The sequence below is a fragment of the Rana temporaria genome, chromosome 1 (assembly GCF_905171775.1).
Source record: "Rana temporaria chromosome 1, aRanTem1.1, whole genome shotgun sequence".
In the NCBI taxonomy this organism is placed as follows: domain Eukaryota; kingdom Metazoa; phylum Chordata; class Amphibia; order Anura; family Ranidae; genus Rana; species Rana temporaria.
The window spans coordinates 470,413,965-470,486,053 of NC_053489.1; the positions used below are offsets into that span (position 1 = coordinate 470,413,965).

A 72,089-nucleotide genomic window follows, 5' to 3' on the forward strand; every position below is an offset into this window, starting at 1 on the left:
GGCAGCACGGAAGCAGGAGGAACCGGAGTGGTGTGTGGAGGACAGTGGCTGCTGAAGGGAAGAAAGCCGACAGCCGGGCTAATGACAGTCTGTGGCCCCGGCTGTTGGCACAGGTGAGAGGCACTCCCCCCCTCAACAACTGCAAAATCCCCCCCCGCTCAACAACTTTAATGCGCACCCCCCCCCTCTCAACAACTTTAATGCGCTCCCCCCCGCTCAACAACTTAAATTCGCCCCCCCGCTCAACAACTTCGATCCCCCCCCCAATTCTTGGCTCCAGGGGGCCCCTTCAACACTCAAGCCCAGGGGCCCCCACCACCCTAAGTCCTGCCCTGGGCGTGATGTATTTAAATGAATCGTGACCCCATGTTAATGAAGCGCCGAACGAACGGCGCATGCGCGCGCATGCTCAGTGTCACGTCGAATTTACTCCCTAACATACGCTGGCTCAATGCCTGTGACGTAAACGTAACCTACGCCCAGCCCCATTCACGTACGACTTACGTAAGCCTTGCGTAAACGGCGTGGCTAAATCCGACGGGTGCAAGTACATTTCTGAATCAGCGTATCTAGGCGTAAATCTACGGAAGCGTCCCTAGCGGCCAGCGTAAATATGCACCCAAGATACGACGGCGTAAGAGACTTACGTCAGTCGTATCTTGGACAAATTCTGGCGTATCTGATTCTTTGAATCAGGCGCATAGATACGACGCCTCACATTCGGCCTTACGACGGCGTATCTGGAGATACGCCGTCGTAAGTCCTTTCTGAATCTGGCCCCACATGTTTATCAGGGTAAACAATAAAAAAAATATTCTGATATTTCTTATATACTGTATATAAATAAGTATCTTTATATCTTGTGCTTGTGGAAATTCATCCAGATCTGTTTTGAAACAATCAACTAGGCCTGCTATTCCATGCATCCTTTTGTGATAAGAAACCTTTAAAGGGTAACTCCACTTTTGTGGGGAAACCTTAAGGCCCCGTACACACGAGGGGATCTCCTCTGTAAACGGTCCGCCGGACCGTTTCCAGCGGAGATTCCTCCTCCGGATTTGGATCCGATGGCTTGTACTCACCATCGGATCAAAATCCGCACGGAATTCATCCGCGGTGACGTGTCGCGCCGTCGCCGCGATAATGACGCGGCGACGTGCGCGACGCTGGAAGGTAAGTACTTCCACGCATGCGTCGAATCATTACGCATGGGGAGGGAGGGGAGCGGACGGATTGATCCGGTGAGTCTGTACAGACCACCGGATCAATCCGCTGGACCCGATTCAAGCGGATAAATTTCTTAGCATGCTTAGAAATTTATATCCGCTTGAAATCGATCAGGCCGAGAAATCTCTGCGGATAAATATCCGCTAGGCCGTACAGACGACCGGATTTATCCGCTGGAACTGATCCGCGGATCAATTCCAGCGGATAGATCCGGTGGTGTGTACGAGGCCTTAGCAAATAAAAAAAAAATTAAGATTGGCTAAACAAGTTATATTGAATTTAAAGCGGATGTGCCATGGGAAAAAAATATTAAAAGCCATTAGCTACAAATACTGCAGCTGCTGACTTTTAATATTAGGACACTTACCTGTCCTGGAGTCCAGCGCCGATCGCAGCAGAGGACGAGCGATTGCTCGTCTCTCTGCTGCTCCCCCCGCCATCCACGCTGAGGGAACCAGGAAGTGAAGCGCTGCGGCTTCACTGCCCGGTTCCCTACGGCGCATGCGCGAGTCGCGCCGCGCCCGCCGATTGCCTCCCGCTGTGTGCTGGGAGCCGAGTGTTCCCAGCACACAACGGGGGGGGGGGCGACGGGATGTGACGGAATGCCCGTCTTTTGCCCGTGAATGCCGGGCCGGAAGTGGGTGCAAATACCTGTCTTTAGACAGGTATCTGCACCCCCTCCCCCCTGAAAGGTGTCAAATGTGACACCGGAGGGGGGGAGGGTTCCGATCAGCGGGACTCCACTTTAGGGTGGAGAACCGCTTTAATGCAGTGGTCATCAACCTTGTCCTGCAGGGCCCACTAACAGGCCAGGTTTGCAAGATAACTGAAATACATCACAGCTGATATCATTTGCTCCTCAGTGATTGCAGTATTCTAGACTGCATCTCCCCAAGGTAATACATAAAACCTGGCCTGTAAGTGGGCCCTGCAGGACAGTGTTGATGACCACTGCTTTAATGTAAATAAAATGTACCTTCCTTTTTAGTCTCTAATTTGTTGTAAAATGTTATGGAATATGGCAAGCCGTGGCCTTCTGTACTTATTTGGTGTACAGAACTTCCCCAGAAATGTGATTTTACGCTGTGTGATTGGCTCACTGATTTTTCCAGAAGTCTGCAATAAGATACAAGTCATATTTAAAACATCCTCTACAATTAAAATTTCATTTCTGGGGAGATACTCCCAAGGGGTTAATCGGTCCTAACGTGATGCAGATCCTGCATGTTCCTCATTAGAAAACTGCAAGTGCATCAACCGATTAATAATGAAAAAGTCACTCCCATTCAGATTAACTCAGAAATAGGTAGGAACCTGCAACCCATGTTTGATCAAATCCCTGCAATGTAGATTCATCACACAGAGGGGATTGTTTTTGTTTTTTTCATCACAACAAAAAGTGAGTTACTCTCTAAACCTAATTTACTATATGGACCATTTATTTATGGTCCCATCGTTTACATTCAAAGAAACAGCCATCGTAGACTCTATTTGATCTGCAGTTGCCAAGGTGCTGCACAAGTGGTCAGATGTCACATGAGCCGTTTGGTGGTTTGGCAGTCCAGTTTAGGTCACAAGCAGCTGTGACAGTTATCATTCATTGCACGGTTTGCATTTTGAGAAACCGATAAATCAATAGGTCTAGTTCCACTTTAAAGCCTGACTTCAAGCAAAACATATTTTTTAGTATGCTGTTTATCACCATCTGTATCCTTGTTGGTGAGATCTAACCTCACTATATCCTTGTGACCAAACAGGAAGTGAAATTTCCCCAGTAAAAACCCAGGCAGCAATAAAAAGGCGCTTATCCTTCCTTACGTTTCTCTAAAAAAGAAAATGTACTACTTTCTGTACCCCGATAAAATACATTTTGCTCACTGAGGTGGCCTTTAATTGCTTCTACCCAAAATGATAGAGTTTAGAGATGGGCTTTAATTTTTCCCCAAAGTGAAGGACCTCTGTGCCCTTTATTCATTTACTTGCTCTCTGCACTCTTTATAATTCCAGATTTATTTTATGAGTTGCGCCCAAAACTGATTTGCGTCACCATTAGATGTAATTAAAGGGTCACTAAAGGAATTATTTTTTTTAGCTAAATAGCTTCCTTTACCTTACTGCAGTACTGGTTTCATGTCCTCATTGCTCGTTTTTGCTTTGATGTTGCTGTAAAACTGCTCTGATCTCCACACTTCCTGGTTGTCTGGCTCCTTATGACCATCATACTGGGAGCTTTTCACGATGGTCTTAGCTGTCATTACTGTGTGTCTAAAACTTAACAGAACCAATCAGATTAATTTTAAAAACAAAACACTGCCCTGGATTTGTTTGTTTTTGTTCTGTGGGTCTCTTTACTTCACATAAACATGAACCCAGTTTAAAAACGAAAGTGAAACTACAGGCTCATTATATGATTGAATTTAATCTATTTTTAATCATTTTTAAAAGGAATCCGTTAACTTTTATGTCTCTATACCCTGTAAACAGTCATTTCAGCAAAAAAAATAAAATTCCTTTAGTGATCCTTTAATGTTGTGTATAGGTGCAAGATTATGTGTAATATTTTTAGATAGAAGAAAGAATCTTGCTTACTGTAGAAGCTGTAGGCTTGCATTATATGATGCCATTAAAGAAACAATGGGGGTTATTTTCTAAAGGCAAATCCACTTTGCACTACAAATGCAAAGTGAATTTGAAATTGCACTAAAAGTGCACTTGGAAGTGCAGTGACTGTAGATCCGAAGGGGACATGCAAGGAAAATAAAAAAGCATTTTAGCTTGCACATGATTGGATAATTAAATCAGCAGAGCTTCCCCTCATTTCAGATCTACCCCTGAGGCCCCATACACACCATAGAATCCATCCGCAGATAAATCCCATCAAATGGGTTTCAGCGGATAGATCCTATGGTGTGTACACGCCAGCGGATCTGTTTCCGCGGATATATCTCCCCTGGGATGGATTCCAGCAGATCGGATATTCGCTGACATGCACAACAAATCCATCTGCTGGAATCCATCCCAACGGATGGATCCGCTGGTCTGTACAGACTCACCGAATCCATCCGTCCGAAGGGATCCCCCGCATGCGTCCTAATGATTTGACACATGCGTGGAATTCCTTATATGACAGCGTCGCGCACGTCGCCGCGTCATAATCGCGGCGAAGGCGCGACACGTCATCGCAAGAGGATTTCGGCGTGGATTTCAATGCGATGGTGAGTACACACCATCGCATGAAAATCCGCCGAAATCCACGAGAGGATTTATCCGTGGAAACGGTCCGCTGGACCGTATTCGCGGATAAATTCTATCGTGTGTATGGGGCCTCAGATTTACAGCGACTGCACTTCCAGTGCAATTTCAAGTGCACTTTACACTTGTAGTGCAAAGCGGATTTTTTGTCTGAAAAACATATCTCATATTGCTGGTTGCTCATGGGCACCACCATCATGGCAGCAAACTCAGTGTCTCTATTCTTAATAATCTGGCACTGGTATTTAGTTGTCAGGAGACAGCTTACAGTGTAAGCAATGTGTGAGCAGGTTCTCAGGATCTATGGACAACATGGACTATGCGCAAAATACCAGAAATCCAGTGTCTTTCTATGCTCCGAACCTACTGTAAATCTCAAACAATATTTTGTAATTTTATTTGCTTTTCCAGCTATATTCTGTGGGTTACAAAACACCAGACCTCTTTCAGACTGGGGAGCTTTTCAGGCATTTTACCGCTAAAAATAGCGCTTGTAAAGCATCTGAAAATCTCCTCATGCCACCCAGTGTGAAAGCCTGAGTGCTTTTACACTGGGGCAGTGTGCATGCTTGACGGGAATAAAAAGTCCTGCAAGCAGCATCTTTTGGGCGGTGCAGGAGCACTGTATACAACGCTCCTCCACAGCCTCTGCCCATTGGAATGAATAGGCAGCAATAGTGAAGTTCATGCAAAGCGCTTTGGAAGCGCCGCAACACAGGTGCTATTATGCGCCTTTCTTCGTTATAGTGCCGTTATAACAGCGGTAAAGGGTCGCTAAAACTAGCAGTGCTATACTGCTAAAGCCCACACTGTCCTAGTGTGAAAGGGGTCTAAGTAAGCCAGGGAGTGTTTGTAGTTCCAGTAAGGAGAACTTAGAACCCCCAAACATTATATATATTTTTTATCCTAACACCCTAAAGAATAAAATGGCGATCGTTGCAATACTTTCTGTTACACCGTATTTGCGCAGCGGTCTTACAAGCGCACTTTTTTGGGAAAAAATTACACTTTTTTAAATTAAAAAATAAGACAACAGTAAAGTTATCCCCATTTTTTTTAATATTATGAAAGATAATGTTACGCCGAGTAAATTCATACCCAACATGTCACGCTTCAAAATTGCGTCCGCTTGTGGAATGCCGACAAACTTTTTTACCCTTTAAAATCTTCATAGGCGACGTTTAAAAAAATCTACAGGTTGCATGTTTTAAGTTACAGAGGAGGTCTAGTGCTAGAATTATTGCTCTCGCTCTACCAATCGCGGCGATACCTCACATGTGTGGTTTGAACACCGTTTACATATGCGGGCGCTTCCGCCCTGCCTACGGGCCATTTATAACTGGTCCGCGGGCCGCAAATGGCCCGCAGGCCGGTACTTTGAGACCACTGGCCTAGAGTGACAAGGCTGTTTATCCATAAATATAGCACACTGAATAGTCTTGTCATCCTTGGTCAGAAAGTATATTACTGGCAGGATCACAGGTAAAAATAAAGGAAAGAAACAGAACAAAAGAAAACAAATGCAGCCACCATATTTAAAGCGGATGTGCCATGGGAACAAAATATTAAAAGCCAGCAGCTACAAATACTGCAGCTGCTGACTTTTAATATTAGGACACTTACCTGTCCTGGAGTCCAGCGCCGATCGCAGCAGAGCACGAGCGATCGCTCGTCACTCTGCTGCTCCCCCCGCCATCCACGCTGAGGGAACCAGGAAGTGAAGCGCTGCGGCTTCACTGCCCGGTTCCCTATGGCGCATGCGCGAGTCGCGCTGCGCCCGCCGATTGGCTTACACGCTGTGTGCTGGGAGCCGAGTGTTCCCAGCACACAACGGGCGACAGACGGGATGTGACGGAATGCCCGTCTTTTGCCCGTATCGTGTGGCCGGAAGTGGGTGCAAATACCTGTCTTTAGACAGGTATCTGCACCCCCCTCCCCCCTGAAAGGTGTCAAATGTGACACCGGAGGGGGGGAGGATTCCGATCAGCGGGACTCCACTTTAGGGTGGAGAACCGCTTTAAGGGCTGGTAAGCTGCAATATATTTAAAAAAAAAATTAAGTTAAAAGTGCCCTGCTAGAGGCCGAATAGCGCTGATATAATGATGGTAAAGCACCGCTAAAACTAGCAGCGTTTTACCGTCAACGCCCGCCCGCTACAGTGTGAAAACAGCCTTAAGTAATAAGAAGTGATGCAGAACATTTCTTAAACTTAAACATTTATTAAACACAACAAGCCTCCAATCAGTGCACTTGTATGTATTATTTAAATAAAAATATGTATACATATATAAATCTTAAATATTAAATACACAAAAGCAGGTAATCAAAACTTTTGGAAAGTCTTTTTTTTTTATTATTAAAATAACAAACATGTTATACTTACCTGCTCTGTGCAGTGGTTTTGCACAGAGCAGCCAGGATCCTGCCCTTCTCAGGTTCCTGGCTGGAGCTCCTGGCCTCTCCCTCCTGTCAAGTGTCCCTACAGCAAGCAGCTTGCTATGGGGGCACCCGAGCCGAGCTGCAGCTCCATCTATCCAATCAGACATGGAGCTGTGGTTCGTTCCCGCCCCATCTTTGTCCTGATTGGCTCACAAACTTTGATTGGCTCCCGCTGTTGTGTCTCAGAAAATCAGGAGAGAGAGTCCCGGATGGCTGATTCACTTGTGGACATCGATGGATAGAGATGGGGCTCAGGTAAGTATTGGGGGGGGGGGCTGAGGGGGGCTGCTGCACACAGAAGGCTTGTTATCTTAATACATACAAATTTTTATGCATTAAAATAAAAAAAAACTTCTGACTTTACAATCACTTTAAGTTTCTAAACAATCTATATAATTAATCTCTGATGCATGTAAATGGTTCCAAATAAACAAATGTGATACATTACTTATTTGTCAATTTTTTTTTTAGATATTGTATTATCTACAATATCTTTCTGTGATTATGGCAAGTGGATCCTGATGAAGCAATCCTATGTGTGAAACGTGATGATCCACCAATCTTTTTGTGTATATGCATTATGCTACTGAATGAAGATAAAAAAGAAAGATATGGAATGTTTTTAATTTCTCTACATTTTAAATTGCACTAATAAAATTGTATTTTTAAATAATTGTTAATATATGTCTGTTTTTGTAAAGCATACAATTGACCCCCCTACTCCAATCCTGTGATACAGAGATTGGAGGTTTATTTAAAACTTTTCCAAATCTATCCAAAAATAAAACTAAGGTTTTGACAAGTAATGCCAGCTACACATAATGGACCAGATTCACAGAGAGATACGACGGTGTATCTCCTGATACGCCGTCGTATCTCTGACTTAGGCTGGTCGTATCTATGCGCCTGATTCTCAGAATCAGTTACGCATAGATATGCCTAAGATCCGACAGGTGCAACTGTGTTACACCGTCGGATCTTAACTGCAATTTAAAAATGGCCGCGGGGGGCGTTCTCGCTGATTTACATTGAGAAATATGTAAATCAGCGAGATACGCCAATTCACGAACGTACGCGGGCCCGACGCAGTGTTGTTACGACGTTTCCGTAGTGGTTTTCCTGGCGTATACTTACCCCTGCTTCTATGAGGCGCAGCCAATGTTAAGTATAGCCGTCGTTCCCGCGTCGATTTTTGTTTTTTTTTACGTCGTTTGCGTAAGTCGTTCTCGAATACGGATGGACGTCATTTACGTAAGCGTCAAAACCACTGACGTCCTAGCGACGTCATTGGGAGCAATGCACGCCGGGAAAATTCGCGGATGGCGCATGCGCATTTAAATCGGCGCGGGAACGCGCCTGATTTAAATAGTACACTCCCCCCTAGCCGCGGAATTTGAATTCCGCCGGGGGATTTACGATCCGCCACCGCAAGTTTGGAGGTAAGTGTTTAGTGAATTAGCCACTTGCCTCTCAAACTTGCGCCAGCGGATCTTAAATCACATAGATCACGCGGATCTAAAGATCTGCTGATCTATGTGAATCTAGCCCATTATGCATAACAAATAAATAGAATTTCTATTTTATTTTTTATATTCTATTGTAAAAATATGTGTCACATGTGGTTCAAAATCGAACAAAATATACTGTGTAACTGTACCTCATTGCTAAATGAGCACTGTTTGCTCCTTTAATGCTACATACGCATTTATGTTTTTGTCTGTTTGTTTGTTTGTAAACAATAAAAATTATGGCCCGGATTCACAGACATCGGCGCATATTTATGTGGGCGTAGCGTATCTAATATGCGCTACGCCGACGCAACGCAGAGAGGCAAGCACAGTATTCACAATACACTTGCCCCCAAATCTACGCTGGGTTTCTTAGTCGTAACTCGTCGTAAGTGGAAGTGGGCGTGAGCCATGCAAATGAGGCGTGACCCCATGTAAATGATGGATTGAGCGTCATAAAGATACGAATAACGTACGGCGCATGCGCATGCGCAGAATCACGTCGGAACTACCCCCTAAGATACGACGGATCACTGCCTACGACGTGAACGTAACCTACGCCCAGCCCTATTCACGTACTACGTAAACTACATAAAATACGACGGCTCTGTTCCCTGGTCCATTCCTTTGCATGAGTTGCACCTCCTATGTGGGGAATAACTTTACGTCGGACGTACGCCTTATGCAAACCGTGTATATATAATGCGCCGGGCGCAACTACGTTCGTGAATCGGCGTATCTCCCTCATTTGCATATGTGCATAGAAAATCAATGGGAGCGCCCCTTGCAGCCAGCGTAAATATGCGCCCACGATACGCCGGCGTAGGAAAGTTACGTTGGTCGTATGCAGCCAATTTTCAGGCGTATCTCAGATTGCGGGCATGGCGCACAGATACCACGGCGCAAAGTTACACTTACACTTACTCGAGATACGTTGGCGTAAATGCTTTGTGAATCCGGACCGATTACTTTAAAAAAAATGTAAACAAAATGTCCAATATCCAACAGATGATCAATAAACAGTTTTAAGCAAATACAATAAACCCTTGGCTGGCCAAAATTTCCAATTGCAAAGTGTATACATACATGACATAATGGGTTAAAGTGTTATGCAAAGATGATTATTCAAATTTCTGCAGATCTGCTGATGTGATATAAAAGCTTCCTGAAATGCACACAGTGGGATTAAAGTAGAAAAATAGCAAACAATATCAAATGAACACAGAATACATTAAAAAGCAACCAATCTTGTTTCACTTCCATAAGACACATCTCATTTTAAATGACTGCTAAATTGGGGTTTCTGTAAAAGGAAAATGTTCATATGTGTGCATAGCAATGAAAGGGAGATCACTGGTCTGATCTATGAAGGTAATTGTAATGGTTTCAAAATAAAAACGCATCGATATATACATTGAATTTCTAATTGTGGTGCTATCACTATGAAATTTTAATTATTACTTTTTTTGAACCTTAAAGGGGTTGTAAAGGTACAGTTTGTTCCCCTAAATAGCTTCCTTTACCTTAGTGCAGTCCTCCTTCACTTACCTTATCCTTCCATTTTGCTTTTAAATGTCCTTATTTCTTCTGAGAAATCCTCACTTCCTGTTCTTATGTCTGTAACTCCACACAGTATTGCAAGGCTTTCTCCCTGGTGTGGAGTGTCGCGCTCGCCCCCTCCCTTGAACTACAGGAGAGTCAGGACGCTCTCTACATTGCAGATAGAGAAAGGAGCTGTGTGTTAGTGGGCGTCCTGACTCTCCTGTAGTACAAGGGAGGGGGCAAGCACGACACTCCACACCAGGGAGAAAGCCTTGCATTACTGTGTGGAGTTACAGACAGAAGAAAAGGGAGTGAGGATTTCTCAGAAGAAATAAGGACATTTAAAAGCAAAATGGAAGGATGAGGTAAGTGAAGGAGGACTGCACTAAGGTAAAGGAAGCTATTTAGGGGAAAAAAATTGTACCTTTACACCTTCATGACCAGAGGTTATTGAATCCTAGATGGCCAGACCAAATTTAGAGCTAATGTGTGCATCTGTGAACCTGACAATAAAAATGTTTACATTGTTTAACGCATATATTTTGTGTGAAACTGCTCTACAAGATAAATTACCAGTGTATGATATTTTATGTTTTGCTTAGAGTGGGCAAATGTTACTGCTTGCAAAGTTTGTTGTTCAGGAGGATAATTGGGGATTGATGCATAAGCATTATTCTTGTGCCTGAAGCCAGATGCTCATGGAAACTCTAGGTAGTGTGGCAACCTTCCCTTGCCCCCATAGCAGCCCCGGATGGCGGTTCACTAATTCTTCTATCCTGATATGGTTTTGGTGTGCCTTTTGGATTTTACTAATTTTCTAGATGGTAGGGGCGCTCTGTAACTAGATGGGTGCATTGACTATGCCTCCTGAATTCCTAACCTATTCTACGCCCTACCTTTAGAGTGTTTGGCTTTATTTTCCACACTTTTCATGTTTGCAGTCTACCTTGTTGTTTACAAATGTTTGTAGGGTAAATTAAGCAGTTATAGTGATAATGTGACAGGTCTACATGCCTTCATGCCTCTTTCCTCTTCCTAAAATGTCATAGTTTGGATGCTCTTATGATACACTGTACATAAATTTAGGGTTGTAACGGGTCATATCTCAAGGACCTCCATCTTTTCCCTCCTTCCCCATGTAGGCCCTACCCTACCTCAGCCTCCTGGGACCAGCTTTAGCTTGACTTCATTTGATCAGAAGAATTTTTTCATTCTCTAGTGACCCATCTGTTGTGTCAACTTCTCTTTCCTTCCTAGATTGTAGTAGGAAGGAATCCACATCGTTATTTCTTACAACTTAGCCTCCTTCCTCTTAACCTCCGCTTCCTTACACACCTCCATCCCCATTCTCCATCATGGCTGGTATGAATACCAGCTCACTGGAACATAAGATCTGCTCTTATAATGTTAAGGGCCTCAACAACCCATCCTAATAAGGTTGGACCCTGAACAAGGTACAAATAGCCCTATTCCAAGAGAACCAGTTATATAATGAATGCACCCCACCTGCCATAAAACATATGTCTCATGTCTGTAACACAGTAATAAACCCAAGGTGAAATCTAAAGGGGTCTCAAAAGATGAAGTATAGACCAACCAGGGAAGATATGTGCTTTTGAAGGTATTTTTATCAGGGCCAGAATTTTACTATTGCAAAATTCTATCTCCTGAATTTTGATCTGGTAACCTTAGCCCTATAATAGTTATTTGATGTCTCTGAATTTGCAGAAGGTAATATTTTTTAGGGTGGGGATTTCAATCTCATGTTGGAACCCTTCTTGTACACTTAACCAGGTTTACATTCTCTCACACCAAGCTGAAAGCCTTTAAAACAGTAAATTTGACTCTGCTTGATAGACACGTGGAGGATTCTCCATCCTCATTTGACAAGCTATTTTTTACTCTTCCACCATTTATATAGCAGGCCCTTTACACCATTGCCTCATGGAGTGGACACCTTTTTTTTCCGTCCTTAGGAAATGGATCTGGTGTCTCGATATCTCTTTAATGGACAATAAGGCCCCGTACACACGGTCGGTTTGGTCCGATGAGAATGAACCGAAGTTAATTTTCATCGGACCAGACCGACCGGGTGTATAGGCTATCGGTCTGTTTTCCTTCGGTCCAAAATTTTAAAACATGCTTCAAAACTGAACCAATGGACCGCTGCCCCATCGGACCAAACCGATGGGTAGTACAGAAAAACATTGGTTCAAAACCCGCGCATTCTCAGAATCAAGTCGACGCATGCTTGGATGCATTGAACTTCGTTTTATTCAGCACGTCGTGTGTTTGACGTCACCGCGTTCTGACCCGATCGGATTTTGGACTGACGGTGTGTACACACATCAGACCATCAGGCCACTTCAGCGGTGAACCGATGAAAACGGTCCGTCGGACCATTCTCATCGGTTTTGTCCGACCGTGTGTACGGGGCCTTAGGTTTGCCATCAAACTGGTACAATGACTACTCATAACTTCCTGGCTGATCCCACCAATGGCAACCCCCCCCCCCCCTATCAGAGTGAGGTCCTTATGTCAGTCCTAAGGGGATTATTCATCCAACAACAGACTTAAAAAGTAACAGTCTACAACCATTCTATCCACCCTTGATCGGCTGTATGTCCTGGAGACCAGCCATAAATACATTCAGCCACCCCCAACCTTTCTAGATTACAGCAGCAAATGCAGTAGAACCCTGGAAAGAACATCACATCCCAAAAACCAAGTCACATATATCTCCCATATTAGGAATGTTGATAATGAGTTGGTCCATACACCCTATTCCATTTTTCAGTTCAGCAACTACTACAATCTTCCAGTTTCCACTCCTTACCTATCCCTTGAAGACCAGGAAAGCAAGATCACTAAATACCTAGCAGATACAACATAAACGCTCCTTTTACTCAGGAAGAGCTCTTAATTTCCATTGAAATTACCCCCACATGGAACACATGGAGTCCTAGTCCACACGGATTTATCCCTAAATTCTATAAACTATATTGGGAACTCCTCCTTTCCTAATGAGAATGTTTAATTATTTCTTCCAGGGCAACCTCTTTCCTGCCACAGGTGTTGGAGACCCACATCTCCCTAATCCCTAAACCGAATAAAGACCACACACTTTGCTTTAATTTTCAGGTAATTTCACTGATTGGTGGGGACTTAAACACTACTCCAAGATAGCCAACAGACTCCAACTCCTTCTACCTTGTTCACCTGTATATGTGGGGTTTGTATTAGGCCGAGAGGTGCAAGATAATACAATCAAAACGTTATCACTAATACAATATGTCAATATGTCCAGACTTCCAAAATTCTGATGTGCCTCCTGTTGGTAGAAAATACTTTTGACAGGGTGAGTTAGCCTCAGGGGTCATCGTAACCCAATGTACTGGCCCCATGACCCATGACCCTTTTTTTTGTAACATGTATGTAACAAAGTATCTTGTCTTAGACTCACTATGATACTAAAAACATATCATTCAGGAACCCTTTTGGGACACCCTACAGACAACTAACTCTCAAGCTGACAGTTTTTATATTTTTTTAAATCTATAGCCAATAGACAAGAATTAAGGGCCAGATTCAGGTACATTTACGTTGCTCCCCCGCGGCGTAACGTATCTGATTTACGTTACACCGCCGCAGGTTTATAGCGTAAGTGCCTGATTCACAAAGCTCTTACCTGTAAACTTGCGGCGGTGTAACGTAAATCCGCTCGGCGCAAGCCCGCCTAATTTAAATGGGGCGGGCGCCATTTAAATTAGGCGCGTTCCCGCGCTGAACGTTCTGCGCATGCTCCGTGTTAAAATTTCCCGACGTGCTTTGCGCGAAATTACGGCGCCCCAATGTTTTTTTTGAACTGCGAAGTGCGTTATGGCGATACCAGGAGATACGCCGTCGTATCTCTTCTGTGAATCTGGCCCATACTATTCTGCAACTCCCCTCCAGAGCATTCCGGGAGCATTCCGGGCCAGATTCACAGAAGAGATACGACGGTGTATCTCCTGATACGCCGTCGTATCTCTGTGATCCGCCGTCGTATCTCTGTGATCCGCCCGTCCTAACTATGCGGCTGATTCATAGAATCAGTTACGCATAGATAGCCCTAAGATCCGACAGGTGTAATTGACTTACACTGTCGGATCTTAGGATGCAATTCTAGGCCGGCCGCTAGGTGGCGATTCCATTGCGGTCGGCGTAGAATATGCAAATGACTAGTTACGGCGATCCACGAAGATCCGCGCGTTCGTCGCAATCTCGTACGTCGTCGCTAGTCGTTTTTTCCCGTCGCAAAGTTACACCTGCTTTAACATGGCTTATCTTTAGAACAGCCATGTTAAAGTATGTCCGTCGTTCCCGCGTCGAATTTCCAATTTTTTTTTTTTTGCGTAAGACGTCCGGGAATACGAAACGCCATAACGCACGTCGCAGTTAAAAAAAACGTTGGGGCGCCGTAATTTCACGCAAAGCACGTCGGGAAATTTTAACACGGAACATGCGCAGAACGTTTGGCGCGGGAACGCGCCTAATTTAAATGGTGCCCGCCCGATTTGAATTAGGCGGGCTTGCGCCGAGCAGATTTACGCTACACCGCCGCAAGTTTACAGGTAAGAGCTTTGTCAATCAGGCACTTACGCTGTAAACCTGCGGCGGTGTAACGTAAACCAGATACGTTACGCCGCGGGGGAGCAACGTAAATGAACCTGAATCTGGCCCTCCGTTTCCCAAATATATTCTATCCTAAAGGCTCGGATGGGCATCATGCACTTTTAGATGCAAGACAAAAGAAGTTGAATGACTCTCACGCAACACTCCAGGGAAAGCCTAGCATTACTACATTTAAGCAGATACACCTGCTTTGGGAGTTTATTGAAAAGTGAAAATGTTTAAATTCAATTAACATTAAAATATTCAAATAAACTGTCTCATGACTGGGTCAGAGAGCTGCAGTCAAAATGACCTTATTGTGGTAACCAACACTAACATTAAATATTTCTAACCTGTGTAAACAGCATCAGCTCACATAGTTGGAACTGTTGTATTACCTTCAGAACCTTCAGGTATCCAGGGCCAAATCCTCAAAAGGGATACGCAGGCGGATCTGCTGTTCCGCCTGCGTATCCCTGTGCCTATCTTTGGAACTGATCCTCAGAAGCAGTTTTCCAAAGTTAGGCAGAAGATCCGACATCTGTAAGAGACTTACACTGTCGGATCTTAGGATGCAGTACCGCATCCGCCGCTGGGGGCATTTTGTGTCGAAATGCCGCTTCGCGTATGCAAATGAGGACTTACGGAGATCCACAAAGCTTTTCAGCTTTGTTTTTTCTCCGTAAGTTTACGTTTGCATGCGTAAAATTAGGGATGCTTTTACAAGGTGTAAACTGTTTACACCTTGTAAAAACAGACCTTTTTTTCGATCGCCGCGATTTTTTTTTAAATTTGATTTTTTTTTTCTCGCCGTATCTTTTTTTTAACCCGTCGCAACTTTATTGTCCCGTTGCAATCCACAAAGCCCGGCGTAACGTAATTTCGCGCGATGCACGTCGGGAAAATGACGTCACGAGCATGCGCAGTATGGCCGGCGCGGGAGCGCGCCTCATTTAATTTGTCATCGCCCCCTGGATAACATGACCGCCTTGCGCCGGGAGAATTTAGGTTACACTGCGTGAAATTTCTAGGTAAGTGCTTTGTGGATCGGGCACTTAGGTAGAAATTTCCCGCCAGTGTAACTTAAATGGGAAAAATGAAGTTAGGCTCCGATTTTGAGGATTTGGCCCCCTATTTTTTAACTTCCTTCATTCGTACACACTCTTCTCTCCCCTATATTTGCTCCTTGGATCTGCATGCCTTGGGCATTATTTCTAAACTGTATTCCCACCTTACATCCGCATATACTACCCTGCCCCCTGTGCTCGTCCATGGGCTATGGACCTTGGTATACAACTGGAGCAAGATTGGGATGAAATATTGATGAAAAACAGATGCAGCATGGGTACTCTGGCTCCAAATGTCCTCCCAACACCCAAACACAATGCAGATAGATATGGAGAGGCAGCAACTCACACATCCGTATCAGAGCCTTTATTTAGCTACAGAATAATGAAGATAAGAACATCTTATATGTTTTCGGCAAAGGCCCTGTACACATGGGCCAAATGTTGAGCGGCATCGGTCGGTTCAATAGAAACTGTCCAACATTCGGTTGTGTGTACTGCAACCAGGCCGATAGAAATCAAAAGGTCTGCTGACCAGAACTCTCGGCCAATGGCTCAGAGCGCTGACCAGAGTGTTCTGGGGGGGGGGGGGTGTCCCCCTGTCAGAACACAATAGAACAGCAGGGGAGATTGCTGTACTAACATTGGATTGTTCCTACCTGAGCTGTCAGTTTTTCTTCCTTCAGCCTGCTGGGTTGAACAAGAAAAAAATAGAAGTGCATACTAGGCTTTAGTCATGAGGCAGGCTATTTGCCGAAACATGTAAGTTGTTCTTATCTTCACTATTCTGTAGCTAAATAAAGACTTTGATATGGATGTGTGAGTTGCTGGCTCTCCTTATCTATCTGGGAGGAAATATGGACATTGACTAACTCACCTTCTCAGAACATTATAGCACTGGAAACTAATTATGAAGTATTAATAATACACTGGTATCTGGTCTCAGCAAGATTCTAAAATTTGACCTAACTATCTGTGTTTTCGGGGGTTCGGGGAATGGGGAACTCACACCCATATATGGAGGTTTTGCCCTACGGTGCAGCGTTTTTGGACTTAAGACATCCATATTATTTCTGCCCTAGTCAATGTCACCATAACACCGGACCCTGCATTTGAACTGCTAAACCCTTGCGCTCTTGATCTTATGAAAGCTCAGTTGATACTCTCCCTTCAGGTCCTGACAGCTTCAAACAAGCTATTGCAAAGGCCTGGAAAACAATGACATTTTGCACAGTGGAGACAAAAAATCAAATCACACAGTCTATGATTCATAGTAAGAATAAGACAACTTTGCTAGAGGCAGGTTATAAACGTGTGAAGGTCTGGCAGCCCTGGTGGATAATTTCCTACCTCCAGTCTTGATGCTTCTCGTCTTGAACTGTGACTCCCCAGTTGCCTATTGTATTATTTATTTTGCCTGGAGAGGGCAGTAGACCTCTTCTCTTTCTTCTTGCCCACTTCTCCACCCCATTTTCCTTTTCTCTTTCTCTGGTGTATGCTTACTTGGCTTTCTTGTGCTTACTTTGCTCTAGATTCTCTGGATTGACTGTTGGTAGGGCCTCCAAGGCCCAGAAGTACTGGTATATATTATTCTAATTTTGCAGGGCCTGTGGCCCCATTCTTTACCCTTATTGGTCCCTACCAGCAGAGTTCCGGCCACAATTTCACTTTTTAAATATAAATACCCCAGTAATACACAAGCTTAATGTATTCTAGTAAAGTTAGTCTGTAAACTAAGGTCTGTTTTGTTAGGTTGTTACAGCATTTAGACACTTTATAAAATAGAAATTGACTGGGGCCATCTTAAGTGTAAGAAGTGAAAAAATGCGCATACCCAAAAAAAAACCACTAAAACAGCAGCAAACTCAAAATGTTATACAACATAAAAAACGGATGATAAAAGGTGGGAGTTGCGCTAGAATTTATATATAAGTGACCATATAAAATAAAAATAAAAGGAGTTGTACTAGAGACACCTCGTAAAGGTGACCAAAAGATCAACAAGTTAAGAGTCCCAATAAGTGTGCACATACAAAATTGGTAAAAAAATTGGTAAAAAAATTATTGTTTTTTATAGTAGTCCAAAAAATAAGAAATGAATCCAATTCTGTGGTTAGTGTTGGAACAATATCCGAGTGAAAACGTTCAGGCTAACCCTTACCAGAAGTATAGATCCCCAAGGATCAAAAAGAGCCATCCATGGTGTAGCCAACAGAAGATCCAACATGGAACGGTGCAGAAGCTCTTACTTCAATGGACTCAGCCCAGTAAAAAAAGAGAAAAAAGAAAAAAATAGTGCAAAAACGAATGGTGAACAAACACTCAGACTAACTCCCGGTGGCTAATATTGACAGACACTGTGAAGTAAAGCTGAAGCACCACCACCATAAAGACACACTGACCCTTACCAGAACTAGGCGACCCTCAAGGGATCAATATTGCATGTCAGTGTGTTACGGTCAACAGCAGGGAGGCGTTTGTCAAACAAGTCCTTTCATTTCAGAGATCAGATAGCCAGGAACCATGAAAGATATACAGACTCACATAGTGAAGTACCGCCAAGATTTAATATAAATGAAAAAAGTAGAACACTTACAATTAAAATGTTTAAAAACAGCAAGGACAAGTTTAGCCGGCCGGCGAACAAACAAATGAGGCACGTCCTCAATACGCGGTGACGTCAGCACGCCTGGTATATATTATTCTAATTTTGCAGGGCCTGTGGCCCCATTCTTTACCCTTATTGGTCCCTACCAGTCAACTTTCTGTGTTACTGCTATGTGTTCATGTATCGTTATGTTATGGTATATATTATACTGGAGGTGGGTGTGAATCTCGCTCCGTATTGTATTTGCACCAACCTTGTTGAAGCTGTTGTTTTATCTATTTCCCAATAAAAAGATTGAATTAAAGCGGAGTTCCGGCCACAATTTCACTTTTTAAATATAAATACCCCAGTAATACACAAGCTTAATGTATTCTAGTAAAGTTAGTCTGTAAACTAAGGTCTGTTTTGTTAGGTTGTTACAGCATTTAGACACTTTATAAAATATAAATTGACTGGGGCCATCTTAAGTGTGGGCATCATGAAGCCAGACTGTATGACTTCCTGGATTTCAGCCTTGCAGATCTCGCACATGCTCAGTGCTGCACAAGCAGTGTAATAGGTTTCAGATCAGGTTTCAGCACCTGTACTGTCCAAGTCACATGATTCTTCGAGACTGGGGAGTGCACAGACTCCTGGAAAGTTACACCCACTACATTCCCAGGAGTCTGTGCGGTGTAGGTTAGGAAGCTTAAGCACCTAGGTGCAGGAAGTGGGAAGATTAACTATTCTGCCTAGCAACAACACTTTGAAGGCATCTAAAAAAAAAAAAAATGTTCTTAAAGGACTAATGACATTTTTTTTAAACTACTGATGTAATGTTATATTTATGGGTGGAACTCCACTTTAAGTATGCATTATCTTCATGTCTAAAAATGGTATTCCATTATTGGATTCTTCTATAAATCTTAATTGTTCTGTGCTTCTGTACCTTTTCATTTGCTCTTTGATATCAATAAAAAAAAAAGTTTGGATTAAAGATTGAACAAGAAAATTTTATAACAAAATTGCTCTCCTGAGCAGGATTTTTTTTTTAACAAGGGATTTTTGTGGACTCAATACCACAAGGTGGGGACAGCAACATCATCATCAACATAAGCAGAAACAACAATGAAAAATATTAACCACATGCTGACCAGCCGCCATCATTGTACTATGGCCCGGGAACTGTATTTTGTTGGCGTGCCCACTGGCCAGCAGAGTAGCCAGTCAGTGGGTGGGGCGGACTCGATGTGCGCTGTGACAGAACGGGGGTCTGCCTGTGTAAACAAAGCAGATCTGACAGGGGAGATCACACAGATCCTCTCTTTCTGCTATGCAGGAAGACAGATATGTGTGTTTCCCCAGGCAGCCCATCCCCCATACAGTTAGAACATACCTGCAGGAAACACATTTAACCCCTTGATCACCCCTGATGTTAACCCTTTCCCTGCCAGTGTCATTAGTACAATAACAGTGCATATTTTTACCACTGATTACTGTAATAATGTCACTGGTTGCCAAAAAAGTGTCAAAAATGTCAGTTAGGTGTCCGATCTGTCTTCCGCAATCCTGCTAAAAACCTATTAACTATTTTGTAGACGCTATAACTTTTGTGCAAACCGATCAATATACCCCCATTGAGATTTTTTTTTTTACCAAAAATATGTAGAAGAATATAAATCTGCCTAAACAGAGGTAGAAATTTGATTTTTTTATATTTATTTGGGGGATATTTATTATAGCAAAAAGTAAAAAATATTGGGGCAGATCCACAAATTCCCTGCGTCGTATCTTTGGTTTGAATCCTCAAACCAAGATACGACGGCATCTGGGTTAGCTATATTTGTGTGAAAAAGGGGACATAAATTTTGTTGGGGTACAGCCTCGGACGACCACACAATTGTCAGTTAAAATGACGCAGTGCCGTATCACAAAAAATGGCCTGGTCATTAACCACTTAAGGACCGCCTCCTGCACATATACGTCGGCAGAATGGCACGGCTGGGCACAAGCACGTACCTGTACGTCCTCTTTAAGTGCCCAGCCGCGGGTCGCGCGGGCGCGCCCACGACTCGTTTCCAAGCACCGTGGCCGCGAACCCGATTGCCGCCGGTGTCCCGCGATCAGTCACAGGAGCTGAAGAATGGGGAGAGATGTGTGTAAACACACCTTTCCCGTTCTTCACAGTGGCAATATCACTGATCGTCTGTTCCCTGATATAGGGAAAGGTGATCAGTGATGTAACACGTCCAGCCCCGCCCCCCTTCAGTTAGAAACACATATGAGGTCACACATAACCCCTACAGCGCCCCCTAGTGGTTAACTCCTAAACTGCAATTGTCATTTTCACAGTAAACAGTGCATTTGTATAGCATTTTTTGCTGTGAAAATGGTCCCAAAAATGTGTCAAAATTGTCCGATGTGTCCGCCATAATGTCACAATCACGAAAAAAAACGCTGATCGCCGCCATTAGTAGTAAAAAAAAAATATTAATAAAAATGCCATAAAACTATCCCCTATTTTGTAAACGCAATACATTTTGCGCAAACCAATCGTTAAACGCTTATTGCGATTTTTTTTACCAAAAATTTGTAGAAGAATACGTATCGGCCTAAACTGAGAAAAAATAAATGTTATATCTTTTTTGGGAGTATTTATTATAGAAAAAAGTAAAAAATATTGTTTTTTTTTTCAAAATTGTCGCTCTATTTTCGCTTATAGCGCAAAAAAAAAAAAAGCAGAGGTGATCAAATACCACCAAAAGAAAGCTCTATTTGTGAGGAAAAAAAGACGCCAATTTTGTTTCGGAGCCACATCGCACGACCGCGCAATTGTCAGTTAAAGCGACGCAGTGCCGAATCGCAAAAACTGGACAGGTCCTTTACCTGCATAAAGATCCGGGTCTTAAGTGGTTAAAGAGGTAAATCCTTCCGGTCCTTAAGTGGTTAAATTACATTTTCACTTTTCAAGTGATTTATTGATTTCGCCTTCATTTAACAATATCAAACTAGTAGACTTCCTGTGATAACAGTGTTTCATTATTTGTCTCATGTTTTTGGTGGTCCATTAAGGTCATGATAAGAACTGCTCAAGTAGATATATGAAAGATCCTGTAAAAAGAAAAGACAATGGTAAGGCTACTATGTTACTCAAACATATATTTACATTTTTTTAAACATTACAGCTCTATGGCCATACCAAATTTTCAGCCCTCTAGAGAGTTTTTTGAGTTGTAAGCTGGCTTGTTTTGCCCTTTGTTTGAGAAATTCATCTAAATTCAGTACAGAGCATACCACCTCACGCTGTCCATAAAATGTAAAATCATGCAACTAATCATTCCCTGTTGTCATGCAGAACATAAACATCTAAATTATGTTTTGTAATTAAAGCAGCATAGTAACAGAGGGCCAGATTCACAGCAGAAATACGCCGGCGTATCTACTGATACGCCGGCGTATTTTCAAATTTGCCGCGTCGTATCTTGATTTGGAATCCTCAAACCAAGATACGACGGCTTTTGGCATAGATCCGACAGGCGTACGGCTTCGTACGCCTTCGGATCGTAGGTGTAATTCTCCGGCGGCCGCTGGGTGGAGTTTGCGTTGTTTTCCAGCGTCGGGGATGCAAATTAGCTGTTTACGGCGATCCACGAAGGTACGTGCGTTCGTCGCATTCTCTTACATCGTCGCTAGTCGGTTTTTCCCGTCGCAATCTTAAGCCTGCTATTTCATGGCTTAGATTTAGACCAGCCATGTTAAAGTATGGCCGTCGTTCCCGTGTCGAATTTCAAATTTAATTTTTTTGTGTGTAAGACGTCCGGGAATACGAAAGTACGTTACGCACATCGCCGTTCAAAAAACACGTCGGGGCGCTGTAATTTCGCGCAAAGCATGGTGGGAAATTTCCAAACGGAGCATGGGCAGAACGTTCAGCGCGGATACGCGCCTAATTTAAATGATACACGCCCCATTTGAATTAGGCGGCTTTACGCTATGCCGCCGCAAGTTTACAGGCAAGTGCTTTGTGAATCAAGCAATTACGCCGAAAACTTGCGGCGGCGTAAAGTAAAGGGGATACGTTACGCCGCCGTAATTTTTCGTGAATCTGGCCCAGAAAACCTTAAAGCGGAGGTTCGGCCGATTTTTTTTTTAAAAGTCAGCAGCTACAAATACGGCAGCTGCTGACTTTTAAAAAAAGGACACTTACCTGTCCAGCGCCCCCGCGATGTCAGCAGCCGAAGCTGAGCAATCGATCGGTCCTCGGCTGCTTCCGCCGCCATCCTCGGTGAGGGAATCAGAAAGTTAAGCCTGACGGCTTCACTGCCCAATTCCCTACTGCACGAGGATCGTGGTGCGCCGTCACTGGTCCCCGCTCTCTCCTGGGAACAGTGTTTCCCAGAAGACAGTGCAGGGATCAGACCCGGAAGTGGTGCAAATACCTGTCTCAGACAGGTATCTGCACCCCCCTCCCCCTGAAAGGTGCCAAATGTGTCGCCGGAGGGGGGGAGGGATCCAAAAAGCGGAGGTTCACTATCTGTGTGAACCTCCGCTTTAAATCTTAAATCTCTTGGGGGCTCCATCGGGGGATTTCACTAATAGAACTCTTTGTGATCCTGTTATTTAGTCTTATTTTTTCACTGTAGCTGGAAAAGTTTAATGCCTTCCTTTGATGTAAGATAAATTAAATTAGGGAAGGGCTAGGAACAATTGGCCTGAGGGGACAATCACAACCTACTATCCCTTTTACAGAATTGACAGACTTCTGTAGGCCAAAAGTACACCTTGCAAAGTGTGTCACAGTGCTGCATTGATTGATGCGTATTTTCAAAGGTGGGTATTCATAAAATACATATTTTATTGTGACACTCCTTATACATCCTACAGCATCAAATTTACTGTAGATTTTGGATTATGATTTTTCCCTGGAGTTCCACATTAAAATAGGAAAGAAGAAGCATAAGAAGATTGAACTTGCGGATTAAAGTAGGGAATAGCAGAATAGTGAGAGAGTTGAAGCGGGTCAGAGAGGTGAGTTATGCTTACCCACTTATCTTCATCAACTCAAATCTGGGCTTTGGGCTCAATTGATTCTGGGTTGGTAACAGCCCCAAAATTACCCCCTGGGTTGGGGGCAGATACAACCCATCATAAGGGTTGGGGGCAGATACAACCCATCATAAGGGTTGGGGGCAGATACAACCCATCATAAGGGTTGAGGGGCAGATACAACCTATCATAAGGGTTGGGGGCAGATCCAACCCATCATAAGGGTTGGGGGCAGATACAACCCATCATAAGGGTTGGGGGCAGGTACAACCCATCATAAGGGTTGAGGGGCAGATACAACCTATCATAAGGGTTGGGGGCAGATCCAACCCATCATAAGGGTTGGGGGCAGATACAACCCATCATAAGGGTGGAGGGGCAGATACAACCCATCATAAGGGTTGGGGGCAGATACAACCCATCATAAGGGTTGAGGGGCAGATACAACCCATCATAAGGGTTGAGGGGCAGATACAACCCATCATAAGGGTTGAGGGGCAGATACAACCCATCATAAGGGTTGAGGGGCAGATACAACCCATCATAAGGGTTGGGGGCAGATACAACCCATCATAAGGGTGGAGGGGCAGATACAACCCATCATAAGGGTTGGGGGCAGATACGACCCATCATAAGGGTTGAGGGGCAGATACAACCCATCATAAGGGTTGAGGGGCAGATACAACCCATCATAAGGGTTGAGGGGCAGATACAACCCATCATAAGGGTTGAGGGGCAGATACAACCTATCATAAGGGTTGGGGGCAGATCCAACCCATCATAAGGGTTGGGGGCAGATACAACCCATCATAAGGGTTGGGGGCAGGTACAACCCATCATAAGGGTGGAGGGGCAGATACAACCCATCATAAGGGTTGGGGGCAGATACGACCCATCATAAGGGTTGAGGGGCAGATACAACCCATCATAAGGGTTGAGGGGCAGATACAACCCATCATAAGGGTTGAGGGGCAGATACAACCCATCATAAGGGTTGGGGGCAGATACAACCCATCATAAAGGTTGGGGGCAGATAAACCCCATCATAAGGGTTATACACCCCATTGTTATACATATGTTTTTAGAGATTCAATATGGAACAAATCAGATGGCCTGATGTACATGTTTTTAGCACTTTATGAATAAAGAATATATATTTATATATACCTGTGTGGTTCATTTGGCACTCTATTAAGCCCCTGCCACTCATGCAACCAATTGATTTCCTTTTTGTTTGCAGGTCTTTTCTTGGGAATGGGTACGGAAGCAATCCCCAAGCGCATTTTTTGTGTTTAAATCTATTATGCCTTGTACTCACGTACGGGTTTCCCGGCGGACTTTTTACCACCGGGAAACACGAGGGGAAAACCGAGAACCTGCCCGGCAGCTTTTTCCACCTACACATGGCCGGTTTTCCTGGCAGGAAAACTGCCATCAGAGCTTTGGCCGGGAAACCCAGCCGTGTGTATGCTCCACCGCAGTGTTTGCCATAGGAAACTGCCGGGAAAAAGGCCGCCAGTAATCGCGGCTGGAAAAAAGAGAACATGTTCTCATTTTTCCCCACCAAGATTCCTGGCAGTTTTTATGTCAGGAAAACTGCCATGGAGTATACACACGGGCAGTTTTCCCGGCCAAAAGCTGTCATGGCAGTTTTCCCGACGGGAAAAATGGTCGTGTCTACGAGGCATTAAAGATTATTTCTAAAGCTTTCTTAATCACAGCTAAAAATGATTTTTAGATAGTGTCACTGATACAAAAACTGATGCTTACTTCATATGGATGTTCTTCATTGCTTCTTCCTTCATTCTGTAGAAAAAAATGAAGGTACTTGGTCATAACATTGTTTCTATGGCGCATACAAAGCATTCTGCATTTCAGAATGTGTTGATAATGATGTTTTTTACATCAGTTCCAAGATAGTTGAAAAATATATATATTTTAATCCTGCTGTGATCCTTGATATAAACATTATGTGTGATTTTCATATAAAAGTAGCATATATTACTGTAAACCTTGCTCTTATAAACCTTGGCTAACTGATCCTTGCATCTTTCCAGAATAAGAACCTTTGCAGGGTTTTTTGCAGGGTTGTTATTCTAGGAATACATAGTGCTGGCATCACTGCAGTGTTAATAAAGGATTCAGGTGATGATATACTGTATGTATATACTGTAAGTTATTTACATGGGCTTCCTCGGGGGGGGGGGGGGGCATCATTTTAAGGTCACCCATGCAATATAAAAAGATGTACATTCTCTAGGCCAGGGGTGCCCAACCTTTTAAAAAGCGAGGGCCACTTAAGCAACTTAGTAACTGGTCGCGGGCCACAATGAGCGGAATGTCATGGGTGGATGACAGGCTTGTGTCCACTCTGCATATGGAAAGAGGACACAGACACAACCCACTCTACTCTATCCAATCAGAACAAATGGAAGGGACACAAGACCGTTTACATCTGCTGTTCCATAGGGATGAATAGAGGGTCGGATCGATCGTGTGAAAAGGGTCCTAAGGCTGCTTTCACACTGAAGCGATGTGGTTTACCCGCACTGCACCTGTGGCTTTCCTGCGGGTTAGCTGCACTTTGCCGTAGAATTCTATTATATCCTGCAGGTGTGGTGTACTTTCTGAAAAAAACAGAAGTCAATGGCTCAATGCAGGTAACCTGCAGGTGCACCACGCTGCACCTGCGGATCAGTTTGAAAGCAACCCAGTAACCACTGCAGAACAAATATGCCCATTTATACACTTTTAGCCAGATTCACGTAGAGCGGCGTATGTTTAAGCGGGCGTAGCGCATCTCATATGCGCTACGCCGACGTAACATAGAGAGGCAAGTACAGTATTCACAAAGCACTTGCTCCCTAAGTTACGGCGGCGTAGCGTAAATGGGCCGGCGTAATTCAAAGTAGGCTGGTAGTGGGCGTGTTGTATTGAAATGAATCGTGACCCCATGTGAATGCATGGCCGAACGAACAGCGCATGCGCGCGCATGCTCAGAATCATGCTGCAAATACTCCCTACGATACGACGTCACAATGCGTACGACGTGAAACCTCACTTACGCCCAGCCCCATTCACGTACAAATTACGTAAAGGACGTAAAATACGACGGCACTTCCGACGTCCATACCCTAAACGACTTAGACCAGCTTTTTGGTGGTTTAAATTTACGCCGGAAAAACGCCTTACGTAAATGACGTAGATTACAGCGACAGGTGCAAGTACGTTCGTGAATCGGCGTATCTAGCTTATTTACATATTCGACGCCTAAATCAACGGAAGCGCCCCTTGCGGCCAGCGTAAATATGCACCCAAGATACAACGGCGTAGGAGACTTACGTCGGTCGTATCTTGGCCAAATTCAGGCGTATCTGGTTTCCAGAATACGCTTAAAGATACGACGGCGCACATTCGGACTTACGACGGCGTATCTACTGATACGCCGTTGTAAGTCTCTCTGAATCTGGCAATTTGATTTTAGCAATGAACTTACCTTTAATAAAAAGTCTTCCATTTGGCATCACTCCGCCTATGACAGGAGCCAGTGCTATATAGGAAGCATCAGCTTATGTGGCTCTGCTACGCAGCCGATTGCTTGCGCTACTGCTGGCTTCATTCACAAAACTGATGCTCTGGGATGGCAGATCGCCAAACCGTGATCTGGGCTTGCCAACCCACCATCCCAGAGCAGGAGGTCGCGGGCCACAACAGAGGGCTCTGCGGGCCACCTGGTACGCCTGGCCTGAGTAATTTCCAATACAAAGTGAAGCTGAATTATCTTTTATCTAACACATAAAGCTTTCCAGTAGAAAGATATACAGTATGTGTTATATATGTGTTATATAATTCAGCTTTTTCTATTGCACTACATCTGTTGTGGCCATATTTTGATCTTGGTAAAAACAGCCTATACAGTCTGGTGCCACACTTGGCACTTTTGGGGGGGGGAGAGTGAGAAGCGAATACCTGTCCCCACTTCTGGAGTCCAGGCTGCGGCAAATTATGTCAGCGGCTCGGCTCCCTCCTTCCCCCTCCGCCGGGCCAGTAGGAGAGCACAGCGGTGCCTCGCAAATGCGCAGTAGGGACTTGGGGTTAGGCTAATGGGTTCTCTTACCGGCAATGGCAGTGGCAGCACCCAACAGCTGACATTGCTGGACTCCAGGACAGGTAAGTGTCCTATTATTAAAAGTCAGCAGCTACAGTATGTGTAGCTGCTGGCTTTTCATTTTTGCAGGGGTGGGCGGACCTCCTCTCTAAGGTAAAACATGCCAGAGTACACTTCAGTCAGTTTTAGTTCTCTGCAGAGACAGGGCTTAGGAAAGTACTTGTCTCCTTACACTTTAAAGCAGCCTTAAACCCAAAAGGAAACATTTACTATATTGCAGATTACCAATTCTTTCATGTGATGGCTGCATTCGTTTTCTTTTTTAGGCTTTCTTTCCTTTATTTTCACCTGATGATCCTGCCAGTAAGTCTGTTGGTTTTCAACAGAACAAGCTCTCTTGCAAATGTGTCAGTCAGAGCCGATTCACACTGGGGCCGCCTGACGAGTCGCGTCCCATTCAATGCTATGGAACCGTTCTAATAGGATCGACGCAAGTCGCTCCGACTTAGAAAAAGGTTCCTGTACGACTTCGGGGGCGGCTCGAGGCGACCTGCATTGACTTCTATACAGAAGTCGTTTTGCTGGTTGCCTCTGAAGCCGCCCCCGGAGTCGTGCCGCGGGAGTGTGAACCGGCTCTTAGAGTGTCAAGACTAACCATCTACCACTGACAGGGTTGCTTAAAATGATCAGCTTTTATTTATTTATGGAAAACCTTTATCCCAAATGAAAAAAACTGCTGCTATAACGGCTTGTGTAACTGCAGTGTGAGCTGGAGTTTGTTTTCAGTTTGTTAGTGTATCCAAAACTGCTAGTAGGCTAAAGCCCTGTTTATGCAAAATATAAAATATAATCAGCGCAATAAAACACATAAAACAACAAGCAGCTGAACACTAGAATTCAATTATTAAAATTCCTGAGCATGAATATAAAGTAGGTAGTGCAGCGCTAAAAGTCCAATAATAGAAAGTCCAGAATAGAATCTTTTCTAAAGTGACTGGTGATGAGTAAAAATCATGCAGGTGCTGTAGCGTGGTAATGAGTAGAAACACCTCCACCAATGGTAGTAATGGCCGCTCACCTCACCAATATGACCCTCTATTAGATAAGGTCATAAACAGCATTCCCATATGGGTATCTCCAAATCCAGCAATGATATGAATGGTCTCCAAAGGAAGGTCAGCAATCAAGCATCAGATCCAAATATAAAAGAAAAAGCAGCACATAGTATTTCTCCGTGGAGACAATATAATGAATTTTAATAAATAAAAAACGCACTTACAGAGTAAAGGCACTCAATCCAGTGCCAGGGATAACAGGCATGTGTGTAGCTATGATCGCGGGTGACGTCACGCTCTCCCTACCGAACGTTGCGTCCCTGGGGCGGGACTTCTTCAGCGGATGTAGTCCGCTGAAGAAGTCCCGCCCCAGGGACGCAACGTTCGGTAGGGAGAGCGTGACGTCACCCGCGATCATAGCGGGTGTGTGCCTTTACTCTGTAAGTGCGTTTTTTATTTATTAAAATTCATTATATTGTCTCCACGGAGAAACACTATGTGCTGCTTTTTCTTTTATATTTGGATCTGATGCTTGATTGCTGACCTTCCTTTGGAGACCATTCATATCATTGCTGGATTAACCCCCTTTGGAGATACCCATATGGGAATGCTGTTTATGACCTTATCTCATATTGGTGAGGTGAGCGGCCATTACTACCATTGGTGGAGGTGTTTCTACTCATTACCACGCTACAGCACCTGCATGATTTTTACTCATCACCAGTCACTTTAGAAAAGATTCTATTCTGGACTTTTAGCACTGCACTACCTACTTTATAAAGCCCTGTTTACACATGAGCGATTTTCTGCTTGAAGCTTGTAGCTCTAAAACGCTTAACAAGCCAAATCCCATTAATTTCTAAACAAAAATGCCTGAAAAAGCTGCAAAAAAAAGCTGCAAAAAAATGCCCAAAAAACACCAGTAAATCGCTATGCTCAGGTGTTAATGGAGCCTAAAGCCTCGTAGACATGATCCAATTGTTTGCAGGGGATTGTCTGTTGACAGACTGTTGTCCTAAAATCTGACTGTTAGTATGCTTCTTTTGACAATTGTTGTCCAACTTTCGGCCAACAAATGTTAGATGACATGCTAGTAAATTTTCAGCGAACATTGTTGTCAGATTTTCTGATGGTCAGTACACAAATCCGTTACACAAAAGTCGAAAATACAAACACGCATTCCCGGGATCAATGCTCACCAAACATGAAATTAGCAGAAGGGCCCAATGGGTGGCGCTCAAGAGCTGAAATTTCTCGTAGTACATCACTAAGTTTGTGTTTGTTGCCTGACAATTGTGTACCGTTAGCATGCAAGATAAGATAAAGGCACACACCTTGAAGACAAAAATCAGATGCTCGGTTGGCCAACAATTGGATCGTGTTTACGAGGCTTAACAGTCCCCCCCCCCCCCCCCCAGACTGACAATGCTGCTGTCCAAAGGTGTCCCTGTGCTCCTTTATCCAAAGTGGGGGCACTCTAATACATTTGTTTACTGGCCAGATTACCAGGTGAAAAGAGAGGGGAGAAAAGCCTAAAATGCAGCCACCACATACTGTATAATGCTTGGTAAGCTACAATATATTACTTTTTCGATTTGGGGTTTAATACTGCTTTAAAAGACTGTAAAAACATAATCTGTACTGCAATTATCTGGAGAAAATTGTGTCTGATTCAGCTTCTTGTTGAAGAGTTAATTTGCCTGTGGAAGTTGCCAAGTCAGCAGGTGACCATACTGTCTGCACATATTCATAAGGAGGTGTGTCACTGTCAATGCTAAAAGCGCCATTTGAAACAGAACAGTAGACCTGGGGATTGTTGAGTAACATTATAGTGCTGACAAGTGTACTTTAGCTTAGTCTGGAAGGAGGTCCAGGGTCTGAATATGTTACTTAGCAGGGGTCCTTGTATCACAATACCGGCTAAACAGAATTGCAAATGGTGGTAGTTTGAACAGTGACAAGTACCTTACTTACTTGCCTTGAGATCAGTTCTTGATTTTTTTTTGCTATTATTGTAAAGTTTACATGTTAGTAATCCTTCGGTTACATTCACATTTTACATAAATGCTGCTCTTTATTTTCATGAAAGTATTCCATATACAGCACTGGTCCCCTTTACCATACAGCACTCACTATTATTGCACATTTGCACCCCCAATATGTGCCACTGTTGGGCTCCTGCTCCCGGGACCCCTTTACCCATCATTACCTCCCTTGTCACTAAGGTAATTATATTTTATCCTTATTCACTTGCATTATTTTGACCCCCTTCCCCCCCTCATCCTTTCTCTGTCCCACTTCCCTCTTTTCCTCTTTCCTTTCTCCTCCCTTCCCTTGCCATCACCTTTCCCTTTCCCCGGCTTTCCTTCCACCCTCCCCCCTCCCCTTTTCCCACTCATCCTGTCCTCCCCCCCTTTCCTTCCTTTTTTTTACCCACCTTCCCCTCCCCCTATATCTATCCCCCCACACTTTCCTCTACCCCTTTCCCCCCCTCCCCTCCCCCCCATCCTTCCTCTTCACCCTTCGCCCTCCCCTTCCCCCCCTCCTTTTTCCTTCACTTTTCCTCCTCCCCTGATTCACTCACATCCTCACATTCACTTCTCAATTTCCCATCACCTAGTTGCAGTGATCACGCGTGTCACAACCTCCCCCTCATCACCCCAGGCTTGGCTTCATTGATGTTAACCTACATACCCTTATATATCCTCTATATTAGACAAACAGGTCCCTCCACACACGTGCCCTCTTTTGGCCACCGTATGGGATTCTGTCTGGTTCCGCCCACTGCCCCCTTGTGGCGGGACTTTTTAGGTGAGCAACTCAACCCGGGGTTCCCCTATGTATATATTGTGTTTTTAAATTATTGTTGATTCATTGTTTAATTACTTTTAGATCTTCTCCTGATGAAGCGGTATACACCGCGAAACTAGTTGAGAGACTGTCATGACCCTCAACCCATCGTGCTGTCTTCCCCTTTTGGAGATTTCTGTTTTGGTGCTGTTGGATGGTTGTCACAATTTTTTATTTGTTCTGTCTGTATTTTGAATACAAATAATCAATTGTTTTAAATCTTTACCCTTATTTTCTATTTTTGTACCAGTACCACAATAGTCATATTTGCCCCCCCCCCCCTTCTCTTGATTCACTGGTTCGGGAACCTCAGATTCAAGTATTCTATACCATATACAGATTTGTCAGTTCTTCTGGTGCAAAGTTGTATATCAGGCAATACAATCTAAGCAAAAAAAAGCAATTCACAGCATAACCAATGTATATCCATTATATGCACCTTTATGCCTAAAAAAAGCTAACTGTCTTCTTTTAAATATAAATAAATTACCTGGTAGGGGCGGGGTGGAATAGATGGCAATCTTCTTTCTTCATTGTACTGTGGCTTGGAGACTTTGTCTATAAAAAGAGGAAAAGTGGAGCTACTTATTTCATGTTAAAGCGGATCTTCACTGGATCTAAGCACTACAAACCAAAAAAACGATTTCATTCATTTTTAATATTTAAAGCAAACTCATCCATGTCTCCATGCTTTATTTTGCTGAGAAATCACTTTGAAAAACACTCCCTAGCATTTCTGTCCGTGGCCATCTTGAGTAAGGGCAAATGGTTCATGTAGCATTCAATCTGCCCTTAGCTCAAACATGCATGCAGGAGAGTGTGCTTTGCTAAGAATCCCCTTCCTCCACTCCTGAAGACCCCTAGGTTATTTAAAAAGTAACTCAGTTGTTAACTCTACTCCTGAAGACTCCTGGGATGTATAACATCATTTGCCTAGGCAAAAAAACAGGAAGTAACTGAAGAAATGAAAAAAAAATATGAGATATTTTCCTATCTATTTACTAATGCGCTCCTGGCATTGTTACCAGCGGCTAACGCTGAACGCTCCCGATCTCTACTTGTGTTCTGGAGCTTTCTGATTATGTGACAGCCAATCATGGCCGTCACATGATCAGAAACCCTGCCCGCCTTCCTCCATCTGAAACCCCTTAAAGGGTTGGGAAACGCCGACACCAAGGGGTTAAGTTTCTTTGTCAAGCCATTTTGTAATGCCGACAAGAAAACCTAATGGGTTGTGTCAAAAACTTTGATTCTAGTAATTTGAGTTAGTAAAAAAAAAAAAGATATCACACATCAATGCTAACATTTCTGCTGTAAACCTTCTAGTAATATAGAATAACTTCTGTATTGACACTTTACTTGAATAGCCCATTCACGGCTACGTAACGCAAATATGCGGGCTTCAGCTTGAAGGGGTTATACCGGGGTGATGCTGGCATCACCCCGGTACCATTTTTTAGAGCCGAAGGTCGGCTTTCTTGTGATAACATCCCATTGTGGCTAAACAGCCCAAGCAGCGGGAGGAGACTTTCCCCAACTTCCACGGCTAGTCTGGGCTCACCCGTCCCACTGGGACCTGTCGGCACGTCTGCCAGCTGGCCTGAGACCCGAACAAAGCCAGAATCGGGTCTCAGATCTAGTAACCTGGAAGCGATGTCATGACATCACTTCGGGTTTACAGCAGACTGAAGGGCGGCCTGCAAATACTGCACCCGCAGGCCGCAGCAACTTGACACATTTCCCACAGTCTCTCCTCTGGCCTCATCCAGAAATCCACTGTGTTCCACTCACCGACCTTTTCCTGCCCCAAGTCCATGATGGAAAACTTTAACTGGACATACGTTTCGAAAGCTTCTCCAGCCCCCTCTGTTCCAGGACTCCTCATCTATGACCGTGTAAAGATGAGGACTTCATCCATGACCGTGTAAGGTAAGGTAAGGTGACCAGATTTTTAAAATTAAATCCGGGGAAATATTTTTTTTTACTAGTAATGGCGGCAATCAGCGACTCTCTGCCTGTCGCTGCTGCTGTCCATCTCACAGCCTGTCAAGTCTTACTCTCCGGGCCATGGCTACTTTTGGGTGGGGAGCAGAGGAAGATCACTCCACCAGGGAAGGCAAGGAGATAAACAGGCAGGTGGCTGGCTGGGACTTGAGCCAAGGCAGAAAAACATGCCAGCGGAACTGAATGGGCATTCACCCTAAACTGAAGAAATATTCCCTCTGCTCCGACCAGCACATGATCATCAGAAAGGGGCACAGATAATGGAAAAAAATACACCCCTTAAGCTAGTAAGAGCAGCAGAGCAGGGGTGTACAATTCAGAATATTTTTTTTATTCTGCACTGACTGTCTTTGAAATTGCCCCAGCCCCTGTTCAAATCCAATCCGGGGACAAAACTGGGCACAGACTTGGTCCGGGGACAGTGTGCTCAATCCAGGGGCTGTCCCAGGAAACCGAGGATGTCTGGTCACCCTAGTATAAGGATGAAGCTCCCTCCCAGCTCTCCCGGGCTCCTCCGCGAACAGTGCACCACCCTGGCCGACAACTCCTTCCTAGTGGCATGTGACCTCAGATTATATGGGAGGCCTGCCCCCTGTCAATACCAAGAGGGGATTGGTCAGGGCTCCTCACATAAGCTGCCTGCCACTCCAGTCCTAGACCCTGCCCCACTTCCAGAACAATCTCCCTGGAAGCATGGGGGAGGCGACACTAACCACTCCCTGCCCCCAGATCAAAATAAGCAGGCCTGAAGCCTGAAGCATAGTCCTGCTTAACTTTACCTGCACTGACAGTTTCCGTAGCAAAAATCCTATGGTAACACCTACCTATGGTAGAGGGTGCTACACTTAATTTTGAGATATAGGTTTTAGTTCTCAATAGCACAAGCCATTTACATATAATAGTACATCACTTAAGCTCATGTTTCAACGCGCACTGGATACGTGAATTGTACTGTACAGTTTAATGTGATCAACATTTGGTTCTTGGACTATGTTCTTTTATTCTAATATAAAAATATATTTAATTCTAAAGTTATACTTATAAAGGGCAGCTAATGTTTACAACTACTTTTAGGCACATCATCTGTTCTCCAAAATCTCCTTTTGTTTCCGTATTAAAGTAGATATGTAAATGAAAACCCTGCGCTGATCTCATTAAATTGCTAATGCACACATTTATTTTAGATAGAATAGTTGTTTACACCTTCTTTGCATATCTATCTATCTGTCTATCTATCTATGGACTAAGCCTGTGTAATGTAGTCTCCAGCCTGTGTGACAATGCAAAAGCACAGTTCGGAGACAGCGGTATCACCTGATAATATGTAGTGCCTGCCCTGCACAAGGATCCTTTTAGCAGGCTAACCACCAGACTGTAATTTTAATGAAAGCTTCAGATTAAAGCCCATTTCTAGGCAAATAAAAAATGATGTTTTGCAGTGGGGATATGCACGCACCACTAGAGTTATTCACTTGTTTATTTCCCCAACCCCAATAAAAAAAGAAAAAAAACTTTTAAAAACGGTAGAAAATATTAAAACAAAACATGAAACTGCTTTCTCTAGCTAACATCATCCAACCCTGCAGCGCACAGCGTTATGCGGAAACGTAAGCGCTGTGTGCGGAACATGGGCGACAGTGGGAAGAAGGCCCGGGCATTTTAGACTGAGCAGCCCATTTTTTTTTTGTAAAAAACATATCACAAAAAAAGACAACTCGGTTTCTCGATGTCTTTTAGTTATTTAACCTGCTTCACTCCACTGGTATCAGTAGTAGTTTATTTTTGTTATTTTTTTTTTATTTAATTTTTTATTATCTTTTTAGGACTGCTTTAAAGAAATATTAGGCGTCCAAACGAACCTCTGATGTTTCACCTTTGAGATAAAGAAAAGAGATTGCGGACGCAGCCTTCAATCTCCATCTCTGGAGCCTCAGCACCACAGAATGAATGAACATGAATAACTTTGTACAGAGGCTTTCCATTCATTCATAAACTGAGGCATAGTAAACACAGTTTACTATACCTCAGTTATGAATGAAAAAAAAGAAACAGAGTCAGTGATTGGTCACACAAGGAAGGGTCCGATAACTAAGGAAGGGTCCAATAACTGACACATTTACCAGCCCCTTCCCTGCTCTGCATCCTGACAGATCCCATGCAGCAGCTGGTGGAAGAGGAGGGAAGCTGAAAGAGCTGCGGAGGGGCCGGGAGAGAGCATAGCGGGGCCGAGAGAGAGGAAATAGCGGGGCTGGGAGAGAGGACAGCGGGGGAATGGGAGGAAGAGGATGTAAAGCTGCAGGGTATCATTTTTTCTACATGCCACTGTCTTGTTAGGACATGCTGGTTAGTGGCTGCGCCCTAGGTGACAATGCGCCCTAGGCGGTCTCCTTGTTTGCCTAGTGGTACCACCGGCCCTGTCTGCACCCATACACTCTAGGGGGCAGATCCACGTACCTTTGCGCCGGGCGCAGCGTATCTAAGATAAGCTACGCCGCCGTAACGTATCTTTTTTTCGAATCCTCAAAGAATTTGCGCCATAAGTTACAGCGGCGTAGTGTATCTCTGGCGGCGTAAGGGCACGGAATTCAAATGGATGTAATGTGGGCGTGTTTTATGTAAATACGTCATGACCCGACGTAAACAACGTTTTTTTTTTAACTGCGAATGCGCCATCCGTGGGGGTATCCCAGTGCGCATGCTCGAAATTAAACCGGAACCCGCCAATGCTTATGACAGTGACGTCATTCTACGCAAATTTCTATTCGCGAACGACTTACGCAAACGACGTAAAAAATGCGCCGGCCGGACATACGTTCGTGGATCGCCGTAACTAGCTAATTTGCATACTCGACGCGGAATTCGACGGAAACGCCACCTAGCGGCCGCTCAAAAATTGCAGCTTAGATCCGACGGCGTACTAAGACGTACGCCTGTCGGATCTAGTCGTATCTTGCTTTGTGGATACCAAAACAAAGATACAACGCGCAATATTTGAAATTACGCGGCGTATCAAGAGATACGCTGGCGTAATATCTTTGTGGATCCACTGCCTGATCAAAGGTTGTTACTATTATTCAATTTTTTCCACAAAGTTTGAGTTAATGCTTACCCACAGACGGTTTCTCAACTGGTGCTTGTGATGGTTTGCGGTACTTTTTACAGTAAACTATTACAGCAGTCACAGCCAGAAATACTGCAGTTAACGATCCAACCACAGCACCTATCAAAACTTGATTGACATTGGCTGCAAGAAAGAAAAAAAGGTTGAGCTATTTACATGCACAGTGGGGGACTGATTAACCCTGTGGATAACTATTAACCTCATGAGCATTATTATTAATGAAACTTAAAATATAAACATCACCGCCCCACCTCTCCACCTCATCCAATAAGAGAATGCTTTGTATTTTTTGAATGGTTCCTAGGCTGAGCGGTCGACCTCTTGTATTCAAAAATACACCAGGCCAGCCGCTCAGTGCAGGATCCAAAAGCAAGTGAAGATGACAGGAGTATCGGTGCCCACTTTCCAGCTTCTAGGGCAGGGGTGCCCAACCTTTTGAGGAGCGAGGGCCACTTTATCGACTTGGTAACCGGTCGCGGGCCACAATGAGCATCAGTGGCATATGGTTTGTCAGCGCCCGGGGGCAAGTAATTTGCGCCCCCCTAACCTTTGGACTTTTAGCACTCCCCGAGTCTCTTCACTTCCTACTATAGTACTGACCAGCCTGATTCCCACACTGACCACTACACTAACCTACCTACCCGATTTCTACACTTACCTACACTGACCACTACACTAACCTACCTGCTTCCTATACTTGCCACCACTACACTGACCTACCTGTCCACTACACTACCTGATTCCTACACTGTCCACTAATGACCACTACACTGTCACCTACACTACACTGACTATAGCACTGACCACTACACTACACTACACTGCCCACTTCACTGCACTGACCACTACACTACACTGCCCACTTCATTGCAGTGACAATTGCACTGACCACTTCACTGCACTGGCAATTGCACTGACCACTACACTACACTGCCCACTTCACTGCACTGACAATTGCACTGCCCACTACACTGCACTGCACACTATACTGCACTGTCCACTACACTACAATGACCACTACACTGTCACCTACACTACACTGACTATTGCACTGACCAATACACTGCCCACTTCACTGCACTGACAATTGCACTGACCACTACACTGCCCACTTCATTGCAGTGACAATTGTACTGACCACGACACTACACTGCACTGGCAATTGCACTGACCACTACACTGCACTGACAATTGCACTAACCACTACACTACACTGTCCACTACACTGCACTGACAATTGCACTGTCCACTACACTACACTGCCCACTTCACTGCACTGACAATTGCACTGTCCACTGCACTGCTCTGCACTGCACTGTCCACTACACTGCACCTCACTGCACTGACTTCTACACTTATACTGACACCAGACGTTTTTTTTTTTTTTTTAATTTAACTTTGGCTGCTCCCTCTCTCCCCAGACCGTATCCACCCCCTCACCTGCAACTTGTATCTTCTATCAGTCCAGAGGTGAGGGGGAACCTGGAGGAGGTGAAGGCAGCGGTATTCACAAAGGTGGAGGCGGGACTCCAGGAGCAAGCACAATCACGGATAGGCCAGCCTTGCAGTGATCACGGATAGGCCAGCACCACCGTGATCACTGATAGGCCAGCCCCGTTGCGATCACCGATAGGCCAGCATGGCCGTGATCACGGATAGGCCAGCACCACCGTGATTACTGATAGGCCAGCCCCGCCGCAAATGACCCCCTTCACTAATGCTTGGAGATGGCGGGTCGGGAGTCCGCAGTCTGGGCTTGCCGACCCGACATCTCAAAGCAAGACATGGTGGGCCACTTGGGAGGGTGCCGCGGGCCAGCGGTTGGGCACCCATATTCTAGGGGCATTGGCCAGCTATGGTTTCTGGTTACATTGTTCCAGATATTTATATCTAGAACTCTTCTTTAAGAACGTTTTTTTTTAATTGTGACAGAAAAAAAATGGCACCTGCCATACTGGATGGATGGGGATTTCCTATAGAAAACACTTAATTGCTGCCAAATTGAATGAGTTGAGCAATACTGTTTTATTGATATACAAAGGAGAGGTTTTCCAGAACACATTATTCAATGTATGAACTCATAGAATGGAATGTAGTAGGACAGTCTTATCATTTTTGGTTGTGCAGTGAGCAATGTCTAATGTAATATGGCCTGTCTGTGGGAGCCAGAATTATTGTTGGTTGGTAGGGGATCAAATACCTTATTTTACTCACTGAACTACAACTCAATTTATAACATTTGTATCACATGTTTTTTTCTGAATTTTTGGTTGATATTCTGTCTCTATCATTTAAAATACATCTATAATAACAATTATAGACCTTTTGGGGCAGATCCACGTACCTGCGCTTAATAATACGACGGGCGCAGCGTATCTAAGATACACTACGCCGCCGTAACTTATTTTTTGTTTTTTCGAATCCTCAAAGAATTTGCGCCGTAAGTTACGGCGGCGTAGTGTATCTTTGGCGGCGTAATGGCGCGCCATTCAAATCTCTGTGATGGGGGCGTGTTTTATGTAAATACGTTGTGACCCAACGTAAACAACGTTTTTTTTAACTGCGCATGCGCCGTCCGTGGGGGTATCCCAGTGCGCATGCTCGAAATTAACCCAGAACAAGCCAATGCTTCCGACGGTGAAGTCATTCTACGCAAATCCCTATTCGCGAACGACTTACGCAAACTACAGAAAAATTTCTAATTTCTATGCGGGAACGACGGCCATACTTAACATTGAGTACGCCTCATAACAGTAGCTTTAAATATACGCCATAAAAACCTGACTGCAAACGACGTAAAAAAAAGGGGCCGGCTGGACGTACGTTTGTGGATCGCCGTAACTAGCTAATTTGCATACTCGACGCGGAGTTCGACGGAAACGCCACCTAGCGGCCGCCGAAAAATTGCAGCTTAGATCTGACGGCGTACTAAGACATACGCCTGTCGGATCTAGCCGAGATGCCGTCGTATCTTGTTTTGAAGATACAAAACAAAGATACGACGCGCAAAATTTGAAATTACGCGGCGTATCAAGAGATACGCCGGCGTAATACTTTTGTGGATCTGCCCCTTTATTTCTTTGTAAGTGAGCAAAGTTCCAAAATTTACCAGGGATCAAATAATTATTTTCGACTTCTAATTGGTCAGGTGTTGGCGCCAAAATGTGCAAGTCCCCATCCCACTTCTTCTTAAATGGAACAACCCACTGCTGGTAGATAGAAGACTTTGCCATATTGTGCCCAATTCCTGGCTACAGTCCTACCCATGACTTACCTGGCAACAGGCCTTGATAGTCAAGAAGAAAAGAATGTTCACACACAAAAAATATTTAAAGCTTTACTGTAGCTTGCAAAGAGGGCCATGACCATAGACATCACGCTGACATACTTACACAACTCTTTGGCACACACTGCAATATTCAAGAGGAAACCTACTGTAGTCACTCAGGCGCGGAATGCCAGCACATTCATAATAACCCACCTTTCCCTTGCTTCTCTTTGGGAGCAGCATAGTGTTGAGACCAAGCTCCCTGTATACTAGTGTCATAGCATTCTGCTGTTGCAGGAAAGAAAATCTCTCAATGTGGTCAGTGTTGATGGGGGAATCCCTCTCGCGGAGCTATTGTGTTTTCTTGGCAGGGGGGCACGAGGAGCTGTCCCTGCCAGGAGAACACAGTGAGCATTGCTAGTGACTATAGCCTCTGGTAATAATGACATTCTTAAAATCCGACATGCTGGCTGCTCATAGATGGTTTGAATCTTAAGCGGCCCTTGCTGAACTGCCCGAGATTTGAACTGCCTCTGGTCAGCTTTAGTACTGGAGTAACACTAGTAAAAGTTTTTCTGAAATTAAAGATAGTGGGCCGGATTCAGATAGGTTAGTGGATCTTTAGAACCTATCTGATTTACGATCCGCCGGCGCAAGTTTTTGAGGCAAGTGCTAAATTCAGAGGCCCGGATTCAGATAGAGATACGACGGCGTATCTCCTGATACGCCGTCGTATCTCTGAGTTCCGTCGGTCGGATCTATGCGCCTGATTCATAGAATCAGGTTCCGCATAGATCTCCCTAAGATCCGACAGGTGTAAGTGACTTACACCGTCGGATCTTAGGCTGCAATTCCAGGCCGGCCGCTAGGTGGGGTTTCGTTTTTTACACGCGACGAATATGCAAATTAGGATTTCCGCCGATTCAGAAACGAACGCCCGCCCGTCGCTTTTTTTTTTACGTTGCTTGCGTTCAGCTTTTTCCGGCGTATAGTTACCCCTGCTATGTGAGGGGTATCCTATGTTAAGTATGGCCGTCGTTTCCGCGCCGAGTTTTGAATTTTTACGTCGTTTGCGTAAGTCGATTCAGAAAAGAGCTGGACGCAAGTTACGCTCACGCCGAAACCAATGACGTCCTAGCGACGTCATTTGGAGCAATGCACGCTGGGAAAATTTGCGGACGGCGCATGCGCTGTTCGATTGGCGCGGGGACGCGCCTGATTTAAATTGTAGACGCCCCCTAGCCGCGGAATTTGAATTCCGCCGGGGGATTTACGATACGCCACCGCAAGTTTTGAGGTATGTGCTTTCTGAATTAAGCACTTGCCTCAAAAACTTGCGCCGGCGGATCGTAAATCAGATAGGTTACGCGGATCTAAAGATCCGCTAACCTATCTGAATCCGGCCCACAAAGCACTTACCTCAAAACTTGCGGCGGCGTATCGTAAATCCCCCGGCGGAATTCAAATTCCGTGGCTAGGGGGCGTCTACAATTTAAATCAGGCGCGTCCCCGCGCCGATCGAACAGTGCATGCGCCGTCCGCACATTTTCCCAGCGTGCATTGCTCCAAATGACGTCGCTAGGACGTCATTGGTTTCGGCGTGAGCGTAACTTGCGTCCAGCTCTTTTCTGAATCGACTTACGCAAACGACGTAAAAATTCAAAACTCGGCCAGGGAACGACAGCCATACTTAACATAGGATACCCCTCACATAGCAGGGGTAACTATATGCCGGAAAAAGCCGAACGCAAGCGACGTAAAAAAAAAGCGACGGGCGGGCGTTCGTTTCTGAATCGGCGGAAATCGTCATTTGCATATTCGATCTTAGGCTGCACCTAGCACCTTAGGGAGATCTATGCGGAACCTGATTCTATGAATCAGCTGCATAGATCCGACCGACGGAACTCAGAGATACGATGGCGTATCAGGAGATACGCCGTCGTATCTCTATCTGAATCCAGGCCATGAAAATAACATTAAGAGCTCATTTACATTTGTGTAGTGGCGAATGTGTATTGTTTTAAGGCAGTCCATTGAAAACAACAGAACGCACCAAAATGTCCCAAAAAATAAATATGCCAAAACATTTTCAATGCAATGCCCTTGTGGATTGCAACACTCTGCAACCCATGTGCACTGCCTCAGTGTGTTGGTGTGCCATTCAAACTGAATGGCAGCACAACTCATCATAGAATATAATATTTCCTCAATGCATACATGTAGATGTACTCTCCAACCCCCAATTTTAGGGATTTTCCCAGTGGATTCTGAAACCAGTTTGACAACATTGCCACCCAAAATTACATCAATTTTCTATTCACCCACACTATACACATAATTCCCGTAACATATGGATTTTCCAGTTTTAATGTACTCCACCCATCAATTATCACAAAGAATCACATACAGCTGAGTAATGGTCAAAGTTTCATACAAATCTCAAATTAGTAAGTGACATTATAAACAGAGAGCCTTGTGGATAATATCATTTTGTAATGTAATAATTGTAGATAGGGCACAATAAGTGCCGAAATGTATAGAAAGGATTTCTTTGTTATTTAAAGCTGAACCCTGGGTACATCTTTCATTGAATTATATTTCTTAATAGCCCCAATGGATATAAATCTACTTGCGCAAAAATTATTTTACATACCTAGATAATACCTTGTATATTGGGTTGCCACCTGTTCGGGATTCACCCGGACAGTTCGGTTTGGAATCGTACGTCCGGGTTTCAGACTGCCTGAAACCCGGACACATTATTCAGACCTGTCTATGGCTTCCCAGCAGGGTTACTGGCTACAGTTGTCTAAGCCGAGTTTGTCTGTCACACTTTGTCATGCTGCCCAAAGCCAACATTAACAACCCCCCCCCCCCCCCCCCCCAACACACACATACAGGAGAAGAGAAAGGGCTCGGTCTGCACCTCTACCCCCCCCACCCCCACCTCTACCCCTATGTGTCTGCCCATACTCCAATCACAAGTGCTGTGCCACAGAAAATGCTATTAGAGCTCCTATATAAAGAGGTTTTATCTTAGGGTGTGAGTATGTGGGCTGGCAGTAGGGTGACCACGTGTCCCGGATTGCCCGGGGAAATTTGAAACCCAGCAGCCTCAGATACAACTGGATGAGAGGTGCTGACTGCCAGTGAGCTCACCATCCATCCTGATCTGTGACTGAAGTCTCCCCCTTCTCTCTTCTGCCTCTGAGTGAGTACAAGGTAAATCAGGGTTCTCAGAACACCCCTTACATCAGAGTCCCCCTTTACACCAGAGGCCACAGTGTTCCCTCTTGCATCAGAGTTCTCAGTGTTCACCCTTAGATCAGGGTTCCCAGAGCATTCCTTACATCAGAGTCCCCTGAGTTCTCCCTTACATCAGAGTCTGCAGAGTCCCCCTTACAGTGAAAGGGAACTCTGTGGACTTCGATGTAAAGGGGAACTCTTGTTAATGAACTTCATATGATTAGAAATGTTATTTAATAGCAACATCTATGCATAATCTATCTATGCATACTATTTAAAAAATTTGCTGTGCAACACTGAAATGTTCGGGTTTGACTTGAAGGAAAGGTGGCAACCCTACTTGTATAAGTAGTTTTGACATTATCACTATGCTGCACATAGCTTGTGTAGACAGCAAAGCTATGGTAGTAATTTGGCAGGTCTGCCTGCAGAGCTTAGTGGTTAACCCCTTTGCTGCCAGTGTCATTTCAACAAATGCGGGACTGTCCCCGGGCAATCCGGGACACGTGGTCACCCTACTGCCAGCCCACACACTCACACCCTAAGATAAAACCTCTTAATAAAGGAGCTCTAATAGCATTTAGTAGTAAGAGGGGGTCAGCTCCATCTGCCGTGGTATCCAATGATTGGGAATTTCTTGGTGACACAAAGGGGGTTATTTACTAAAACTGGAGAGTGCAAAATCCACATAGAAACCAATCAGCTTCCAGGTTTTATTGTCAAGGCTAATTGAACAAGCTACATTTAGAAGCTGATTTGCTACCATGCACAGCTGCACCAGATTCTGAGCGCACCAACTTTAGTAAATGTTCCCTAAGTGCCGGTTCACACTGCAGCGACTTGGGATCCGACTTGTCAGACCTCCATTTGCCCCAAGTCGCATAACATCAGTAATCCCATGTTAGTCAATGAGAGCTATCTTAATGTTCACTACTGAAGTCGCTCCGACTTCAGAAAAGGTTCCTGTACTACTTTAAGGCGACGTCTAGGCAACTTGTACCCATAGATTTCAATGGAATTCGCCTCCAAAGTCGGATCACCATCTTAACTGAAGCAACTTTACAGGAAAATAAAAAAGTTTACTCAGGCAAACCCCTCCCTCCCACAGAGCTGATTATTCTGTGATTGGCCACAGCCAAAGTCGCCTGTCCTGGAGGCAATTTTAAGTTGTGCTGAAGTCGCCTTGCAAAGTCGCACTGTAAGTCGGGTTGCCCCTGTGTGAACCGGCACTTAAGGGTTAATCACATATTTATCCACCAAATGAATGTAATCGAATGTAATAGAACAGACCACAGCAGATAGTGTTCTCTGCAATTAAATAATCCCTGCAGAGATCTTCAGCCAGAAGATGCCGGACAAGCGTGATAGCATCAGAAAAGCTCCACTCCTTGACGTGTTGCGTTCCTACAGTGTCCGACACCTTCTGGCTTGTTATGGTGGGCATTCGGTGGGGGGGGGGGAGCCATGAGCACAAAAATCAAGCTTTTACAATCACTTTAAGGTGCAAGTGTTTGGGGTGGCTGGTGGAGGAAAAACAGGACACATGTTGGTGACATGTTATAATTTTTGGAATATTGCACTGGGTGGAACAGCTTATGTTTGACTCTGTGGTACGGTGGGAATTCACATTTGTGTTATGTTTACACTTGATTTTTCGTCATTTTTGCAATTTAAATGTGTTTGATTCAAATATAATGTTTATTGATTAGTAGGAAATGTGTTTAGATTTAAAGGAACAGGACTGAAGATGCACATATGAAAATGTTTTTCACTGTGTATTTATTTAAGAATCGCTTTGCACTGTTTGTTGGTTAATGGATTTATGTTTGCCTAATTTGTTTTACACACATTTGCTTGTCAACACTGTGCACTATATTAATTGTACTTTATGAAACTTACCTTTGGGTTGGGATTCAGAAGTAGTGGGATTTAGATATGGATAAGAGCTGACTGGGAGAGCTTGAGTAGGTCCACCTGATACCGCTATAATAGGAGGAGGAGGTCTTCCATATCCTACTAAGAATAAATGAAGAAAGAAAAGTGTTACTATTACAATAGTCATAGGCGTGCGCAAGGGGTGTGCCAGGTATGCCTGGGTACACCCTAATCCTGGAGTTGGCAACCCATCAATCATGGGCAGGTGACAGGTAAGCTGTGATCCTTACTTGCCGACCCCAGGACCTGGATAGGATAGGCGGCTGAACAGGGCCGGTACAAGGGGGGGCAGAAGGGACGGATGCCCTGGGCGCTACTATTTACTGGAGGAAGGGGGGCGCATGTGAAGTGCTTGTTGTGTGCTTCTAAAACTGTCTTCTAAAAACCAGCCACTAATACCTACACCTGCAATGATGTGCCGAGTGCGCTCCTGCACCCGGCACAAACCTAGAACAGACCAGCGCTTCACTTATTCACTTCCCTGTCAGTGGAGATACCCCCCTTGCAGGCGCTTGGTATTCCCTACCCAGCGTGACACACTGAGAGGCTGGTCGGAGGCGGAATGGTAACGGTGCGAGGAGGGGTGGCGGACAGCACCCAGATGACACCATAAAGAAAGCTGGCAGTTGTAGTGGGTGCTGTCAAGCCCCCCTCCCTCCACCCCCATCATTGAAGCTGTGATAGCGGCGGTGTGAGCGGGGGAGAGCCGCTCAGCTTCCTGCTCGCTCTTTTTCCCCTCCCCATTGGCCACAACACAGGGCCATTTACAGCAGACTAGTGGAGCATCATGGGACATGTAGTTCCAGATGTTGATCTTCTGGTAAGAGGGCCTGTAGGCAATTATCCTTTACTGATCCTAGGGACTGAGCCATTAGAAACTGCCTAACCTGCTATCCTCTAGCCCTAATACAACCTCTGCAGGCTAGAGGATAGCAGGTTAAGCAATTGTTGACTGCCACAATGAGCTCCAATGCTGTGCTGCTGGCCCGAAAATATTGTGTTTGTGGGGGGGGGGGGGGGGGGGGCACTGCGGCTGAAGTGGAAATTAATGGACCGATCTGTATTTTCTTCTGCAGCAGCTGAAAGCAGGCTTCTCCTCCTCTTCCTCTAGCCGATATTCAGCTGCCACAGAAGGAAAATACAGGAGATTGGTACCAATGTATGCCACCCCACTTGTCCCAGTTCCTTTTTTTTTCTGCTGCCCAGGTCCCCCTGTGTGCTCACCTGCTCCCCCCTATTGTTTTAGGATGACGTGTGGGGAAGAGGCCGGTTAATATGTCACAAAGGCATATGTGTTGGAGCTTTAAAGGGGGACACCCTAATACAATAGGCTGCGCACACCTATGACAATAGTATTTAACATAACCTGGGAGGGGTTAATTCCTTTTAGATCTGCATAGGCAGATTGTGTTACTATGGAGTTCATGAGACATTGGGGTTGATTTACTGAAGGCAAATAAACTATTCACTTTGCAAAACATTCAGATGAAAACTAGACAGCCGATTTATCTTAATTTTGCAGTTTATTACTGATTAATGGCTGTGTTTAGGAGAAGACTGCTGTGTGACATTTCCAGTTTGCTGTTTATGTGTGTGAGTGACAAAAAAAAAAAGGTCAGCCTGAGTATATGTGGTAGACTGGCAGATCTCCCTGCATCCCACTGAGCCACACATGATACTTCTAGCATGAGTATTACATGTCATGGGTGCCTGTGCTGAATGTATTGGGGTACTTGGTGCTGTGTGTATTGGGATACATGACGCTATGTTGCTGCATGTATTGGTGTACAAGACATACTGCAATATAGCACTCTAGCTCACATAGACAGGAGTAGGGACACTTTTTCATTTAAAGGGGTTGTAAAGGTTCATTTTTTTATTTTCTAAATAGGTTCCTTTACGCTAGTGCATTTTGGTTCACTTACCTTTTCCTTCGATTGCCCTTCTAAATGTTTTTTTTTCTTTGTCTGAATTTCTTCCTGTTTCTCCTCAGTAAACTTGCCCCCATCATCCGAGCGGTGGAAAGTCAGTCAGCTTCCTGAACAGCTTACTGATGAGGAACAGGAAGTGAGAAATTCAGACAAGGAAAACAAAGAAAAAAAAAACATTTAGAAGGGAAATCGAAGGAAAAGGTAAGTGAATCAACAATGCACTAGCTTAACCACTTAACGACCGCCGCATGTATATATACGTCCACAGAATGGCACGTACAGGCATATGTACGTCCCTGCCTTTCTGCGGATCGGGACCCCCCCCCCCCCCCCTCGGTACATGCTGCGGTCGGTTCTTCAGTGGAAGCGATCCGGGATGAGGGGGCGGCTATTCGTTTCTAGCCGCCACCTTGTGATCGCTCCCCGGAGCTGAAGAACGGGGAGAGCCGTATGTAAACACGGCTTCCCCGTGCTTCACTGTGGTGGCTGCATCGATCGTGTCATCCCTTTTATAGGGAGACACAATCGATGACGTCAGACCTACAGCCACACCCCCCTACAGTTGTAAACACACACTAGGTGAAACATAACTCCTTCAGCACCCCCTGTGGTTAACTCCCAAACTGCAACTGTCATTTTCACAATAAACAATGCAATTAAAATGCATTTTTTTGCTGTGAAAATGACAATGGTCCCAAAAATGTGTCAAAATTGTCCGAAGTGTCCTCCATAATGTCGCAGTCACGAAAAAAATCGCTGATCGCCGCCATTAGTAGTAAAAAAAAAAAAAAAATGCAATAAAACTATTTTGTAAACGCTATAAATTTTGCGCAAACCAACCGATAAACGCTTATTTACCAAAAATATGTAGAAGAATACGTATCGGCCTAAACTGAGGGAAAAAATGTTTTTTTATATATTTTTGGGGGATATTTATTATAGAAAAAAGTAAAAAATATTGCATTTTTTTGAAAACTGTTTTTTTTTATAGCGCAAAAAATAAAAACCACAGAGGTGATCAAATACCACCAAACGAAAGCTGTATTTGTGGGAAAAAAAGGACGTCAATTTTGTTTGGGAGCCACGTCGCACGACCGCGCAATTGTCTGTTAAAGCGACGCAGTGCCGAATTGTAAAAACCTGGCCTGGGCCTTTAGCTGCATATTGGTACGGGGCTTAAGTGGTTAAAGGAACCTATTTCGAAAATAGAAAACAAATCTTTACAACCCCTTTAAGCACCTGTCCCTGAAGAGTTTGCTCCACCAGGATGTGTCCATATCTTAACCACTTGCCGACCGGCCACCGTCGTTATACGTCCTCACTTTAAAGATGAATATCTCGGTAACGGCAGCAGCTGCTGCCACAATCGAGATATTCATCTCTTCTGTGGGCGGCCGTGTAAACGATAATGGCGGTCTCCGAGGCCGTTATCGGCGGCGGGAGAGGGGCCCCCCTCCCGCCGCTCTCCCGCGCCCTCCGCCGCTTACCGTAGCCGTCGGTAGCGGCGGAGGGGATCGCGACCGATCGCTAGCTGAGCGGGGACGAGACTGAAGGAAAAATCTCCTTCGCCCGTCCCCATAGCTCTGCTGGGCGGAAGTGACGTCAAAACGTTAGTCCCGCCCAGCTTCTTAAAGAAACATTTTTTTTTTTGTCATTTGAAAAAATGACATTTCCAAATTTTTTCTTTTTTTTTGCATTTAAGCCTAAATATGAGATCTGAGGTCTTTTTGACCCCAGATCTCATATTTAAGAGGACCTGTCATGCTGTTTTCTATTACAAGGGATGTTTACATTCCTTGTAATAGGAATAAAAGTGATATATATATTTTTTTTTTCCAGTGTTAAAAATTGTAAAATAAATAAAAATAAATGCGAAAACCAAAACAATTTTTTTTTAAAGCGCCCCGTCCCGACAAGCTCGCGCGTAGAAGCGAACTTATACGCGAGTAGCGCCCGCATATGAAAACGGTATTCAAACCACACAAGTGAGGTATCGCCGCGATCGTTAGAGCGAGAGCAATAATTTTAGCCTTAGGCCTACTCTGTAACTCAAAAAATGCAACCTGTAGAATTTTTTAAACGTCGCCTATCAAGATTTTTAAGGGTAAAAGTTTGACGCCATGCCACGAGCGGGCGCAATTTTTAAGCGTGACATGTTGGGTATCATTTTACTCGGCGTAACATTATCTTTCACAATATATAAAAAAGTTGGGCCAAATTTATTGTTGTCTTATTTTTTAATTTAAAAAAGTGAATGTTTTCCAAAAAAAGTGCGCTTGTAAGACTGCTGCGCAAATACGGTGTGACAAAAAGTATTGCAATGACTGCCATTTTATTCTCTAGGGTGTTAGAAAAAAAATATATAATGTTTGGGGGTTTTAAGTAATTTTCTAGCAAAAAAAAATGGTTTTGTCTCGTAAACACCGACTCTGAAAAACAGGCCCGGGGCTAAAGTGGTTAAAGTGACACTAAACAATATCTTAATTCTCCAAAACTAACATATATATATATATATATATATATATATATATATATATATATAAATAAAATCACTACTTAATGGTCCTGTATCCTCTTCATTAAGGCTAGGCTGAAACCTGTGTGACCGCGCGGGCCGCGGTTTGTGCAGGCACAAGAACCCATTCATTAGGGCTCCAATCAGGCGCTTCCAAAAACACCCCTGCTGCTATAATTCAGATGCCCAGCACCCGACAAGGGGCCGTACACCTGAATAGGGGGCGGCAGCGGCGACAATAGATAGATTCATGCAATTCAATGCATCAATCTATCTATTGGTGATAGAGCGGTGCAGGAGAGAGGGGGCCCTCTATGGACGCACCACCACTGATGAGTATAGGAGGTGGGCACAGTCCAACTGGTTGCGCTAATGGCTGAATCCACAGTGCACATTAGTTGTTTTTCCACCGCAAGCAATGTGAGTAAAAGTTTATTTGGTTCTACTTAGTGATCTTCAAAACCTAAAAAAAAAAAAAAAAAAAAACAAGCATGTCTAAGCCAGCCAACACTCATAATTAAGTGTGCGTACCATTCACGGTGAGCTGAGCTGTTTCGGACGTAAAAGAGCCTGGAATACTAAGTTGGACAGTGAAGTCTCCAGCATCGGAGGTCCTGAGGTTTGATATCAATAAAGATCCATTGTTCATTACTTTCTCTCGTCCTGTAAACATTTTCCCAGTAGTTAGAGCACTTGTTTCAGGGTTGATTGTCACAATTAACATTGAATCACTTGTCCCGCTCCCCTTGTACCAGTTCATCATTATAATTTTGCCTTCATACTCGACATTCAATAGAACATTTTGACCCACGGTTGGATTTGGGGGTTGTATTGTGATGAGGGAGCCATTCTCTATCTGGGCACATATAATAGCTAGGAAAGATTAGAGAAAACGTAAGTCATATCATTGGTTTTAGTTATATGATTATAAGCATGTAAAGGAGTCTAGTTCTGTGTTTCCCCAATGTATTATACACCCATTTGAAACAACCGGCATTTACCTGTATCCATAGTGCAAGTTAGTTTATCTCAAATACTTTATTTACAGTATCTTTATAGGAATAATATACTAAGCAGAACTTTATATAGTACATACTGTAGATCCATAAATGTAATTTGTTAAATGTATATTCGTATTTTCCAAAAATATTTTTTTATTTTAAAATGTTTTACTTCAGTACAATTTGTCATCAAACGTAAAGAAGATATTTTATTGGGATTTTATGAGATAGACCAACACAAAGTGGCACATAATTGTGAAGTGGAAGGAAAATGATAAATGGTTTTCAATTTTTTTTTACAAATAAATATCTGAAAAGTATGGCGTGCATTTGTATTTAGCCCCATTTAATACCTCTATCTAAAATCTAGTGGAGCCAATTGCCTTCAGAAGTCACCTAATAAGTAGAGTCCACCTGTGTGCAATGTAATCTCAGTATACATACAGCTATTCTGTGATGCACTCAGTTTTTTACAGAACCTTAGTGAACAAACAGCATCATGAAGGCCAGAGAACACACCAGACAGTTCAGGGATAAAGTTGAAGAGAAATTTAAAGCATGGTTAGGTTATAAAAAATATCCCAAGCTTTAAACATCTCACGGAGCACTGTTCAATCCATCATCCGAAAATGTAAAGAGCATGTTACAACTGCAAACCTACCAAGACATGGCCGTCCACCTAAACTGACAGGCTGGGCAAGGAGAGCATTAATCAGAGAAGTAGCCAAGAGGCCCATGGTAACTCTGGAGGAGCTGCAGAGATCCACAGCTCAGGTGTGAGAATCTGTCCACAGGACAACTATTAGTTATGCACTCCACAAATATGTCCTTTATGGAAGAGTGGCAAGAAGAAAGACATTGTTGAAAGAACGCCATAAGGTTCCAGGTTGCAGTTTCTGAGAAGCCATGTGGGGGACACAAAAACAAGAAGGTGCTCTGGTCAGATGAGACCACATTTGAACTTTTGACGTAAAACAAAACAGTATGTGTGGTGGGAAAAAAACACTGCACATCACCCTGAAAACAATCTCCCCACTGTGAAACATAGTGGTGGTAGCATCATGTTGTAGCAATGCTTTTCTTCAGCAGGGACATGGAAGCTGGTCAGAGTTTATGGGAAGATGTATGGAGCCAAATACAGGGCAATTTTAAAAGAAAACCTGTTAGAGTCTGCAAAAGACTTGAGACTGGGGCGGAGGTTCACCTTCCAGCAAGACAACGAGTAGAAACCAATTAAAGACACAGTTACAACAGCCAATGGGAGAGATTGTACTAAACTGCAGGGTACTTGCAGTACTACAGGGATAAAGGATAAGGCTATCTATTTCTGGGACACTGTATACAGACATCATTGTCCTCTCACCTTGTTGAACAAAACTCTGTCTGTTTCACTTATTAATCTGGACCAGTTATGTTATGTGCCCTGCTACCCAGGAGTTAAAGTTCACCAACGAAAGTGGCTAGCTGAAGAGACCAAAGTTTATCTTTTCTTCAAAAAGGACTGAAGCTGTCAAGGCTATACGTATCCACACACACATAGGGCTCTGCATATGCATTGGGTGTGTGGGACAGTTTATCAATAAAGTTAAACCATTGTTTATCGACTTGAATAGGTGTGTAAAGTTGGGCCTGTGGTGTCAGGGGACAGTAAAGAGAGGCCTGACACAAAAGGAGTCATTCCTCTGCTCCCATCCTCCCTGGACTCATAGAGCTAATCTGAGTAAAGGTAACCAATCTACTTTAAAGTGCCATATTGAGCTTTATTTAACATTAAAGTGTACCTCTGCTCTTGGGGACATTCTGAATGAATGAATGAGTGACTTGTATAGCGCTACACATGCAAACTGAATCGCCTCTTGGTGCTTTTTCAGCCAGTGTCTTCCTGGCTGGTGCGGTCATTTACCCCGTAGGATCTTGACACGCTTGGGACACACAGTCATACACACATATATACATATATACTGGGCCAATTTGGACAGGATCCAATTAACCTACCAGCATGTCTTTGGAGTGTGGGAGGAAACCGGAGTACCTGGAGGAAACCCACGAAGACACAGGGAGAACATGCAAACTCCAAACTTCTAGTGTTGGGAATCTGCTTGAAAGCAGTTTGAGCGCTATATTGCTCTTAAATCTCAGTTATTGCTCTCTTTGTTGATTACTCGAATATATATAGTTACTGTATGTTATTTTTCTCATTGGTCATAGCACTGAGGCCTCGTACACACGACCGAGAAACTTGACGGGCGAAACACATCGAGTTCCTCGTCGAGTTCCTTGTTAGGCTTGTCGAGGAACTCGACAAGCTTGCTTTGCGAACACACTGTCAAGCCAAAATCTCCTCGTTCTCAAACGCGGTGACATACAACACATACAATGGCAGGGGAAGTTCGATTCCACTGGCTAAACTCTTGGGGCTGATTTTGCTAATTTCATGTGTTTGCGTGTTAAATAAAAGTTTGGTAAGAGACATTTGCACTTTTCAGTTTGTTACAGCTTTAAAAATGTGTTATCTCCATTACAAATGCTACTTTTACTCCCGTCTCATACTTTAATCTGAGCAAGCGCAGGTTTCTTAGCATACAGACATCCGAGTTTCTCGTTGAAAACCAGCCCGACCAGAAACTTGACAAGCCAAATCAGACTTTCGACGAGAAAATAGAGAACTTGCTCTCTTTTTGGCTCGTCGAGGTTCTCGACAGTTTCCTCGACGAAAATGTACACACGACCGGTTTCCTCGGCAAAAAAATATCTCCCAGCAAGGTTCTTGCTGGTTTTTGCTGAGAAACTCGATCGTGTGTACGAGGCCTTACACTATTGCCAAGTGTGCCATAGGGGTCTGAGACTGTTATTAGGGTTGAGAGGCAGAGTAACAGACAGCAGAACTAACTTAAAGCGGTAGTTCACCCTCCTTTCCATCATTAGACCATTAAATTCGGCATCGTAGCGCGAGCTACGGTATGCCGGTCTTAAATTTTTAATCCCCGTACTCACTGTGGTATCGATGATTGAAGAATCCGACTCCCGCGGGGAATGGGCGTGCCTATGGAGAGGGAGGATGATTGACGGCCGGCTCTGGCACGTCACGCTCCCCGAAGACAGCCGGAGTAGGTCTCGGCTATTCACGACGCCTGCGCACAGGCTATGCGCAGGCGCCGTGAATAGCCAAGCCTATTTCGGCTATTTCCGGAGAAGCGTGACGTGCCAGGGCCGGCCGTCAATCACCTTCTCTCACCATAGGAACGCCCATTCCCCGGATTCTTCAATGAGAGATAGCACAGTGAGTACGGGCATAAAAAATGTAAGACCGGCATACCGTAGCTCGCGCTACGATGCCGAATTTAATGGTCTAATAAAAAAAAACTTTTTTTTTTTTTTTAACAGGGTGAACCCCCGCTTTAAGCAGCTCCTGCTGGGGTATCACTACTTGTAACATGAAAAAAAATGGAAAATTTCAAGGGGTATAGGTACTTTTTCAAGGCACTGTATTGCAATAGTACAGTGTTCATTTTCAGCGGGTCTTTCGTAGCAGTACATATCCAAGTCATTAGTTAGCAAACCTGAAAGCAGAATGAAATCGTAATACAAATCGAACAATTTGAATCAAAAAGCATTTAAACCCGGGGTCTGGGAGAAGATTAGGAGGGAGGGGGACGGGCACAAGCTACAACGGAGATTTTCAGGTTCAAGAAAGCAAAGAAATGGTAAGATTATTAGGTTTATAAAATGTGTGCTCCACCGGTCCCAGGTTTCGACACTCAGTTAGTCAGTTAGTTTTGCTATTCGCTTTGTGTTGGAAAATGAATTGTGACGTCTGTTTTTGACTTCAGTCAATGAAAGGATACGATCTCTTTTTTAAAGAGACTTTTTCACTCTAAGCCTGCTAACAGGTATGAAATGCAGGTACTTAAAAGTGCACATACCTATCTGTAGCAACGTTCAGTTGCCCTGCCCTTTTTCCACACAAAAATACATATTCTTATTGATCCACCAAGCAACACAGCATAAACAGCAACTGAAGACTAAAGCTTAGTACACACTAGTATTTTTTTTCCATTTAACCTAGCAAGGCTGAATGAAAAAAACCTGACAGCTCAGAAGGAACTACTGTACAAACTAACCAATGTTAGTCCCAATTCCCCTCAAGCAAGAAATAATTAAACCCCTCCTAAAGAAACCCAGCCTGAACACCATCTCCAAGATCATGGAAAAAGCAGTAGCACAACAACTACAGCCCCATCTGGACGCCCACAAACTCCTAGATCTGCTTCAATCAGGTTTTCGCCTGGGCCACGGGACAGAAGCGTCTCTCCTCAAGATATGGGATGACGCCCTCGAAGCAGCAGATGACGGAGAATCCTGTCTCCTAGTGCTGCTGGATCTCAGTGCAGCTTTTGACATGGTAGACCACAACACCCTGCTCACTCGACTCAAAGAAGTAGCCGGAGTCTCAGACTCGGTACTACCATGGTTTGCATCTTTCTTAGAAAATCAAACACAGACCGTGAAACTAGGAGTATTCATGTCAGAAACACGGACCATTACATGCGGAGTCCCTCAAGGATCGCCCCTTTCCCCTGTACTCTTCAACATCTACATCTGCCCACTTCTCCAAATCATCAGCAAACAGGACCTGCGCTACCACTCTTATGCTGACGACACGCAACTTTACTTTCGTATCACCAACAAAAAACACCAATATCAGGAACTAGGAAAATGCCTCACACCGATCGATAATTGGATGACTGAAAGTTCACTCAAACTCAATGGATCCAAAACAGAACTCCTTATCCTTCACGTAAATCGGAAATCTAATTTTAGGACCACATGGACACCACCCACTATCCTTGGACAAACCATCAACCCAAGCAAAAAAGTCAAAAGCCTCTGAGTCATCTTTGACTCAGACATGACGATGGACGCACAAATATGAGCAGTAGTCAGCGGTTCTCACCATTTTCTCTGCATGCTACGTAGACTTATCCCCTTCATCCCGGAAGAGGATAGAGCAGTAGTGGTTGGAACAATCATCAATTCCCGACTCGACTACACTAACTCCCTCTACTTAGGACTACCGAAATACCAGATTTCGCGTCTACAAGTCGTTCAGAACACGACAGCCAGACTGGTAACAGGTAAAAAAACGTGGGAATATATCTCCCCGGTCTTGAGGTCCCTCCAATGGCTAGCCAAATCCCCACATCCAGCTAAAAATCTAAGGGAGAACGTAGATTTGTAGTCCAAGGACCTCGGCTTTGGAATGCTCTACCCACGACCATTTGCATGGAAGAAAACCATCGGGCTTTTAGGAAAAAAATAAAGACCAAGACCCACCTCTTCTGAAGGATCAGCACGACTCTGGATGCAAAGTGCCTTGAGGCGATTCGGTTCGCATTTGTTAGCGCTATACAAGTTATTCACTCACTCAGTCATATAGTGATCTCCCCTGCTAAGCTATTGAGCACTCTAGTCAGTGCTTTTAGCCATTGGCTGAGAGAGCTGATCGGGAGTCGATCGGCAGACCTTTTTCAGTCATGCCCCTTCGACAGAAGCCAGCCGAACGACTGGCTTCTGTCAGACTGGCTGACTGCAATACACATTTAGCCCATGTGTACTAGGCTTAAGGAGGTGTGACAACCCAGATTTATATTGCAAATTAAAATAGGGTATTTGGAGATCTCAGAAAACAATATGCTGAAGCTGCAATTACCCCTCTTTGGAACAGTTTCACTTTAGTACTACTGTCACAATTGAAAAGTCACAATAGGAATGAGCAGCACAATGGCTAAATGGTTAGCATTTCCTCCTAGCAGCACTAGGGTTGGCCGTTTGAATCCCAACCACAGTACTGCCTGTCTGTTCTCCCTGTGCCTGCATGGGCTTCCTCCCAAACTACAAATACATGCTGGTAGGTTAATTGGTTCCTGTTTAAATTGTCCCTAGTATGTGTATGTAGGAATATGAGTTAAGGACCTTAGATACATGGTCGAATTCCGAACTAATTTTCAAAATCAGAACATTTGTGCGTTTTGTGATCCAATGATGCCATCATTGATTTTCGAAATTCGACCAACCAAGCCTTCAATTTCACCTCATGTTGCTACAGAAAATAATTTTTGTGTCTGGGAATCTTCTTTTCTTGCACTTGTGTGCATTGCTTTTTCGAATTCTCCCATCATTGATTAGAAAATCATTTGTTTTTCCAAAAATTTCCAACATGCCCGATCACGCAAATTCTATAGCCGCACAAAAATCGGCCTTTGCTGTGTCCCACTAATGGTGCGAAATTCGAACGAAAACTCATTAAAAAGATTTTCAAAAGAGAAATTCTTTTGGAATTCGAACCATGTATGGTTGGCCTAAGCTTCTTGAGGGCAGGGACTGAATGTACAATATATATAAGGAAAGCACTGTGTAAATTTTCGACACTATATAAGTACCCGTAAAAAATACATTTTAAAACTAGAGGTAAGTGTTGAGTCTAATCTGAAAAAAAATGCTAATATTGTTAACAGAACCAGAGCAGGTTAGTATTATATCCCATTTTGTCATCTAAAAATCTGGAAAAATTATGTAAAGTAATCTTAAAAGAGAACTTTTGTTGAAGTAATAAATGAATAAAAAAAGATAATTGCTATAGACATTCAGTAGCTCTCCCATGTACATGACGTTACCCATCCCCTTAAATGTTATAGTTACTATTATGTTTGCTTACCTGCTGCAAGATATCCCCAGTGATGCCACTTAATAAAATCTTCGCTGTAGATCATCTCACTATAATTGTTTGGTGTTCTCTACCCCACAAGAAAACAAGAAGATGTGGAACTGGTAGATGAGACACTGAATGAGGAAGAGGATGGTGTGGGAATAGAACATTTTTGCCAGGAATATAATTTGACGGCGGAAGCTTCAAACCTAGCAATTAATTGTGTCGCCTATCATTACTTACGGAGCCCATGATTCACAAACTTGGCTAGCTGGAATGAATTTCCATTACATATGAAACTGAAAGTATACAGTAGGACAATAACAATTTATAACTATTGCTTTATTCTCGAGAAACACAGATCCTATGAAGCAGGTAATATAAAAATTTACAATGCAGCTGGCAAACTGTGGTCTTTCAATCACTGGCAAATGCTAGGATTCATGGGTGTTTAAAGAAGGATCCATGTATTACTTTACTGTACGTATTACTTAAAAATGTCTTCAGCACTTGATGTTGCATTTTAGGTTAGTCTTATATAAATATTAAATGATACCCCTACAGTGGAGCATAGGTAGCTCAAGGAGATTGCAAAAATATATTACAACATGAAGATGTTAATATTGTCAAACAATTTAAATCTAGTTATAATTTTTTTAGAGCAATGTTCGCTAACTTTTTCCTGTTTTTTTTATACTTCTATACCCGTCTCTTATTATTTATTATTACTGTATAGTGTTTATATCGCTCCAACAGATTGTTCAGCACTTTAGAAAATAAAGGGAGACAGTACAGTAACAATTCAAGACAAGAGGGTTAGGAGGGAGCTGCTCATGACAGTTTACAATGAAAAAGGAAGGTGCAAGTGATACAAAAAGATAATAATTGTGCAGAGATGGAGAAAGTATAAGCTCAGTTGTTAGGAAAGGGTGGGCTAAGCTTCTCTAAAAAGATGAGTTTTCATGGATCGTCTAAAGGCTAAGTGGGAGATGGCTTGAGGAGATTTGTACACAGGGTTCCAGAGGACAGGAGAGGCTCTGAAGAAGTCCTGGAGGTAGGCATGGGAGGAGTTGAAGAGGGAGCTAGAGGAGAAAATCCTGAGAAGAGTGAAAAGGATGTTTTGGATGATTTTGAATAGAAATAGGGTTTGTTGGGACCCCAGAGGCCCAAGATAGCCAGAGAAGTAGGTAGGGGCAGGGGGACTATAGCGGTACTAGGTAAGTAAGTTAAGAGGGAGATGTAATAAAGGTAAACAATGAATCAATTTATTGAAAGTAACATCAAAAAAATAGGGAATACACAGTTTTATAAAATACATCAGCAGTAATGTAAAACAGACAAATTATACAACCAGCCAACTCATCACCGAGGTGGTATGGGACCCTGATCAGAGGGTGGCGGTGGAGCGAAGGGGGTCATATAAGTCAAGATCTCATCTCTACTAGTTTCGCTACTGTGGTAGCTTCGTCGGGAGATATTATTCTAAAAAGATGACAATATAAGGTTGTTAACGTTACAGGTTGTATACATATGGGAAAATATGCACAGAACCACTCAGGTAAAAGCAACAGCTATACAATCATCGGAAATAGTATTCATATAAAAAGTTCAAGGGGACAAGGCAAAGACTGTGCGGCTTACCTGTGCACAAGGTATCCACTCGTCGGGGGGACAAGAGTCCAACGTGGAGAAAGATTCTCACACGGGAGTTTAGATGGATGATATTGTAAGACAAGATTGGTGATGGTTTTGTATGTTGTTTTAGTAGTTGTTCTGAATTTTATTTGTTGGGTGAGCAGAAACCAGTGAAGGGATTGGATTGGAGGGGTGGTGGACACACTTAGCGGTTTGTAAAGTGTATGAATCTGACAGCAGCATTTGTGATAGACTGAAGGGTGATAGCCTTTGTAGAGGTAGGCCAACAAGGAGAGAGTTGAAGTAGTTAAGTGGAGAGAGATAGTAAGATAGTGAATTAGTAGCTTAGTGGTGTCATTGGTTAAAGCGGAGGTTCACCCTCATAAAAAACTGCAGCTCATTCAGACCAGCACACAACTACATAAATAGTCCGCTATGCAAAATTTTTAAAATCATTTCAATACCTTTAATCGGGCGAAATTAGCAGGCACTTTCGGGTCTCTCTCCCGCGGGAGTGGGCGTGTCACTTCATTCCCAGATCGCAATGTCTCCTGGGAGCACAGTGTCTCGCTTCCCAGGAGACGATGTATAACGCTGAATCAGGAAATATTGCGGGATTTTGTGATCAGCTGAACCCGGCGCATCACGGTAAATCGCCGCTGATGGCGGCGGTTTACCACGTGATCGATCCGTCCAATGACAGAGCGATCACTTGTAAACGAACCAGCATCATGTGATGACGCCGGTTCCTCCCTCCCCTCTCTGTACCGAACGGTACAGTGTGAGAGGAGAGGGGAGAGAGCGGATGCAGCACGAGTGCTGTGGGCTGGATCTGTGACAACTGCAGTCACAGATCCAGCCAGCCATCCATCCCTGCTCAGCCATCCCTGCCCCATACTGTGCAGTACACAATACCCCACAATACTCTGCAATACCCCACACTACTCTGCAATACCCCACACTACTCTGCAATACCCCACACTACTCTGAAATACCCCACAATACTCTGCAATACCCCACAATACTCTGCAATACCCCACAATACTCTGCAACGTCGCCTATGGGGATTTTTAAGTAGCGAAGTTTGGCGCCATTCCACGAGCGTGTGCAATTTTGAAGGGTGACATGTTGGGTATCTATTTACTCGGCGTAACTTCATCTTTCACATTATGCAAAAGAATGAAGAAAAAATACTAAATTTGCTAAATTTTATAACAGAAACAAAGAAAAATTATTTTTTTTTACAGAATTTTCAGTCTTTTTTCTCTTATAGCGCAAAAAAAAAAAAACCCAACGAAAGCTCTATTTGTGTGAAAAAAAGGACGAAAATTTCATTTGGGTACAATGTTGTATGACTAAGTAATTGTCATTCAAATTGTGAGAGCACCGAAAGCTGAAAATTGGTCTGGTTATTAAGTGGGTTTACGTGCCTGGTGGTCAAGTGGTTAATAAACTCAAGGCCATTATTGTTTCCTTTATATGGCTGGGGAGGGTGCCTTGAATGGCAGTGACTACTTTACAACTACCGACGAACCGGGGAGGACTGACACTCTCAAACTTCCATCAGTAATATTGGGCGGTCGTCCTCGTGACGGTACGGTGGTGGTCCTCTCAGCCCAGGGACAACCCTGCTGTGACCTTGGAGGCGGCAATATTGAGGTCTTACGCTACTTAGTAGTAGTAGTAACCTGGTGTTTTGGGGGGGGGCAAGGGCTCACTCTAGGATCACAAGCTTAATGTGTACGACCATAGCGGTTTGGCACTGAGCTAGAGCAGCGTATCCCCCCCCCCGGTGACTTTCTCCCTTCATACTCCTTTGTGGGGTAACCCTTCCCTCCCACATATGTACAGTATACCTGACCCTCAGCTATGGGCTTCTAGGGGCATAGTGAGGTTGAAGCATTTGGTGATGGATGGCAGGGGGTTGCGTACCTTTTCAGAACTTAAGTATACTTTTAGTCTTCCCAACTGGATGTTCTTTAGGTTCCTTGCAGGTGAGGCATGCCTTTCAACATCAGTTTTCCAATCATATGCCCCTAGAATCAGATCCAGTGGAGCGATTACGGACGACAAAGGTCCTGATTGCTCCCCTGTCCTTGTTATATTTTCACCTTACTCTGTTCCCTTCAACCAAATTGACCAAAGTCTTCTTGAAATGGCAAAAAGATATACCTTCCTTCTCTGAAGAAGAGTGTGAGAATTGTGTCTCCTCATACGTCACAAATATGATCTCTGCTAGAGACCGTTTTATTCAGCTGAAATGTTTACAGAGCATATTACACACCACAAACATTAGCGGTCATCTACCCTGACAGACCCTCATCTTGTCCACGTTGTGGGAATCTGGAGGTGTCTTTATGCATATGGTTTGGTCTTGTCCCTTGCTGCAAAGATTTTGGGAGCAGGTCCTTGAAGATATCAACTAGGTAGGGGGGTCAACCCTGTTAAATATAGTTGACGACCCTACCATGAGAAGGTATATAAAGTTGTTCCTAATATATGTCTCGTATTACGCTTGAAGAGGTTCTACTTAAATGGAAAGCCACACTACCACCCAATGTTTCTGCTTGGCGGAATACCCTGAATGCCATTTTACCTTTCTATAATATTACGTATGTTAACAGGAACTGTCCAAGTAAATTTGATCTGGTCCTCTTGGATAGACTCCTGGGGTTCTTTACAGATGAAGATTTTCCCGCCTAGTCCAGAAGCAGCCCCCAACTATAAACACTACATTCCACCTGGGTTACGTCCAGGCCAGATATGTTCCCCTTCTTGAATTATTTTTCTTCTCCTCTTGTCCCTCTGCCCCCCCCGGCCATACTTTCCTCTCCCCTTTGGTTTCCCTCTCCTGTCCTACTCTGTGCCCCCCTCCCCCTCTCTGCTTACTACTAGGGATCCCCCTTTGTCTATATATGGGCTCATTGTTTTGGATGAGCCTGATCTTCTGCAATCTGTAATGCACTCGTTCTTAGATGATTATCCTGTAGCTACATTTGACTGTTTCTCTTTTATAATGTCTACAAGAGTTATGTGCATGAACACCTGTACCTTTTTGTTATTTACTGCATATGCTTCTGTTACTGATATGTAGATGTTCAATAAAGTTCTTACATTTGTAAAAAATAATTATATGTATATATATATATATATATATATATATATATATATATATATATATATATATATATATATATATATATATATATATATATTTCAGAGCTGTGGCCATGGTAAAAATTTGATCATCTAATGGTAGAATGTGACTAATATGAAATGTTTCACAGCTTCTTCTAAATTAGTACCAACATGGCAACCTAAAACAGATGTGAGCATGCTGTGGTCTATGTTCCTGAATTGCTTATCAATTTGCTTTTGGTGTTTCTTAATTGACAAATGTGCAAATCCTTTTAATTAGAATTGTCTGTTTAAAAAAATAATAGGTGCCCCCATGGGCAAATTAAATTGAACTTTGTGTCCTAAGATAAAATAAAACACATTAAAAATATTTCTCTCTCTTATTTTCTTCTGTTACTTTGTTTACATCTAAGACAATTTTATGTTACATACCCCACCTGGCTGTACTGTGTTCCCCCGAAAATAAGCCCAGGTCTTATATTAATTTTGGCTTATTTTCGGGGGAAGGGATTGCCATGCAATTTAATGTCATCTCTCCCCCTCTCCCTCTCTGCCTGTCAGGAATCCCCAGTGTAAACTGAGTAAAAGTGCATGTAAAATGCTGGAATCCTCTTTATTACAGTAGTATATAATGTAAAATGTGTGTGTTTCTGTAATCTAATTGTGTCAAATACCTTCTTATAGCACCTCTCGGTGCTTCAGTGGCTCGCTGGAACTCTCTTCCCTGCTCCGAGCATTGCAGGGGGGGCCTGAGATCCCCCACTGACAGCTGGGAGAAGAGGGCGAGAGGAGGAGAGCAGCGGGAGATCAGCTGAATGCCAACCGGTGTTGTACCAAAGATATTTGACTCAACTAGCTTACAGAAACACACAAAAATTTACATTATATACTACTGTAACAGAGGATTCTAGCATTTTACAACCACTTAAAACTATTTTATAAGACTATAAGACCTACCCTGAAAATAAGACCTACTGTAATTGTCGGGAGGGCTGCAATATTATGCCCTGTACACACGATCATTTTTTGGAACTCTGAAGGGTTTTTCCGACGGAATTCCACTCAAGCTGTCTTGCATACACACGGTCACACCAAATTCCATCCGTCAAAAACGCGGTGACGTACAACACGTACGATGGGCTGAGAAAAATGAATCTCAATGCTTCCGAGCATGCGTCGACTTGATTCTAAGCATGCATGTTTTTTTCTCTGTTGGAGTTCCATACAGACAAACAGAATTTCCAATAGAATTTGTTTACGTATGTTCTCTTTCCAAGTCCGTCGGAAAAAGTCAGATGGGGCATAAAAAAAAAGTCAGATGGGGCATACACATGGTCGGAATATCCAATGAAAAAATTCCGTCTGACTTTTTTCATCGGGAATTCCGATCGCGTGTACGAGGCATAAGCCCTACCCGGTCAATACCGTGTAGAACCACCTTTAACTGCAATTGCAGCTACAAGTCTTTTTGGGTATGTCTCTACCAGCTTTGCACATCTTAACCACTTAAGACCCTGACCAAAGTGCAGCTAAAGGACCCAGCCAGGTTTTGCGATTCGGCACTGCGTTGCTTTAACAGACAATTGCGTGGTCGTGCGACGTGGCTCCCAAACAAAATTGGCGTCCTTTTTTCCCACAAATAGAGCTTTCTTTTGGTGGTATTTGATCACCTCTGCGGTTTTTATTTTTTTGCGCTATAAACAAAAATAGAGCAACAATTTTGAAAAAAATTCTATATTTTTTACTTTTTGCTATAATAAATATCCCCCAAAAATATATAAAAAAAACATTTTTTTTCCTCAGTTTAGGCCGATACGTATTCTTCTACCTATTTTTGGTAAACAAAATCGCAATAAGTGTTTGTCGGTTGGTTTGCGCAAAATTTATAGCGTTTACAAAATAGGGGATATTTTTATTGCATTTTTATAAAAAAAAAATTTTTTACTACTAATGGCGGCGATCAGCAATTTTTTTTCATGACTGCGACATTATGGCGGACACTTCAGACAATTTTGACACATTTTTGGGACCATTGTCATTTTCACAGCAAAAAATGCATTTAAAAATGCATTGTTTACTGTGAAAATGACAGTTGCAGTTTGGGAGTTAACAACAGGGGGCGCTGATTGGGTTATGTGTGACCTCATATGTGTTTACAACTGTACGGGGTGTGGCTGTAGGTGTGACGTCATCGATTGTGTATCCCTATAAAAGGGATTACACTATCGATGCCGTCGCCACAGTGAAGAACGGGGAAGCTGTGTTTACACACAGCTCTCCCCCTTCTTCAGCTCCAGGGACCGATCGCGCGACTCCAGCGGCGATCGGGTCCGCGGGTCCCTCGGTCTCGGAGCTTCGGACCGGGTCACGGGCACGCACTGCGGGCGCGCGCCCGCGACCCACGGCTGGGTACTTAAGTGGTTAAAGAGCGACATTTTGCCCATTCTTCTTTGCAAAATAGCTCAAGCTCTGTCAGATTGAATGTAAAGTGTCTGTGAAAAGCAATTTTCAAGTCTTGTCACAGATTCTCAATTGGATTTAGGTCTGGACCTTGACTGGGCCATTCTAACACATGAATATGCTTTTTTTGTAAAATCTTTATTAAGGAATAAGTTATCATATAACAGCATACAAATTCAGGTAGTCGAGGACTAGACTGAGAGAAAGGAAAGAAAACATGCCAATACATATTGCAAGTGTAACTTGATACAGGTCTGTAACTTCCAATCTTTCTTGGACATAAAATGGCAGTGCTATCTGTAATCAATATCCAAGAAATATATCAGCATTGACAGAGGGGGCGGAGGCCAGTCCACAGCCAGCACCGCAACCACCAATGTGTTAGCATGCTCAAAAGGATGTGAGGCCTCTCACTGGCAGTAGCATCAGGAGAGGGGGGCCAAATCAGCCTCCATCAAACCTCTCCTGGTGCACCGTCCCGGAGGGGAGTGCCTCTGGTAAACCAGTGGTGCTGGGAGGGAAAAATAGGCCATCCCCAATAGGAGAGGCTTCCCTTGCAGCAGCAAGATACTATGACCATAAGTCCAGGTGGTGCAAAACAGGTAAAATATAAACCAGAACCCGGTAACATGGAGACTGTAAATGGTAGAAAAGAGTGTAGTGGGATAGAGAGAAAAAGGAGGGAGAGTGGGGGAGAAGTGGAAAAAGAAAAGGGGAGGGAGGAGGGGGGTCAGAGCATACCTGCGATTCATAATGGAGTCCTCAGATCTGCACCGAGCGAGCCTCATCAGGGTTTAGCCACCTGCAGGCGGAGCAAAGGGGGGCTCTCAAGAGGCCATAGCGCCATCGCTTATATGGGATCTAAGGGACAGTTCTGCCAGCTCTAGCAGCGCCAAGTCTAGACTAGAGGGTACATGCCCTGGATCGGCCACAGTCCATCCAGAGTGCCCATGTTGTGTTGAAGTGTTCCAGAGTGCCTCAACAAGTCGTTATCCAATGTTCAGCCTCTCTAATATCGTTTACCTTGCCAATCCTTGCCAATCCATTCAGTCCCATTCGGGACTGCTTCCAGTAGTTCGGGAGTAAACGTCTGGCCGCATTTAGAAGATGTGCCAGTGTGCACTTCTTGTATCCACTAATCAGAATCCGAGGGACATGCAGGAGGAAGTGGGCCGGGACAAGGGGACATCTAGGTCTAGGACCTCTTTTATTTGGGTTTTAATGTCTTCCCAATAGGGCTTGATCCGGGGGCACTCCCACCATATGTGTAGAAGTATGCCTCTGTGGCCAGAATCCCGCCAACATTGGTCTGAAACCGAAGGGTAGATACGCTCCAAGTCAGCTGGCACCCTGTACCAGCGCAACAGACTTTTATAGTTAGTTTCTTAATTAGACAAATTGATTAATTATAGTTAGTTTCTTGGGTTTTAGACTCAATAGAACTGGAGTGAGTGAGCCGGTAGAGATGTGTCAGCTGAGCCGCGGAAAGTACAAGTTTTAGGTCTCTCTCCCATGCCCTTACGTATGTAGGCTTAGTATCTCGGGTGGCAGAACCTAATAGGCGGTACATTTCCGAGACCGTGTGGGGAATCGGTTCATCCTCCACAAAAAGGCGTTCGAAGGGCGTGAGAGAGGAGATGTCTCTTATAGAATGGCCATGGACCGCGAAAAAGTGGTGGAGCTGTCTGTACCTCCAAAAATTCATCTGGGAACCGCTATGGCTGGCCTGCAAGGACTCAACATGAATATGCTTTTGAACCATTCGATTGAAGCTCTGGCTGTATGTTTAGGGTCGTTGTCCTGCTGGAAGATGAACCTCTGCCCCAGTCTCAAGTCTTTTGTAGACTCATATGGGTTTTCTTCTGAGATTGCCCTGTATTTGGCTCCTTCCATCTACATCTACCCATTAACTCTGACCAGCTTCCCTGTCCCTGCTGAAGAAAAGGTGTGTTTTCGATGATGTGTAGTGTTAGTTTTCCACCACACATAGCATTTTACTTTTAGGCCAAAAAGTAAAATTTTGGTCTCATCTGACCAGAGCACCTTCTTCCACATTTGCTGTGTCCTTCTAATGGCTTATCAGAAACTGCAAACAGGACTTCTTATAGATTGGCTTTATTCTTGCCACTCTTCCATAGAGGCCAGATTTGTGGAGCGCATAGCTAATAGTTGTCCCGTGGACATATTCTCCCACCTGAGCTGTAGATCTCTGTAGCTCCTCCAGAGTTATAATGGGCCTCTTGGCTGCTTCTCTGGTGAATGCTCTCCTTGCCTGGCCTGTCATTTTAGGTGGATGGCCATGTCTTGGTAGGTTTGCAGTTGTGCCATACTCTTTCCATTTTTGGATGATGGATTGAACAGTGCTCCGTAAAATGTTCAAAGCTTGGGATATTTTTTTTATAACCTAAGCCTGCTTTAAACTTTTCCACAATTGTATCCCCAACCTGTCTGGTGTGTTCCTTAGCCTTCATGATGCTGTTTGTTCACTAAGGTTTTCTAATAAACCTCTGAGGTCTTCACAGAACAGCTGTATTTATACTGAGATTAAATTACACAAAGGTGGACTCTATTTACGATTAGGTTATCAATTAGGTGATTTCTTTTTTTTTTTTAATTATGTTTATTGGATTTTTCAATATACACGCTTACTTAGGTGATTTCTGAAGGCAACTGGTTTCAATAGATTTTAGTTAGGGGTATCAGAGTAAAGGGGGCTGAATACAAAAGCACACCACACAGATATTTATTTGTAAAAAAAATTGAAAACCATTCATAATTTTCCTTCCACTTCACAATTATGTGCCACTTTGTGTTGGTCTAAAATCCCAATAAAATACGGTTTAGGTTGTAACATGTTTGGTTGTAACGTGACAAAATGTGGAAAATTTCAAGTGGTATGAGTACTATTCAAGGCACTGTATAGTGAATAAAAGGAAGGTTGATGGGGTAACGGCGCCAAATGCAAGTATCTAATTGTTCTAATGCTGCACCTAAAATTTGTAATAACTAATAACTCTTAAAATAATAATTAAAAAGGGCGCAATTAGACAAATTAATGAATTAAATTAATAAAATATACAGTGTCATTCAATTAATAAAGTGCACAATAAATCAATAAATCTGAAAATTCCATAACAAGCACTATGGTCAATGCCTCTGTATATGCTCCAACACCGTGCTTCTAAAGTGCAATGTGCTTAAAATTTTCAAATAAATTCATGCTTCACCCGAAGAGAAAATATAATGTGCTCACCAGATAGCCTTGGCCACCAGGTGACCATTAAGCGTGTATTATACGAAACTCCTCTTTTCATTAAAGCGGGGGTTCACCCTAAAAAAAAATTCTAGCATGCCATCAAGCATACTAGAGCGAGCTATAGTATGCCTCTATTTTATTTTTTGGCGCCGTACTCACAGTTTAATCCCATAGTGAAGTTTCAGACTCCCCGCGGGGAATGGGCGTTCCTATGCAGAGGTAGGATGATTGACAGCCGGCTATGGCGCGTCGCGCTTCCCGAAAATAGCCGAAATAGGACTTGGCTCTTCACGGCGCCTGCGCAGTCAGCTCCTAGTCTGTGCGCTGGCGCCGTATAGCGCCGTGAAGAGCCGAGACCTACTCCGGCTCTTTTCCGGAAGCGTGACGCGCCATAGCCGGCCGTCAATCATCTTCCCTCTGCATAGGAACGCCCATTCCCGCGCGGGGAGTCTGAAACTTCACTACGGGATTAAACTGTGAGTACGGCGCCAAAAAAATAAATAAAGGCATACTGTAGCTCACGCTAGTATGCTGGATTTAATGGTAGAAACTTGTTAATTAGGGTGAACCACGGCTTTAATTTCACCCCTTCAGGAATTTAATCACTATCAATCAACTGTATGTGGAATAAGACAGATTCCAATCCAATATGCAATTGTATATGAATGGAGTTTTCTATAATACACGCTTAATGGTCACCTGGTGCAGGGATGGACTGGCCATTGGGACTACAGGGAGTTTCCCGGTGGGCCAATGGCTCAGTGGGCCGGCTTCAGTGACAGCGGACCGCCGCCCCCCTCCGCTCCTCTGTCTCTCCCTTCCCGCAGTGCTCACCTCATCTCCCTTCCCATAGCACTCAACTGGGGGGGGAACAAAGAAGCAGGGGGAGGACCAGAGGAGCAGGGGGGACTACAGAGGAGCATGGGGGAGGGGACAGACAGCTGACTCAACAGCTATGGCCTGGGAGTTTCTCACTTTTGCCTAATCTTGTCCCATAAGGGGGGGCACCAAACTGATTCTTTGCCCCGGGTGAAATAATGTCTAGCTTCCCCACTGGTACTGCCTATAAGAGTACCAGTACCAGCCGTTTTACTCTAATGAAGTAAAACGGCTAGTGGCTAGTGAAGGGGGAGAGAAGGGTTGGGTGGTCGGGGGGGGGGGGGGGTGCGGGAGTTGTCCGGCCGCTGTGGGAGAGACCTGTCAAAGTGGGCCAGTCTGGATGAAGTCCAGGGCCAAATTTTTGTCCCAGTCCAGCCCTGACCTGGTGACCGAGGATATCTGGTGAGCACATTATATTATTACTTCGGGTAAAGCATCACTTTTTTGAGATTTTGAAGCACGTTGAACTTTAGAAGCACGGTGTTGGAGCATATACAGAGGAATTGACCATAGTGCTTGTTATGGACTTTTCAGATTTATTGATATATTGTGCACTTTATTAATTGAATGACACTGTATATTTTATTAATTAATTTGTCTAATTGCACCCTTTATAATTATTATTTTAACTGCATAGTGAATCAATAAAAATACTACAATATAAAAAATTTTTGTGGCTCCATTGCAAGAGCGATTCTTTCCAAAAAGTATCTGCTAATGGTCACTGGAGACTCTCTATGTGATGAAGGTTGAAGGCTTGTTACTTTTGGATGACAACTACACTGTATAAAAAAATTAAAGGAACACTTTGAAAACATATCAAATCTCAACAGGCAAAAATCTCCTGCTGGATATCTATACTGATATGAACTGGGTAATGTGTTAGGAATTAAAGGATGGCACATCTTTTGATGGAAATGAAAATTATCCACCTACAGAGGGCTGAATTCAAAGACACCCCAAAAATCAAAGTGAAAAAATTATGCATCAAGCTAGTCTATTTTGCTGAAATTTCATTGCAACAACTTAAAATGGTCCTCGGTAGTTTGTATGGCCCCCAAGTGCTTGTATGCATGCCTGACAAAATCAGGGCATGCTCCTAATGAGACGATGGATGGTGTCCTGGGGTCTTTCTTCCCAGATATGGACCAGAGCATCACTGAGCTTCTGAACAGACTGAGGTGCAACCTGGCGGCACCGGATGGACCGAAACATAATGTCCCAGAGGTGTTCTTTTGGATTTAGGTCAGGTGAGCGTGGGGGCCATTCAATGGTATCAATTTCTTCATCCTCCAGGAACTGTCTGCATGCTCTCGCCACATGAGGCCGGGCATTGTCGTGCACCAGGAGGAACCCAGGACCCACTGCACCACCGTAGGGTCTGACAATGGGTCCAAGGTTTTCATCCCAATACCTAATGCCAGTCAGGGTGCCATTGTGTAGCCTGTAGAGGTCTGTGCGTCCCTCCATGGATATGCCTCCCCAGACCATCACTGACCCACCACCAAACTGGTCATGCTGAACGATGTTACAGGCAGCATAAAGTTCTCTGCTGCTTCTCCAGACCCTTTCACGTCTCATATGCTCAGGGTGAACCTGCTCTCATCTGTGAAAAGCATGGGGGAAACCAGTGGCGGACCTGCCAATTCTGGTGTTCAATGGAAAATCCTCAGGCCACCCCCATGAAGTCTGTTTATGATTGTTTGGTCAGAGACATTCACACCAGTGGCCTGCTGGAGGTCATTTTGTAGGGCTCTGGCAGTGCTCATCCTGTTCCTCCTTGCACAAAGGAGCAGATACCGGTCCTGCTGATGGCTTAAGGAACCTTTTTTTACAGCTCTGTCCAGCTCTCCTAGAGTAACTGTCTGTCTCCTGGAATCTCCTCCATGCTCTTGAGACTGTGCTGGGAGACACGGCAAACCTTTTGGCAATGACACGTATTAATGTGCCATGCTGGAGGAGTTGGACTGCCTGTGCAACCTTTATAGGGTCCAAGTATCGCCTCGTGCTACCAGTAGTGACACTGACCCTAGCCAAATGCAAAACCTCCACCTGAAAAACCATTCCTGTTTTGGAGGTCATCTCATTGTTGCCCATCTAGTGCACCTGTTGTTAATTTCAATTAAAAAGCAAAGCAGCTGAAACTGATTAAAAACTCCCTCTGTATACACCCCTCCCCCTCTGCTACTTAACTGACCAGATCAATATCCCAGGAGTTCTGATTCAAAAGCGTTCCTTTTTTTTTGAGCAGTGTATATACACGTGGATACTTCGTTATACAGCTTGACATCTGGTGAGTGCAGAGTGGTGTTGGTTAAGAGCATACTCTAGGTGCAACACTCTCTTTTATGGTGGAAATTCAAGAACATAACAACATGATTTGGTTTTAACAGAGTTTTATTTTATCACAATATAAGGACTGTTTGGAACTGTTTAACTTTGGGAATGTTTATTATATACAACGCTTAACCACTTGCCGACCGGCCACCGCCGTTATACGTCGGCAAGTTGGCTCGGCTGGGCGAGAGCACGTAGTATGACGTCCTCTCTCCCAGCCGCCACTAGGGGCGCGCTCGCCCCCCGACTCCCGTGCGTGTGCCCGGCGGGCGCGATCGCCGCCGGACACACGCGATCGCTCGGTACAGAGCGGGGACCGGGAGCTGTGTGTGTAAACACACAGCTCCCGGTCCTGTCAGCAGGGGAAATGCTGATCTTCGGTTCATACAATGTATGAACCGAGGATCAGCGTTTCCCCTAGTGAGGCCACCCCCCCCCCCCACAGTAAGAACACACCCAGGCATACTTAACCCCTTCCCCGCCCCCTAGTGTTAACCCCTTCACTGCCAGTGGCATTTTTATAGTAATCCAATGGTCCCAAAAATGTGTCAAAAGTGTCCGCCATAATGTCGCAGTACCGAAAAAAAAAATCGCTGATCGCCGCCATTACTAGTAAAAAAAATATAATAAAAATGACATAAAAATACCCCCTATTTTGTAAATGCTATAACTTTTGCGCAAACCAATCAATAAACGCTTATTGCGATTTTTTTTTACGAAAAATATGTAGAAGAAAACGTATCGACCTAAACTGAGGAAAAAAAAGTTTTTTTATATATTTTTGGGGGATATTTATTATAGCAAAATGTAAAAAATATTCATTTTTTTCAAAATTGTCGCTCTATTTTTGTGTATAGCGCAAAAACTAAAAACCGCAGAGGTGATCAAATACCACCAAAAGAAAGCTCTATTTGTGGGAAAAAAAGGACGCCAATTTTGTTTGGGAGCCACGTCGCACGACCGCGCAATTGTCTATTAAAGCGACGCAGTCCCGAATCGCAAAAAGTACTCTGGTCTTTGGGCAGCAATATGGTCCGGGGGGGTAAGTGGTTAATGCGACTTTTCTTATAAAAATTTACTGGAGATCAAAGAGCAAGTTTAGAGAACAGAGGAAGTGAGTTTTGCATCTAGTTACAAGGTGTTGCGTGCAGTTTTCATTATCTGAAGAACTCTGGAACCTGTGTCCAAACAATTATAGACATAGGACAAAGGACTAGTCACCAGTATTGCCTGTGGTCTCCCTGCAGCTGATATTTATCCCATTACTGACTTAGGCTGCATTCACATCTGAGCGACAGCCGCGTTCGCGTGTAGCGGCGTATT

At 44.0% G+C, this 72,089-nt stretch overlaps 1 protein-coding gene across 5 annotated transcripts; it reads right to left on the minus strand.

Annotated features, from left to right (window-relative positions):
- Positions 1–21,231: 21,231 nt before the first annotated feature.
- Positions 21,232–57,236, minus strand: LOC120917552 (carcinoembryonic antigen-related cell adhesion molecule 16-like). 5 transcript variants are annotated; one of them, XM_040328960.1, is made up of 7 exons: positions 57,071–57,233; positions 49,886–50,017; positions 44,873–44,989; positions 36,448–36,582; positions 31,825–31,892; positions 25,092–25,127; positions 21,232–21,386 (listed from the first exon to the last, which is right to left on the minus strand). In XM_040328960.1, exons 1-7 carry the CDS (start codon positions 57,123–57,125, stop codon positions 21,324–21,326), a joined length of 606 nt encoding a protein of 201 aa, XP_040184894.1. In that variant the 5' UTR covers positions 57,126–57,233; the 3' UTR covers positions 21,232–21,323. The 5 variants fall into 5 exon arrangements, with proteins under 5 accessions (XP_040184894.1, XP_040184876.1, XP_040184866.1 ...); XM_040328942.1 differs by having other exon boundaries at positions 44,873–44,986; positions 49,886–50,227; XM_040328932.1 differs by having other exon boundaries at positions 49,886–50,227; positions 57,071–57,232.
- Positions 57,237–72,089: the final 14,853 nt, after the last annotated feature.

What these genes read in the sequence shown, in the direction of transcription:
- LOC120917552 (XM_040328932.1), bottom strand. Translation starts at nt 57,125, where the DNA reads ATGATCTACAGCGAAGATTTTATTAAGTGGCATCACTGGGGATATCTT. An exon ending in TTCCACCCCGCCCCTACCAG is followed by an intron (nt 25,128 to 31,824) that starts GTAATTTATTTA and finishes TTTTTTCTACAG; the next exon opens with AATGAAGGAAGAAGCAATGA. An exon ending in ATGAAGAACATCCATATGAA is followed by an intron (nt 21,387 to 25,091) that starts GTAAGCATCAGT and finishes TTCTTTTTACAG; the next exon opens with GATCTTTCATATATCTACTT.